Here is a 55943-nt window from a genome sequence, read left to right on the forward strand (position 1 = left end):
CGTGTTTCGTCATATGGACACGTTTTCACAGAGCAACGTCAATCCATGAAAGAAGACCGGGTTAACAAACTGACCATGCTGGAGTTTAACAGCAAAGTATAATGACAAGAACAGAGAGTGGATTTTATAAAACATAAGTAACTCTTATGGGCTTCTTATGCACAACTTTTTAAATTTTTTGTTATATTCAAATAACAAAACAAAGAAAAAATAAATAAACACAGCTTACATTTGTTACATAATCAATCAAATGCCCAGATTCCAGTAAATGGTTATAATACCTCTAATGTTTAGGGATCAGTGCTAGAAATGGGAAATCTATTAAAAAACAAACAAAAAACAGTATCTTCTCTCTTCTGTTGATGAAATATATATTTGTGCCTGTGAGATCCAGATATCCCAAAAAAAATTAAATCATTTTTTTACGTAGTGATTTGCGTAAAAGTGTACTGGTAAATTAAAACCTAGAACTAATATAGAAAAAACGGCTTTTTAAATTGCTGTTCTGCGTATTCACAGGGATGTAAGGGTTCAATAAATGTCAGTAGGGCAGCAGTGTGGAGTAGTGGTTAGGGCTCTGGACTCTTGACCGGAGGGTTGTGGGTTCAATCCCCAGTGGGGGAAACTGCTGTTGTACCCTTGAGCAAGGTACTTTACCTAGATTGCTCCAGTAAAAGCCCAACTGTATAAATGGGTAATTGTATGTAAAAATAATGTGATATCTGTATAATGTGAAATCTTGTAACAATTGTAAGTCGCCCTGGATAAGGGCGTCTGCTAAGAAATAAATAATAATAAAGTAGCCATCTACAGCGTTCTGTGTATTAATCTGATAATACGTACTTTGTAGTAATGGGATTAGCAATTCAAATGGTTAAAGTGATGATTGCTCATTACGTGGATTACTGTGGAGGTTATAGCGACATCTTGGGGCTGTAGGACTAAATTACAGGTTCAAGTAAACAAGCGGAAAACGCAGGGCCCTAACTATGATTATGTATGTATGTATGTATGTAGGTATGTATGTATGTATGTATCTATGTCAGTTGATTCTGTACATTCAAATAAAAAAAATAAATACAATTAGATATTAAAGAGTGTTAAAATAAACATTGACAGTGTCAGAAAACAAGTCCTGTAAGGTTTGATCAGTGGAAAGCAAGCTGATTTCCTTATAGCAAGGGAAAAGTGTAAACCGAAAGCAAAAAAGTTACCCAATGGCAGTTCCTGTTCTTGTATTGTGCCACTAGAGGTCAGTGTCGCCTAGGGACTAAGCCGACTGACAGCTACAAGAAGTAAGAGAAGAGATGTAGTCACTTTACTGCAAACATTTTCAGTGGGTCTCTGGCAATTCAGAGGAGTAGTGATAAATCAGAACAGGCAAGTTATCTTGTCCTGTCGACATTTTCAATTACATTGCATCTGTGGGAAGAGATGTTCATAGCATCGGATTTTAAACTGTCGTCCTACTTCGGGGAGCTACACGGTTAATCCATGTCCAAGAGGCCACCAAGTAATGCTTTTGACACAGTTCTACTGAATGCGTAGCGTGGGAACAAGGTATTATTGGAGTGGAGGGGTGGGAGAACACTCGGCTGTTTCTACTCGCATATGGTTCACTTCTTCCCAGAATCTCTCTTTGAAGTGCTTTGTGTGCCCTTTCCCAACCTTGCAAGGAATTCCATGCCGCAGCTCTCAAAAGCGTTTGTTGGATTCGCTCCAGACAAAAAGAACTTGTTGATGCAGACTGAGATTTTTCACAAAGGAGAGTACTGTGCAGGAAAAGCCTGTGTGGCAGTGTGCTAATTGTAAGTAGAAAGCTTATCAAAGCCTGCGGTTACCTGAGGGAGACAGCGCCCCTACTGAGTTTGACAGGCTTTGGTTTGACCTGCAGTCCAGTACAAATATAAACATGTAATTCAACAGCAATGACCCATTACATTAAGAACCTAAGGAAACCTGCTGTACCCTTGACCAACACCATCAGCCCATAGTCTTCAAGAAAAAAAGCAGACAGACACATTCATGTCCCTGTAGATTACTCCCAATGCACTTCCAATTTAAAACCTGAAGGTTCATTGTGTTCATCATTTGCACAGGGTGGTGTTGTCCATTTTTAAAAAGCGAACGTGCATCTTGGTCTCAATGTCGATGCCAGTCCACATCTAAAGAAAGAAGACAGATTTATCTAGTGTGCTGTAAACTGTGCTGTGCTGCGGTACCTTCTGCTTCACTATCACTCCACACTGTAAACTGTGCTGTGCTGCGGCACCTTCTGCTTCACTATCACTCCACACTGTAAACTGTGCTGTACTGCGGCACCTTCCGCTTCACTATCACTCCACACTGTAAACTGTGCTGTGCTGCGTTAACTTCCGCTTCACTATCACTCCACACTGTAAACTGTGCTGTGCTGCGGCACCTTCTGCTTCACTATCACTCCACACTGTAAACTGTGCTGTGCTGCGGTCCCTTCCGCTTCACTATCACTCCACACTGTAAACTGTGCTGTGCTGCGGTACCTTCCGCTTCACTATCACTCCACACTGTAAACTGTGCTGTGCTGCGGCACCTTCTGCTTCACTATCACTCCACACTGTAAACTGTGCTGTGCTGCGGTCCCTTCCGCTTCACTATCACTCCACACTGTAAACTGTGCTGTGCTGCGGTACCTTCCGCTTCACTATCACTCCACACTGTAAACTGTGCTGTGCTGCGGCACCTTCTGCTTCACTATCACTCCACACTGTAAACTGTGCTGTGCTGCGGTACCTTCCGCTTCACTATCACTCCACACTGTAAACTGTGCTGTGCTGCGGTACCTTCCACTCCACTCTGGAACACCATGCTACATGAAACTCCATGGGCTATACCAGAGTGATCTAATGGAGGAGGGCACTTTGTCTTGTACAGTGCATACAGTATGAAACTTTTTTTTTTGTATGTTGAAGTATGAGAGGAACCATTTTTTGTAGAAGGGTTCTATCATTAAATATTGCCTAATTAAGTCTGCTGCACAGCTTTAGTCAAGGATTTAATCCATTCATTTTGACAAATAGGTTCTCATTTCTGAAACCCGAGCTCTCTACGTTGCAATTCAGTTAAATACCCTGAGAAACGAAGAGTGAATAACAAACCTTTAGAAAGTCCTGAAAGGTAATTCCTTCATAGACTTGGTCTGGCTCCTAAAGGGGGGGGGGGGGAGAGAGATTTACAAATCAAATATTCCATTGCCTGATTTACACAATGATTAACACCTGTGCACTAAAGGGACATTGTTTGATATTCATAAGCTTAGAATAATGATGATATACTTACACTGCTACCCTGGTTAGGTGGCTCTTGTGTGATTTTCACAATGTAAGCACACCTATTGCTTGGTTAATTCACAACCACTTGTATCAAATAGAGTGACTTTAAATGAGTTGCTGTGATATTGTACACAAATAAAGTTCTGATGAGTACTACATGTTGATAATGATAATTATTTATATATATATATATATATATATATATAAAACACAGAAGGTACTCTACCATTTGTCCCATGCAGATTGTTGCAGCTTCTAACATAGCAGCGTCTGCAATGGCTGCAGATTCATTTCCTATTTGGGGGTTTTGGGACAAGAGCTCATAAACAACCTACAAAACACAAGACAGATGGGTGAGAGCTGATAAACATTATACCGCACAGTAACAGACAAACCCTGTGCTGCAGCCATGTCACTTACTGGATCTGGAGCTAGATTTGTAAAGAATGAATCATTTACAGTATGTGGGTGGCTGGGTATATCAACAGAACTTGACATTGGCAATGCACACAGTAAAGCAGCTACTGTGCCAGTACAGCACAAGGTCAGAGATGCTTTTCTACTGCCACGTTTCATAGTGAAACTCTCACAATTCTGTCAAAGCAGCAGACAGAGCGAGAGTACCACACAAGAAAACTTTGCATAGCTCTGCAGCACATAAACCAACTTTCCAGCTAGGATTAGCATGCTCGGGATAGCTCCAGTTCTGAATGCAAATGAAGTGTCTGACCATTGGTAGGGGTATGTTACTTTCTTTACATGATATATAGGTAAAGGCAATAAAGGTGTGTATCATTTGTATCGTGACCTGCATATCGCGATACATATCACATCGTGAAATCAGTGTATTGTCACACCCCTAACGATAAGCACACCCTTGAAAACCAGGCTGTGTTATTCGTACGATTTCCCCCAGATAAATCAATGAGTGAATCTGTATCTGAACCCAGGGACGTGCAAATGAGGAAACCTCATGAGGTACTTTATCAGATGGAATCGTACGTGTCTGTATTCTTCCAGGCTGATCTTTCCGTCGTTGTCCAAGTCGTACATGTTAAAGAGGACTGTGGAGAGACAAAAGGAAGCAGAAACTAGAATCCTCTTTAATTGCACAGCAATTCCTAAAGGCGTTTGCATTGGTTAAGCAGTGACCGCTGCTTATACAGCGGTGATATTACTGTGTGATGAGCATATATTCTGGCCCCACACATCATTCCTTACACTGCAGTTTCTCCAGTCTCAGTTGCTCCCTCTGTTCCTCGGTCATGCGGAGCTTCAGCGGTCTGAAGTGTGACATGACGGTCAGGAACTGCTCGAAGCCGATCTCCTGCACAGTGCCCTGCGGGGAATCCTTATCGAAGTTCCTGCAGAGACCACACTCCAGGTTATTCACCGGCTTATCATTTCACCTGTTTTTTTTTTTCTCTCATTTAGACTGTGCTCCTTTTGTCACGACCATGTCACAGTGTGGAAGGTGCATGTCATCGCAGTAGACTCGTCTGTATAAAACAACTTTTAATAAATAAATCAGAAAACTTAGGAAGCTTTAAACACCCCACAGGGGTAACGTTACTGTAGAAGTGTTTTTTAAACAATAGTAGAATAGCTGCATTAACAAATAAAATGTATCAACTGGGTACAAAAGATCACTTATTGAACGGACAACTCCCTTCTTGAAAGCACTGCGAGTCTATGAATTAACAGCCATGGCTTTCCCGTTTAACTAAACAAATGTCAGTACCAGTACCAAACCTTCCACCCACTGAATAAATAAAGGCTGATACTGACTGTGGGAGCCTGAATGCTTTTTATATGTTCATGTTTATAAAGAAATATCAGTAAGATGAAACAGATCTGTACTTGCCTTTCCAGAAACAGGTTTTGGCACAAAAATAATCAATGTAATGAATTATTTTATGATTAGTTTAAGGGAAGAGGATGGGATACATCTCCCAGTTACACAGCGTCTCAACTCACCGTTTGTCAAAGAAAGCAGCGACGATTTGGGTTCGGATGGGGTTGCACTCCAGATCAGGTATGCCGTAAAGGTGCTCTCGTCTGCCAGGTAAAAAGTGATTGAGGTATGAAGGCATCAAACCAAGCAGGTTAATCACAGTAGAAACTGCCCCTGAAGTGTCATTTCAAATTGCAAAATTGGCACCGTTTCTAAATTCTGAAGTAATTCATTTTGAATTCAGAACTCCTGTGGTATTCGGCTGGAATTCATTATGAATTTGCGGTCATTATTTCAAAGAGTTTCCCTAATTTTCTGACAGTAATAAAAATATATAGAGAGCAGTTTCTTATCAGTTCTACATGGCTACAGTGTGCCTTTACAAGGTGTTGAGAACCCCACACCTCAATACCAAGCTCTCCACACACTTTACATTCACAAATACGAAGGAGAAAACGTACTGGAGAGTGTCCTCGTCCCTGCTCAGCTGCTTAAATCTTCTGTGCAGAATCTCCACTTGCTCCACCGAGACTGCGAATTAAAACCAATGAACAGAGTTTGTGAACGAACACTGTAGAGGAAAAGCAGGATCTCCTTTCGTTTCATGGTCATCTGATTCATACCATCGTGAAACCTTTTGATCTATAAGCGAGTCGGAGCCAAAAGATGGTTTGTGTCTGCTTAGCTAGAGATTGCCTCCATTGAGTTCAAAGGCATGGAATCCGACGAGACACGTGAACTTACATTCATAAAAGACTTCAGCCTAAGTGACGCTCTGTAAGAGACCTCTGCATTGTGGTGTGGCATTGTTTCTGTGAGGGGCATTTTGCAATGACATTGTTCCATTAATAAAAGACAACACACACATGTTCCTGCTGCCCTTTAGAAAATACAGAAAGCACAAGAAAGAATTTGATTTAAAATTCAATTTTATAATAACTGGGGTGTTCAATTACCTTTGCTAAATGACTTACTGCTCCCACCATTTAAACCATATGCAGTAATGTCCTTTTTGCTCCTATTGTATTTTTCCTAATTATATACTGTACTGTGCGTTCGTAGTTTGTTTTTTAAAACCCCGGGCCCCACTATAGAACAGCAACATGTAATCTGTGATTCAAACCCCATGATTTGTGTCTCAAAAACCACCCTGCTTTTTTGTGGTCATTCCAAACACCTCTAAGCATTTTGGAAGAGGAAACATAAAGAAAAGCTGATTGTTGGAGGCTTGTTCAATCAAGAAGGTTTTCCACGTAGATTAAAACAGGCACCTGTCAAACTTGCGTAGCAGAAAGAAAGCTCTGCCACCCAAGATACTGCTGCTTATAGAATGAGTGCGTACATCGCTGAAGGATGCAGTTTGAGTGTGTCTTGTCGATAATGCTGCAGGGAATTTCAGCAGCCCTGTCGTTTGCAGCTTTCAATCAGTTAAGATTTCATCTCAGAAACATCGCATTCTGGTATTACTGGAAACTTTACTAATCTTTACTGTCCTCCCACTCTTAAACCACTAGCACTGTTCAGATTTGTAATTAGTGTGTGATAGAACAATATGGGTGAGGCGCCTGTTAATCACAGGGCTGGGGTTAAATATCACCCCACAGATTGCACGCCTCTCGGCACGGATTTGGCTTGGTATCTGTTTGCTAAAGTTATTGTGCAAGTGACACCAAAGAAAGGTGTGATGTTTTTTTAATAACTTCCCTGCCTATGTCATATTACTGGGAAGGACGAAGGCATATCGAATTATGTTGTACGTTTTAATTGAAATTGTCTTCCAATGACTGAGGTGTTTGAAGACCACTTGTAAATGTGGAAGCATAGCCATATAATGTACCCTTGTTTCGTATCTCTTGATTTGAACGTGTATTTTCATATCAGCATCAGGCACAACAGAAAGTGAAGTGGTAGTAGCTTGCTATGTCATCTTTTTACTTTACTGGCGTCTTGTAAGATAAACCAATGCAAAGAAAACAACAGGACTTCTTTATTGAAGACACAGGCGAGGGTCTGAGCATGTGGGGGCAGCAGCAAGAATAACTATTTGATTGCACTTAGCGAAGACTGAATCAGTTAAAAGCCAAGTCAAACTGTTGCGCTAAGTACCGTTTCTAAAACGTTACTGAGATAATCATAAGCAAGGAGCGTTCTTGTAGCTACAGCACACGTGTGTGTATTTTTACTTGAGAAGAAGTCTTTTATAAGGGAAGTCACTTTGGATTTGCACAGGTTATTGGATTATGCGAACGTCATAGTAAACTGCAGTTAAACATACTAAAGTTTTAATTCGCTGTTACTTAGTCTGACATTACAATCAGGTTCCTTTATAAAAAAAATATGGGAGTCATTGTCATGTTTTCTCCGATGATGTTTTTTCCAGTAAATGCAAATAGTCAGAACATCACCGGGGAATCACAGTCAAATAAGATGGTCTGTTTTGAATGAGCAGGTGGAAGAGTGCGATGTGTACACCACCATATCCGTACTGCACCATTCCACAGTATAGTAAGGTTTGTGTGGAATGACGTAATCACAAGCTATATGAAGCGCGATAGGTGAATATAAACCCATTGTTTAATTAACGTTAGAATCTCAGGGTGGTATTTTACAAGGAGCTTTAAAGTTGGGTGGGGACTGGGGACGGGGGACGGAGACATTACAACTACAGAGCTAAGCTGTCCCACAGGGGTATGTAAACAAACAGGACTGTCAACATGTTAGATAAAGCAGAGGGGTACAGAATGCTACATGAGGAGGTTGCAAACAGACATCAAGGAATTCTCTTTTACTGTGAACATGATTGCGGCACACTGAAGGAGGTTTGGGAACACAGAGGGTTTGACTGTGCAGAGAGTGATTTGTTACGTGACAGGGAGTCCAGGATTGGACCTTGACATGCCCATTATCTCGTTAAGATTCCAGCACAGTGCTGAAGGAAGAACAGCCAGCTAATTGCGCATCCTCAGCAGGACTGCGAGCTAAGCCTATCCATTAAGAAATCTGATTTGCAGCTGACGAGAAAAGTGGTCTGACGACGATCCCTTCAAATATTTGACAAGCTCATAAATATTATTTCTTTCTTAGCAGACGCCCTTATCCAGGGGGACTTACAATTGTTACAAGATATCACATTATTTTTTACATACAATTATAGTATTCTTTACACATTATTTTTACATACAATTACCCATTTATACAGTTGGGTTTTTACTGGAGCAATCTAGATAAAGTACCTTGCTCAAGGGTACAGCAGCAGTGTCCCCCACCTGGGATTGAACCCACGACCCTCGGGTCAAGAGTCCAGAGCCCTAACCACTACTCCACACTCCTGCAACACACTCGTTTGAGGTTTTAGGCAGAACGTTTTTTTTATTTACAATATTTACAAAGTGTGCTAATCGGTTTATGATTATTATACCAGTTTAACCCTTTACTGCCTGGGGTATGTTCACATAGTTATCTTACTTTAAAGCAAAGGACTGTATGCATGTATTCACACTGGCTTTGCGTGATTGCATATATATATATATTTCAGTTGCACATCACTTTAAAGAACTTCAAGGCTTGTACCAGGTACGTATTTGTTTGCTAACTTTCCTGGTCTTGTCTTTACCCGCAGCATTAACCACTGGTGCTTCCTTTACAGTGATAGGATGCTGCTGTATTCAGAACTTCCTCTTTGAAATACGTGCAAAAAGAATGTGGTTGAAGCTGATTCGTCACTTTTTACACCCCATTCCAAAGAGAAACCCAATCTTCCATTCCCCTGATCCCCTGAATGCTTGTGAGACTGAAGGTAAAGAGCAAACGAATTAGTAACTGGCGACCTACACAAGGATCTGCATAAATAACTGAAAAGCTGCTACATAAAAGGAGCCCATCTTCACAAGACTGAACCCTTTGTTATGCAAATGAAATACCTCACATTTGATCGAGGGCTGATTACAGGCACCAAATGCACAAGGAAATGAAGGTTTGTACGAATGCCAAGGAGAATTTTCTATGCCAACTTTCCGTAAGGAACCAGAGGCAATACTACAACTGTGCTGTCCGTGGTCACTCCACACTCTATTGACAGTGATATGGCAGGTGTTTCAAATCGTGTTTTCTTCTTCCCCCAAACTCTGTACTTCTCTAATTGCAACTACACCCGGAGGCAACTTCCAGAAATCTATTAGGAAACCCTATCAAGATTTGCCAACTGTTTTAATGTTACTGTAAAACGAACATTGCTGCGGGACACTGCAGTTATTTAGAGTGCTGGTGCCCGGCTGTATTGCTGTTTTATTCTGTAATTGTTCAATCCTACATATACGTGGAATATTGAAATTATGATCATCTCTCCAATAAATTAGGTACATTGGAGGCGCGCTTAATGGGTGTTACTGTACTTATTCATAGTCAAAGAAAGATATACTGCTGTGCAGTCGGTGGAAACAATACACTAGCAAAGTAAATAGGAGGTCAGATAAAGGATAGAAATTAAAAACGAACAATAATATATGTGTTGTACTTACAGCCCGTCTTGTCGGCGAGGTGGCGTATGTCATCGGGTCTAGAATGAAACGCTCCCATCACTACCTATACAGCAAACGTCTTCAGAAATATTTGTTATCGTTTGTTAGTTTGATTGCTCTTGAATAATTGAAAATAATGCCACCTGCGTTTACTTTGCGGAGTTATAAAATCATTTAAAGAGCTATCGTCGAAGAGCGCTTTCCTTCAGTGCGATGGTACTATAGTGTATGTGCTGCAGGAGGTGAACCTCGCTTCCCCTCTCTTGTAATTTCAGTACTGGAGGAGGCTTGAATTATTTAGGACGGCTTCCCCAGGGCCCTAAAGCTCTCTGTCATTTGGGAACAGTATGGTCTTTGTAGTTTGTATACTACTACTACTAATGTATACAAGTCCGATAAAAAGAACTACTGAAACTGGGCAAAGACCTGACATGCTGTATTACCAGGCATCATGGACCATATATATATATAATACTATAAGAATCATCTGGCTCTACTATGATGACGTCATAGTTTAACTGAATCCAGTATAGAGTACATGTATATTCCCCATGTAACTCACATGACTCTCTGATATTGTCAGATTTTAGAAGCTTCAGTGGGCTACTGTAAGCGCGATCCCCTAGGAGAATTCGATTGAAAAACAACTTGTTTCATTGTAATGCTGACTCGTTTCCTTTAAGAAGAAACGAATGGACTAATTATAATGATCACCCATTCATTATATACAAACGAATAATTACCTTTGTTGGAACAAAAATGAAAATGAAGAATTTAAAAGACATGCAGTGAGAGCTGCTCCTCTTCTTGCAACAGGACAGAGCAGTACAATGCAAAGTAATGTGCCTGGAAAGGATGGGTGTGTTACATATGGCAGGAGGTGTACGCCACGGTGTGCCAGTCTGGATTAATAAAGCGCTGCACCTGCTTGCCTTCAATGCTGATTGACAAACACATCATTTCACCAGGATGGTAATTACGGGTATTCAATCTGTCGTGAGCTGTTCCTCCCTCTCGTTCCACCCCAGCATGCTTAGCCTATTTCAACACCTAGCAGGTTAGCACAATAACATTTGAACCTATGAAACTATAGCTACAGTACTTGTTTATGATGGTCTGCTGTTAACAACTAGAGGCAGACTCACAGGCAGTTTAACTATTTCCTTGCAAACAAGGATTTTTTCCCTGCCTTAAAATGCTGAAAACTCCAGAGTATTTATTTTGCATTAAATTTCTATTGTTGGATAAAAAAAACATTTCATTAATCCGCTACGCCATTGAATGTATCTGCTGCGATTTATGGGTTTTTTTTTTTGCAATATTTGATCTACTTTAGTTCCTTTTTGTGCCACCTAGTGGTAACTTTATTTCATGGTATAATATCTCATAATAATATAAAAACCTTTTAAATATTGTTTTAGATAAGACTTTCAAATACTTTACTCAGCCAGCGCTGGGGTTACGTTATCAACAGCCAAAGTTATTTTACAAAGCTTTTTAGTTCATAATAGCAATGATACATTATCTGCTGAAGAGCTGACCTTTGCATTCTTTGAGAAACATGCAAACAGTACTCAACAGCCTCCTTTGTATTTACTGCAGGTTTTAATTGAAGATTGAAGAGAAACAAATCACCTCCAACATCAAAGGAGAAAGAAACATTTTAAAAGTGTCTTTTCATAAGTGCAGGTACTGGAGAAGGACTTGCCGAGGTAACTTTATCAAAACCGTTCCATGAACAGGGTAAAGGGGAGAGGTTGTCATGTGGTTACAACATAAAAATGGTTCTTGGCACTGAGTCGTTGGCAAGTTGCGTGTCAGTCTTGGCTAGCAGAGCAGCCCGAGTCAGTGGCTCTGACTCTTCACTGCAGGGTGCATCTGTGGCTCTGCTGGTCCCTCCTGCTCAGAGCCGGTGGACAGGGTGCTGTAGAGCTCCTGTGTTATCCTAGTGGTGTGAGCCAAGTCCTCGGGGTAGCAGATCTGCAGTTGCTCGTTATCCGTGTAGTGGGAGTCCCTGAATTCGGAAAAGTAGCGTCCCACCTCGGGATGGGAGATTTCCAGCGGCGAGGGGTGAAGCTCTAGGTTGTCTAGGAGAGAAGAAATGAAAGAGTGAATGTCCGATAGTAACAGAAGAGAAGGGAGGCATCAGTCTTTACTGTGGAAGCAGTACTGAAACAGAAGAGCACTATGTAATTATTTTGGTACAGAGGAACGCACTCCCACCCTGTGCCGCGTATCGGGAGGTGCCGTCTGGGACCAGCACGTTGTAGAAGGGCTGGTTGGGTCCGTTTGGCAGCTGGTGAACCCTCATGGTGGTAATCCACTCCAGACCCATGGTGCACTTGGCATCCCAGCCGTAAACCACACAGTTATAACCAGACCTGGGGAGGAGAGCAGCGGGAGACTCAGGATGACTGCAGCAGGTAAACAGCACAGAGGACCACAGATACCTAACCAGGCGAGGAAGACAGCTAATTTTCACTAAACATTTTAAACTGAATTGGGGTTTTGCTCAGTTAAGTGACTGCTTAGGTAAATGTATATAAAAATATTTGTTTTGCTTATTGGTATACTGTATTTTATAAACTTATGAGAAGATACCCACAGTGACCAAGCTTCTAAAGTGACTACTTACAGTGGTTCCAGTGTGCGTGTAAAATAACACATTTACTGTAAGACCATCTACCAAGAGTGGCCCCTCTGATTACCCACGTTAGATTTTTTTGCTCAAAAGAGCCAGCTGCCCAACATTTCAGTACGGTTCATACCCCTCTCAATGGAGCACGTAGAGGTAACAGACAGTGGAGGTATTCGTAGGACCTTGAAGACCAAGTTTCTAATTGATCTCACACGCACGCGCATGCGCACGCGCACACACACACGCACACACACCGTTTGTGTCTCATGATGAGCCCCGTGGAGTACTGCACCTCCCGGTTCTCCTTGTCACTTCTTCTCTTGACCTCAGGCTCAGCCGGGTGGCTCTTGTGCTGGATGTGCTCCAGGGTGTGCTGCACCAGGTAGCCCACAGCGCCGTGCTGAGACGGGTCCAGGGCCTGGATGTGCTGGAGAATATCCAGGACCTGTGGGGAGAGGAACAACATAACATCGCTCACCTGCCCTCACCCAGCAAGCCAGCTTCACCTCACCGATACGTACCTGGAGCAGGCCTTACCTTCTCAGGCCAGATCCCCAGGTGGAAGTACAGCCTGGCCTGCAGCAGCAGGTACTGGACGTTATCAGGGTTGATGGTGAGGTAGAGATCCAGTGAGTCCCTCAGCAGCTGGTAGGACTTCTCGCTGCCTTCTCTGCGGGAGAGCACAGCACAGGGGAAGTGGCCAGGGGTTCAGGAGGGAACCACCATATCTAATGTTTCATAATCTTCAGGACAGATGGATAAATAGCAAACTGATGTTAGTGGACGCCGTTACTTGCAGTGTACTCTGAGTGTGTAGGAATGGGTAAGTGCTGTAACTGCATATTTCATGGACCAGAGACGGAGCCTTCAGTCCGACAGTATGTCTCTCTTGTGGTGGGGTAGTGATATCGTTCACTGTACACTGTGTTCTAGGTTGAGCTGGTAAAACCTAGAACCCAGACCTCCAGGGTATTAGGCGATGACGCCACCTAGCCTCGTTCCCTGAATCTTTTCTGTGACCCTCACTCACCCTCGCTTGCCGATATTGAGGAGGTTTCCCACCATCCTCAGCAGCATCTCCTCGGTGCTGACCGCGCTGTAATAGTCCGATGTCACCTGGTGGCCAATCAGGTACTCGCATTCCTTCGCCGTCAGCTGCTTGCCTTTCCCGAAGGCGTCAATGTAAACGTAATCATAGATATCCGAACTCCTGGAGACAAAAATAAAAGAAAAATAATGCAGCATTTGAAAACTACTTCACTGGCTAAAATAACCGTCTCTCTAGCAGAAACCCCACATTTGCACCCGTTGAGGATTATTGAAACTGGGACATCGTTTCTGCATGCATTTGTCCACTTTGGAAAGCAGACTGCCATGCCCACTGTAAATACGGCTCTGTGCCTGGTTTCCCTTACCGCTCGCTTCGTTGGCACCAGCGCAGCAGGAAGTGGTTGGGGAAGTTCACTGGCTCCAGTTTCACCCCCAGCTTCTTTGCCAGCGTCAGGTAGAGCACAGACAGGCTGATGGGAATACCTGTGCGCCGGGTCAGCACCTGGGAGAGAGGAAGACCTCTGTTAGGCTCAGGACAGCAGGTTCCACTGGAATTATAGACAGGTGTGGAGGTATATAATGAATGAGACCCATTCCACGTTAGGTTACAGCAACATTACGGACTCTGGAAATCACTCCTCAGGAAGCGTTTGGCTCTATAACTTTAAAAATATGTGTTACACCAAGTGTTCACAATGCAGGAGGGTGTGCTCCAAACTGGAACACATGGAACGTGGAATGAGCCATTAGAATTTCCTATCGAAAACGTTGAACTGACAGCCAAACCTCCACGACTCTGGAAGTAAAAGCTACCTAATGCTTACAGTCGAGGACCAAGCCAAAGCAAAATGAGCACCATGCCCACCAAAAGCGGCCAGGCGGGTGGACTCACCTGGTGCAGATAGGAGTTGAGAGGGTTGTAGTAGTCGCTCTCGTTTCCTTTGTACTGCAGCTGCTCATACAGGACGCTGTTCAGAGCACACACAACCTGCCTCTGCAGGACCAGGTCCTCCAGATCCTCATCTGAACACAGACCAGCGAGACAGACTCAGACACTGGGGAACTAGCTACACAGGGATGGAAATGAGGCTCCTGTTCATAGCAGTTTGATCCATTCCTGGTTTTACTGCGAGTTTAATGGGATACACCTGAGCTTGTTGTCTATACACTGCGGCTAATCAAGCACGTAGTAAAACCTGGAATGGGTGAAACTGCTATGCAATACGAGTCATATTTCCATTCCTATTGCAATGTATTATAAATTTGCATGGTTGCAGTTTTTGTGTGATTTTTCCATGGTTAAACTATGTATTTACCATACCTCTCTGAGGTTTCTAATGCTTACTTACACTTTACCATGCTTTCACTATGATATGCTATAGTAAACTTTTATAAAGGCTCTTCCAAATGTAACCATGGATCAGGGTAGGCAGATCCTCACCTGCCACTCTCAAGCTGGGGTGTGTTGGGTTTCTCATCTGCAGGGTCTTTTTGATCTTGGCAGTAATCTCCTCCAGCTGGGCTGAGATGCTCTCTAGGGAGATTTCTGCCAGCGGATTACAGTACTGGTCTATCAGGACAGCCCCTGGAGGAAGACAAAAGCACCATTTACCATACTGGGTGTCCAAAACCTGCACCACTTACCATACTGGGTGTCCAAAACCTGCTGTGTGTTTGCTTTTAAACCGCACAGGAAAATGCCACAGGACAACTGAAGACACTTTTTTTTTTTTTTTTTTTAATAAGACAGACACCCTTTCTCACTCTTCTTTAGGGCTAAAGTCCTCTCCCTCTCCCTGTCCTCCCACTCTGCACTGCCCAGACCAGACCTACCCTCCAGGGGGGAATGATGGTCTGGGGATCTCCCTAGGAAGCCCTTCAGGCTCTTCAGGACGTTTTGTTGTCGGAGGAAGTAAAGAATTTTCTTTGCATAGTACTTGAGTGTCAAGCTTTTCCTGAAGGCCAGAGAGAGAGAGAGAGAGAGAGAGAGAGAGAGAGAGAGAAAGACATGATCGAAGCCAGACCTTTTCCTCACATCCCTGCTTTTAAATCACTATTAGGGTTGTACATCACTGGTCTTTCTTTGTGTGCCCTCAAATGAACTGGCATTTGGATAATTTGATTGTGCCCCTATTTGTGTCTTGAAATGCCAGGAAAGGCAATATTTAGATATGCCATCATGTACAATAATCAAAATGGGGTCCTGTCACTACAAAACAAAAAACCAACACTTATTACTAACAGGTTATGACTATAATGAGGAGACATTGAAAAAGAGTCTAAAAACATGTCATTGAATTTATGATTAAGTTTCTTTTCGCAGTACTGAGTTCTGTTTTAGTTCTGGATGAAATGTGGCACTATTCTTCACAGCATGCTGTAGAAAAAGCATGCTCCCATCTCCAGCGTGGGGGTTACAGCAGTGGGGTGTGAGGGTGCTGAAGGAAGGGCTGAGCGCTCACCTCTTGTCAGAGTTCAGGATGGAGATCAGCTCGTCCTCACAGAAGTGCTCGGGGGCCCCCAGGGACTCAAGCTCCTTGAAGCTGTCCCCCAGAACCTGGCCAACGCAAGGCTGTGTCACAGATCACCGGATTAGTTCTGCAGGGCAAGCTCCGCGCGTCTCTACCCAGACACTCAAACAAAACCCACCGCCCCGTTTCACCCACACCAGTCATCAAGACATTGTGTTAACCATCCTCACACATCCATTCCTGATCCTCAATGAGATGCTTCAATTATCAGGGCTTGAAACTCACACTAGCCCTGCAGCCCGTCCTGGGTTTAAGAACTTTCCTTGTTTAGTTGGGTTACTGAAATGACAAGGTGCCAGGAGTTTGAACAATCAGGCCCCTGATAAATCCACTATGACCTGATCACAATTATCATTGCAGCATGAGTAAGAGTCTGTGGATTTACTAACGGGAGCAGCTATAAGTGAGGAAAAAGCATTCAACATTAAACTCCTGGTCATTTAAATAACAAACTTTGAAGGTAGTTCTGAATCCCTGGACTGGGTGCAGAGCTGTGCGCAATGCATAAAAAAGCACAGAAATCAGACAGAAAACTTACGACTTCCACAAAGAAGCGCTTGGAAAATGACTCGATGGTTTTTCGGATCTGCAGTCCCACGGATTGGCGTGTTTGGAACTCCTTCAGCCAATCACAGCACTCCAGCTGCCGGTAGTACTTCAGCAACCTAGGCCATCTAACAAGACAGGTCAGGGGTCAAACAGGTTCTGTGGGATTCATGTGGGCGGTCAAAGTGTATAGCTAGCACTAAAATAACATTTATGGAATCTGCACCACTTCAATTTGTTCTGTTGACTTGCCTCTGTAGTGACCACTCTATTGGGAGAAGTATTTTGTATGTTTCAGATTTTGATGGCAATCAACTGTTTTGGTATACAGGTATATCAATGATAATTGAAAACAATAATACACCTGTTAAGATTTTGTGCATGTTTTTTATTTTTATTTAAGTCACACAATTTGCAAAAGTGGCTATAGCCTGTGAAGTGTTAACTTGTCTAAATATGAAGATCTAGCCTAAAACTGTTTAGAATGATCGCATTTCCTCTCACTACGCTGGCGTGACTGATTACAGAATCAAACCAGGCAGTTCCTGTTACCTTTAAGGCTGCAGGGATGGCAATAAGACTCCCGTTGCACAACAGTTTGATCCATTCCTGGTTTTACCACGAGTTTAATAAGACACACCCGAGTTTGTTACCTAAACACTGTGGCTAATCCTTTGGATGTTTAATTGTGTTTTTGTTTGCAAATATTTCACAACGTTATAAATAAACTATTGCAGACCATAGAGGGAGTTTGAATTACAACACATAACATGATTAGGTATTAGCAAGCAGATTGTGACATCAATAAGAGGCATGGTTCAAGTGTGTGTAAATATAATATGAAGACAGTAACAACTCAAACTTCTATGCAACTGTTAATACCAACACAGCAATCCATCAGGGCGTATCCTACTTTCATATCTGCATCTGCTTGCTGCATCCCTGCAGCGAGTGATACATCGCTCAGTGATAAATGCATATATAGATGCACGAGCTTAAGCATTTAAATGACCACTGGCAGGAAAATGTAAAACCGTACTTCCAGAATGGGATAGAAGACAAAAAAATAAATAAATAAAAATGAAACAAAACACCAACAGCAATCAATGCCAGTTGCCAAGAATTACAGCAGAAATAAACATGTCTATGATTCACAGCCTCCTAGCAGTATATGGAAATGTGAATACAGCGGCACCTGTAACATGCAGTTCATATTTGCATTACTACTACAGATGATACAGTAATACCAGGTTGCATGGTTTTGTAATCGAGCAGTGTTTTCCTTTTTATATGATATAATACATCTAACAAGCTACTGCACTGGCAGCAGTATTATTATGGCATTGAGATCAGATTTCAGGGCTCCCTTAAGTAGACTATTTTCGCCGCAGAAATTAATAACAAAATTATGACAGATATTAGACACGAACATTCGCAAAACTCTCAAGGTCATAAATAACACACAGAGATGTAGCCTGTCCGTTGATTTGTGTAATAGTAAACAATCATTCTGAAAAGTGTCTGAACCTTACCAAAAATGTGAATTGACCAAAATGATATATTTTTGTTGCATCAGGAGAAACGTCAACAACAACAAAACCTCGCGTGCTTGTTCGCTGAGCGATCAAAGTTTGACAGCTGCATTGTTATCAAGCATTATTGTAACGACACGTCAGCGTTGATTTAGGTTTTAAAAACCAGTACCTGAGTTTATACTGGTGTTCCCAGACCTTCCCCCTGCCGTGACAGACATCGTGCAGACGCTTACAGCTGCAAGAGACGCTGGCTATGTCAAGGTAACTCAGAACAGGGGAGCACAGGATAAACTCGAGTAACTCTGCCGGCAGATCGGTCAGTTTCTTCCCTTGTGCATCAGAAATCTCCCCAGTAAATCCCAGGCACCCATCTCCGCCACACAACGCAGCCATCTTCCCTGAGCTGGATGACATCATGCAGCAGCCGCACTCCATTGAATGCTGTTATCTGTGTTATGAAGCAAGACAGCGCGGCTTCAAGGGACCATCTATAAGTGTGTAGGATTTTTCAGATGTGTGCATGTTAAAATAAATAAATAAATAAATAAATATGCAATTAGGGAAGTATAACCGAATGTTATTTATTGTTATTTAAAAAAAAAGGCTGCTAGAAATAACAAACTCTAATTTCACGGGCTGAAATATCTTTTTTTTTAAATCCTGCGTTGGTATGCTTCTACAACGCTTCCTGACACAGTTAGGAACCTGGTTTATGTGGCTGGTTGGCATAGAATTGGGCGGTACCGTTTGGAAATGATTGATGTTTACTCTAACAATGATATTTCAGTGTTTTACTACTGAATAATTAATCACTTTGATCCACCAATGGCTGGGCTTTCTTTTGACAGAACCCTTCACAGTGGTCCAATCGGAGTTAGATGGGCGGGTTTATGGCCTTCTCCACGGCAGGCATGTGGGTAGTCTCAGTTTGCACAAGTTTTGTCGCTGTTTGGTTTTTAATTTTTGTAACTTGGGAGTCGTTTTATTTATTTATTTTTTTAAAGGTATATTTTTATGGGTTATAGAAAATTAATAGAACGTCGTTGTTTTGTTTCAGAACTGCGATGGAATGAAATACAAAAACAGAAGACAAACTGCTGGGGAAAAAAAACCCATCAACACAGCATGTTCGCGTGAAGTGGAATGAATCACACAGACAATGCGTGGATTTAAACCAGCTGCTACGCGTTCTGGATACGAAACGTGAGGTTGCTTCATAGCTGTGTAACGGACTTTGCTTGCATTTCACAGTGCAGAATCGAAACTGCGTTTTGTTTGGGTTTTCGCTGCAGCCGGCAGGAGTCGAAGAGGCTACGTAGCTGTACAGCTGTCGTGTGAGTCATTACCACAACAAACCTCTGTGAAAACAACTCAACATCACTTCGTGTATTTACAACGAGATTAAGAAGTACAAAACACGCATTGAGAAGGGATTAACTACTGTTAACTAAGAGAATGACAGCAAAGGCGATTTTAAACGAGACTTAATAACAGATGTTAATTCTGTATACGGACCCCAGGCTGTATATTCTTTGGTGAGAAAATTCATTAACAAACACAACTATACGACTTAAATGGTGATTTTAACAAATTGATCTTTAATACAATGATAAAGTGCTGAATGATCTTTTGTATAAAGGAAGATTTACAAGAAAATCGGCTAAATGGAACTCAAAAACGCACTCCGCCATTCATCATCAGCAGCACCCGGATCTCTCTCTCTCGCTGTGAAACTTCTTTCTGTTGCCATAGAGACTTGAACTCTTTCGATTTGTCTCGGAGCATTGGCTTTCTTATTTCTTTACCATAAATAAAACGTAGCTTGACGACCAACCATTTGATGTGCTTTAGAGACGGAATTTCTAACTTGAGTATAAATTCCAGTTTTTTTTTTTTTTTTTTAAATTTGTTTGACCATGGCACGTGCCCTAGCGTCCAGGATGGGTCTGAGCTCCCTGAAGAGGAAGCAGACCAAAAGCTTCAGCGTGAGGATCGTCACGATGGATGCAGAGATGGAGTTCAGCTGTGAGGTGAGCACACAAGCGTGGTGCTGCCCGGGACATATTATTCCAGTCTGTGAACCCTGCAAGAGTAAAGGGAGCTATCTCATTGGCTGGCGAGCGTTCCAATCCGTGCAGAACAGCTTGGAACCTGCCAGAACCACAGACCGATTCACCACTGATGTTAACGCCTAATATTATTTAATTTAATGACCCTAATCGTAGCCCCGCCAACCCTAACCTTTCATTATTAACAATTATTATTGGGGAAACCAAAAAAATGTAATACCTAACCTTAATCTTAACCATTGTTAATATTGACAGAAGCACACCGTTTAATGATTGGGTTATAGTGCTGTAAGTAAAGTGTTTCTATTTGCACAGCAGTGGTGTAAATAGCGTTATTTTTAAAACCTGGGCTAGGGTGGGCCAGTATGGTACTGTATGCCTTTGCTTTTTGAATAGACACAGTACTGTCGTTCTTGATGCAGTTATTAGTTGTGTGTTTTTAAGATGCTGTGCTTCAGGTACAGTTGACAGTAATATAAAGTACATATAGAGCCTATTTCATAGGCTAGATCAGCCAGTGTCTTTGTTTGTAAGTGTCATCCCTATCTAGTGACCAGAGTAGGAGTGTCATAGACACTTTTGACTGGTCTAGCCTGTGTTTGCTTCATCCACAACTGTGAAACGCTCAATAGTGCTGAATTTAGAAAAAAAACCAAAACAACTTAAATTCAATGACAAACGTTTCCACTAGAAGTCTTTCAGTGCCTTCAAAATAAGCCATAATACATTCAGAAGGTAATAATAATAATAATAATAATAATAATAATAAACAGCACGTCACTAAACTGTAGTTTTCTTCCCTTCCTTCGCTTTTTATATTGACAGCAATTATTCAGTTGTGACTCAAATATTGTGTTTTTTGTTATTTGATAAGTCTGTTTTATAGTTCCTATATCTGCGTTCAGTAGCTAGTTTTAAGTTATAGTTGCTTGCTGTAAATATATGCACCACAGGCTAGATAATCCAGTGTGTCTATAGAAGTAAGAGCCAGTGCCACTTTGGAAACAAGTTTTCATTTATTTCCCTGGTTATACACAGATGTGCACTAGATGGCGCTGGCGCCTGCTGATAGAAAGACGCGTTGGATCATCAAGCCTGCTTTGCATGTGTCTGTGACGGGCAACTAGAAGTGAAAACAGTTCCCGAGCTCCTTAACACAGACTAATACAAAAAAAAAAAAATAATAATAATCTGTGAGTTCCTGCAATACGAATCACTAAGGAGGATTTGAAAACATGGAGTAGTGGTTAGGGCTCTGGACTCTTGACTGGAGGGTCGTGGGTTCAATCCCTGGTGGGGGACACTGCTGCTGTACCCTTGAGCAAGGTACTTTGCCTAGATTGCTCCAGTAAAAACCCAACTGTATGAATGGGTAATTGTATGTAAAAAATAATGTGATATCTTGTAACAATTGTAAGTCGTCCTGGATAAGGGCGTCTGCTAAGAAAGAAATAATAATGAAAAGTTAAAAAAAAAAACCCCAACAACTTGAAAAAAATAATGTAAGCAATTTTATTCATTAATAATACACTATTTACAAACCTCAAAACAATTTAAAAACCTGAAACCTATCAGTGTCTAAAATGTTTATTAAAACTGCGCTTTCTGGCAGTGTTGAATCAGGATAGCTGCAGACTTTTCACCCGCGCCTCCTCTGTAAAATCTGAGGAGCCAGTGTGTGGGACTTAAAGTAAACTGAATATTAAAAAGCTGAACGGCCAGCAAAGCGAGTCGTCTCCTCTGCTTTTGTCAGATTCGGGATAACAGGAAATGAGTTGCTCATGGCTGAGGAATGCTTTTTAATTTAACACTAAACAGATGACATTGAAACGTGTGATGCCTTTTATTAAATCCGACTGGCGGAAAAAAAGTCTGAACGAGCACTTTGATCCATTTAGTGTATTATTTTAATACCCGGTCCTTGTGATGGCCATTCCACATCAGCACGGGTTCAAAAGAATCGCCAACAAATACTAAAATTAATGGGAACAGAGTTTATTGAGAAGGTTTGTATTTGTCAAATGACTCTTTCTGCATTGGAAAGTTCTGCCCAGCCCTGATTCAAGCATTGCACATGTATTGTTTCTTTATTAATTGTCTGCATACAGCATTATAGGATCCTGTTGCAATCAGTTAGCTTGGCTTGTTGATCTGAACTTGTACAGAATATACCAAGAGGAATGAGGCAGGCGAATGGCCCTGGTACTGGCTGTACAGTGACCTTTGCTTTGATTTCATATTTCAGAACTCGTACCCTGTCCCTTTGAGATCTGAACCTGGAACACTGTCAATATTCCAGCTGTGACCCCCCCCACCCCCCCCTTTACACATCAGAGTCATGGCAGGGGTGTGGGAGTTGATTTGGAGAGACTCTCCGAGTCTTTCTACTGTGATCCCTCCACACAGAGATATTATTGAGAAGTGAACTCTTTTAACACTGCAGACCTGTATGTGCAGGACTAGGAATGAAGCAGCAGCCCAGTAAACTTACCTTCTGTATGCCCTTCTGTATCTGTGCTCTCTTTGTATTTATTTTTCACTAGAATTCACTTTCTGCTATTAGTTGCTTTGCGCTGAATGAGTTAAACACTAAGAGCACAGTCCCTTTACATCCCTTGACAAGGAGTTATTTCTTTATGTGGACCAATTCACATTAAGAACTTTAAGTTTTAACCAACTCCTTATATACATCTATACATATATTTTAACCTTCTTGCAAGTCCTAGCAGTTTAAAGTGAAAATCAAAGAGATTTCCGTTGCCACACAAAAGCATTGTGCTTTGCTACCTATTCAGCAATTTCTGGTAATCCCTGCTTGCTAAAGCATACCCTTGTCATGTACATATCTTCCCTGCTCCCAGGAAATTAGTCCTTCAAGTTCCTGTCAAAAAACCGCTTTATACATTATTCATCGGCCACGCTCTTGATAAAAAATGTGGAGATAGTAAATCTGTCGGAGATGAAGAGTCTTACAAATCCTGCATATCCAGCACCCAGTATTTCATTTCACAGCAAACACATCCTTCAGGCAGGGGTTGTCTCATGTTATCATCGGATGCTTTGCTGAAAGGATTTGCAAGATTATGGTATTAACTATAATGAGGGTTACTAAAAAAGTTTCTGATGTTCGTTGGAGCTTGTCCCAAGCATTACTTGAACCAATGTGATGAGAAATGTAATCTTTCGTATGTTCTTGAGGGGAGGGGTGAGAGTGAGAGTGGTGCTCCAGTTAATCTAGATATTAGTCAGCACTTGAAAAAGCAAGAAAATAATTGTGACGTTTACACAGTAATCGCTATGTACAGTAAGCTTCCAACTTCATTAAGCACATGGCTGACCTTTGCCTTCGTGTTTGTCTATATAGGTCAAATGGAAAGGGAAGGACTTGTTTGACCTGGTGTGTAGGACCGTGGGGCTCAGGGAGTCCTGGTTCTTTGGACTTCAGTACAATATAAAGGAGACTGTCGCCTGGCTCAAAATGGACAAGAAGGTAAGACCAGCCCAGATTCCAGTAATGTGAATAGAAAGGTGGAAGCTGACCACCATCAGCTACACAAAGTTGTGGATGAGATCCATGTTCTGTTTCTGCTGTGAACTGTGGAGTACACCTCAGGTTTAAGTGAACGACTGTTTGTACTTCATTTGATGAATGTGTTTATTTCTTCATTTTCTGAAGGTCTTGGATCACGATGTATCTAAAGAAGAGCCAATCACCTTCAATTTCCTGGCCAAATTCTACCCGGAAAACGCAGAGGAGGAGCTTGTACAGGACATCACACAGCACCTCTTCTTCCTGCAGGTATGCGGGGTGGGAATGCTGTGACTGGCAGGACACACCCAGAGGAAATGTACATCCTATATCTTGTGCTTGGAGCCCTGACTTGGTGGATGAGGTGCACCCTGAGGAAGGCACTAGTTGAAACTGTGATTTTGGCTGATGGTAGCGGGCCCCCGATGTGAGGTTGTATTATAAGGGTCTGGGGTGTCTTCCTGTTTCTATATAGAAATGAGTTGGCGTTTCCTTCCCCTGTCCCTGGTCACGCTCCCATCGAGCTTGTTGGAGACGGTTAGCAAAGCTGAAGCCGTGTGACAGATCCTATCCACTCTGTGTTTTTACACCACAATGCTCAGAGGTTTCAGATGCTCCGAGCACAAAAGAAAACCTGCAGGCAGATGACAGATCAAACAAGGTTATTTCCAGAGCCATGGCTGTATAGCTTTGTATCCTATTCCTGCTTGCCCTGCCCTTAATTTGCACTAGAAGCAAGGTTTGTGTGTTGGGCTAACTAAGGAAACTATCAGAGGAAGAGCTGCCATTTCCATGTGTGCGTTTGCTGTCAGGATTCCCAGCCCATCGAATACAGTGCTGTGATGACGGCCAGAATAGTGGAATGCAAATGTGTCACCTTATAAAACAAATGTGATGTAAAGGTGCAGAATTTATTATCGAGAATGTCGTTTTCCTTGGTTTAATGCTGACTGGAAACCAAGGAATCTGATATCAACAAGAAATAACTTCCCAAGCTTAAACCTTTAGGACTGGTTTCACAGACCCTGATTACCAGCAATCCTGGAATTACTAATATTTTAGTAGTCCAAGACTAGTGCTAGGAGAGCCTTGCTGTTCTGATGTAGCAGGATGGAAACTGTCAAAACTTTTAACAAAATCAGAGCGCTGTGTTGATGGTAGACCAACATGTGTTGGTTGTGTGTGTGTGACTACTTGGTACACTTCTGTAGCACACTGTTAAAACCTCAGCAAACCTCTGGAAGCTCGTTTGGGTAGTATAGGTGTTTCTCCAGCAGGGGGCAGGCTTGCTAAGGGAAATGTTGACACGTTGCAGGGGGATCGTGGTAAATAAGACTTTGATTGGAACCTTCCTGTAAGTTTCGTCACCCTGTTTTTGGTATTTAAGGAAAGTCTCTGTACATGATATAAATGCGCCCAAAGATAGTATTCCAAACAGAAAACGAAGTCCTCTGTGTGTGTGTGTGTTATTTGCTCAATTTATAGACATTGTTTTTCAAGCAAATTTTTCACAGAGGAAAAGAATAGAATTACCAGAATGAAAGTGACAAGAAAGTATTCAGAAGTAATCAGCTGCTCTGTACTGCAGCTCAGTTGTTTTTGCTAGTTACCTTTGAATGGTTTTTATCCCTCTTAGAAAATGCGCCTTCCTTCAAAATGCAACAGAGCCCTTACATTTACTTAAAACTCACACAAAAACGAGTGCCTTCATTACAGCTTGAGTACAAGTTAGTGAAGCTGATACAGTAAGTGAAATGTATGTGATGGACACCAGTAGTATACATCTGTCTCGGCCCACTGAATTATGAAACCTGTTGACTTCTTTCTTTCTTTCTTTCTTTCTTTCTTTCTTTCTTTTTCTTTTTCTTTCTATTTAGCTTTTCGATACAGGTTTATACCCTGGATGAGGCTGATCAATAATCTCTTTCACTGATGGAGTGCAGTGAAGCAGAAGCTGTATATAATGCATTCACACTCTCGCACACACCAGCGCTCCAGGGAATTGCTGGGCTGATCAACAGCTAGGTTGTGCTTGAAGGGGTCAGGTCTTATTAGAAAGTGATGCTGAGGTTTACTAAACTGGAAGGATCAATTAATTAGGCTGTGAGGGACACCAGATTAATACAACTGTTGCCATTACCAGTCTCCTTGTCTTTCTTTTATTTTTTTTTCAGTTTAGGTAGTGAAAGTCAATGCGAGTACAGGATTCAGGTCTTGGTGAAATTACAGAGCATTAGATGTAATGGGTCATATTTTCAAAGCGTTTACTCCAGGAATGATCTCCTGTGAAAAGTAATGTAGTTCATTAAAAACTGCAGTAAAACCCACATGTGTTTTGTAACATCATCATCAGTTTTCAAACATGTTTTGCCTAATTCCACAAAGGCGTATACCTTCTGGGAAAAAGTAATTTACCAGGATACCATACCTTTTGTTTAGGAATAAAATAAAATATATAGACTGGTCTGGACATAACACTTGGATATTACAGCTTCAGCTCAATGATTTCTGTATTCCCTATGTCTATGGGAGGTATTTGTCCACCCCAGCCCTTCTCCAGTAAATAAATCCAATTCTCTTTTGTTCTTTGTGTTTGTAATCTGCAGTGATTGGTACATCTGAAGTTTCATTAAATGCAAGCAGTTCATAAAATAAGAAGTTGATTTCCTCTTAATGCAACAGCAGACCGCTTCACAGATAATGGCAACCAATTTAGTTGATCAAGAACAGATACATTTCACAAGCTGAGATCTTCCTGGCGGCTTTTTAATCCAAAAGCAGTGAGTTTGTGCATTCAAAATGCAGAAACTGTCATTAAAGAGGAAAATCTCTGTGACGATATTGGCAATGTGATCAAGATGTGCCCTCGTTGTTCTAGAGAGTATCCCAATGTAATCTTTGGTCAGTTTGCACAATCATCTTTGATCAATTAGCACTGATCTTGGGCTACCTTCCATGAGGCAGTGTGACAGTAGAGCTGAGCAGGGTCTTGCTTGGCATTGGATACTATTTTATAATCTGAAGTACTGAACTGATTCATAACAGAGTTTTACAGGCTCAGAGTCACTAAGCACCAAGCATCTACATGCAAAAGACTTTTTATTAAATTAAGAAAAGTAAAACAGCAAGCAGTCAAGTGTTTACAGATTTCAGACACATCGTGGTTAATGAACTCCAAATCAGTACAGTAATCGTATATATGCAGAAAACATTAGACTGTGGCTCTCGGATTTCATAAGAAACAACACATTGTATTGCTATTCTCTTTCAATTTAAATCAATTTCCAAGTCTGCACTTAAAGAATAATAAAAAAAAAGCTTAGCTATGCATGATTTCTTAATGGTTTTGATTATTTTTTACAATGAGATTCTTTGCTGAACTTGCTATACACAATCACAGTATCACAGAGCGTGGTTCGATGGACTATAGGTACTGGAACTAATAAACAGCCTGAAAGTCATCCCTTAATTTTGGGGTACTGACTGATTAAGGTGAAGAAATTTATCTCTTCTCTATTAAAAAAACAAATTCTCATTTAAGACTGTACCCTAAATCGATAGTCTGTTGAAAGGAAAATTTGATGAAAGCTTTGGTTTGTTAAAAGGAATGTACAGCCTTCCTTACCCCCCCTGTCCTTGTGCTGTCTTTCACAAACAGTCTGATGCTTTTAGCCCTAAACTCTGTTATAATAAAAACAAAAATCAAATATGAAATAGGAGATCTCTGCTGCTGAACACTGGCTGTGTTTTCTGCCTTTGGCGAAGCACTGAAATGATTGTTTGATGGCGTTTCTTTTATAATGTTATTTGTTGACTTGTATTTCTTTACACGGGGTAAACTGAGATTTAACATCTTGATTTTATTAAAACTACATTGCCTTTGAAACACTACCATGTATTCCTAATACCAGTTCTAAAGAACAATATTAGTGGCTATTATGGAAAGCCTTTTTAAACTTGACAGTCAGGGTGCTGCTCTGTAGCTCTGATGAAAGTTAATAGTACCCGATGGGAGGGCATTGATTCCACTAAGAATAAAAAAGATGTTTTTTGAACGAAAGAAGTAAAGTTTGGAAAAATTACTTACTTCAATGACGTCCAAGCTTCACTTGAAATGCAAACATCTCCTGCTGTTTGCCTTATACTGTAGTTTCAGAAATGTGCTGTCTGTAACTGGACTTAAAACTCAACATTGAAAATATGTTGCGAAGAAAGACTTTAGTGTCCCTTGGCATTCTCCTCTGACAGCTGCTTATCCTGAAGTAGGAATATGGTATTTAGGTCAGTCGTTATATAAACTTAAATGCTTTCGGCTTTTAAGGTTTTCATGATTTGGTAACCGTGGTGGATCATACTTCAAAGCATTAAAGAACGTTTTAACACCCGATACTAACGTTGCAGGATTTCTCATATTTACATCAGATCAGTGTGTCCCAAACAGGCACAAGGCAGGGCTAACATTCTTAACCCCTTTTCAGGTGAAGAAGGAGATTTTGGATGAAGAAATCTATTGCCCACCTGAAGCTTCAGTCCTTCTGGCTTCCTACGCTGTGCAGGCAAAGGTATGAACAAGCATGCATTCAAACCCTGCTTCTGATGATTGCTCAAATGCTCCTTCTATACAAGTGGACTTTAGCTACAGTGTAAACAGTTTTCAACAATAATCTTCTGATAGTGTATAAAGTCTACTCTGGCTCAAAGTTTCTAAGCCTAATTGCAATTGATCAGACCTGTGTCTGACATCAATGTGATGGTTTTGGAAATATTCAGAATGGATTGCTGGATCTGTAGCTCTATTTGTAATTGTCAAATTCCTTGATATTTTTGGCCAGTTTACCGTTTCAATCTAAATCTGCTACTGACGCTGTACTTGGGTGATTGGACAACATGGAAAAGCACTGCAGAGTATTTAAAAATAGTCTTTTCTAAAATAACACAATACATTAAGGAAACCGAACTTCAACAAAGTTATTTGGTCATTTTTTATTCGTGGCATAAAACTGATTCTTGAACACAAGATTCCAGGCAGTAACCTCCATTTCTGTTAAGCTGTTCCAAAGATAAATGTTGCCTCAAACTCTTGGCTGGCCAATCATAGCCCAACGGTGCAGAAATAATAGAGAGATTTTTACCTGACCTGATGCATATAGATGATTACAGAGCAGGTTTTTGGTATCTGACATTGAAATGAAGTGTTTTTCCTCCAGGAAAGCTGATAACTTTGTCATCCCACAAAGTGAGTCAGAGGTTGTTGCAGCTCAAGGCAGGGCTGCGTGTGTCAGCGTGCGGAGAGCAGGGAGCTGGTTTGCATGCGGAGGGGCTCTCGGGGAGGTTTCAGCGCTGTCACCTTGCACTGCATCAAGCTGACGCACAGCAGCTGCCCTGAAAGGAGTGTGCACCCTGCTGGTGCAGAACAGCACGAGAAGACTCGCTGGCATGCGTGCAAGCGTGAGGTGCATCGTGATACGTGGGAGATCTCGTTAAGGCTGTGTAACTAGGACTGCTTTATTCAACACTTTCTGAGCAATGCCGCCATTGCAGTTAAATCACCATAGCCTAGTTGATCCATCCTAGAGGTTTATCAAGTTAAGATTTTTTTTTTTTTTTTTTTTAATTAATTCTGCACAAATATATACATTTTAATTTCATCTCGTGACTGATCAATAAAGGGATTCATTTTGTAGTATGCAGTGCACGAAAGTCTACCAGAAGTCCTGGGCTTCAGCAGTAGCACAAAAAATAAAGTGTGTTTCTTCTTTAACTTTGTTGGCTACTGAACAAAAATCTGCACTGCAATCCCTAATTGGATACCAAATTAAGTTAATGCATTCGGACTTTGTGCTGAATCGCTTTCAGTTAATCGTTTCTTAATTACTCTTAATTTGGAAAAAGTGCTTTAGGATTCGGAGAGAAACTGGACACGTGTCCCACCAGAAGTCTCGATTAAATCAGAACCATTGATTACATGCTGATTTAAAACCTTTAAAAAAATTATAAAATTTACCCAAACAAAACTAGAATGTGCTTTTAAATAAACATGAACACAAAACATGCACAACTGTATGTGTTCTAAAAAAAAACAAAAAGTAGACGCAGTAGACATTGACAGAGACTTCTAGTCGAAACGTGTGTCATTGAACTTTAGTTTCTTTTCAGTATTTCTAAATTGATCACTATTGAGTGTTTTAATAGTTATGGGCAGCAGTGTGGAGTAGTGGTTAGGGCTCTGGACTCTTGACCGGAGGGTTGTGGGTTCAATCCCCAGTGGGGGACACTGCTGTTGTACCCGTGAGCAAGGTACTTTACCTAGATTGCTCCAGTAAAAACCCAACTGTATAAATGGGTAATTGTATGTAAAAATAATGCGATATCTGTATAATGTGAAATAATGTATAATGTGATATCTTGTAACAATTGTAAGTCGCCCTGGATAAGGGCGTCTGCTAAGAAATAAATAATAATAATAATAATAATAATAATAATATGGCTGATGCTGGATGATCCTGGTTAAGTTCAGTGTTATATTGGAAGAACAGTTCATTGTGCTTACATGCATGTAGCCACATGTCTTTATTGCCCCTCTGCGTTGTAGAAAGCATTACCCTGTGTGGCACACACGCTCTTAATTTAACTTCCAGTCAGCACTGCTGATTCCAAATGACAAACAAATTCTCAAACCCCATTCCTTATGCCAGATCACGCTCCCAGTAATACAAAGGCTATTCTAAGCCAACAGGCTTAGCTACACTCAAGGACAAAATCACAAAGAAAACCTAACTGTAATGTCAAAGCTGGAGTGTTTCATTTGAGCTGTTTCTCAAGATGAGTTTGTTGTCAGGTTACGTGGTGTTTACATTCTCTATACAAGCAACCCAACTGAAAGGAGTGCTAACCGAGAGTTACAATCCATAATTTAGGACTGAAAGGGTTCATGTGTGGCTGTTTAATTCACACAATTATAGTTTTACATTGACTGCATGTTAATTTAACATTAAGACCGGGTTTTCGGTTGTCATTATTTGCCATTGTTGATATGTTTTCATCTCTTTATTTTTTTAGATGTTGGTAGCACTTTTTGCTGTGGTTCATGCCCTAGCGGGTCTCCCACACTAAGTGTCGCTATCTCTTCTGATGCAGAGATTCTGAGCACACTTTCATCATGTTGGGAGTGATTGATCATATATTATTAATGACGCTATTATTTGGAGCCTCAGGATTTTAATATGTACTTAAACGTGTCCTAGGCTGCTTCCATAATGGGAGGAAGGCTGAATTCATTTTCACTGTTGGATTTGTTTAGCAGGCTTATGACACCCTCTGAACTAGTGCTCATATAATGCTTTCTTAATTACTTGTGCAATTTGTTTTCTTATTTCAAGGAATGCATTCTACAAATAACAATTCATTTAATAATATAATACACTCGCCGCGCCTGAAGACCTCCCTGTTATTTAGACTAGCACCCCTTTAGACAGTCTCTTCAGGTGGCGTTTTTGAGGGGTATTAACAGACCCCTTTTGGAGTTAAGAATCTTGCTCTAACATTGTCCCCTTGTTTTTCAGTATGGAGATTATGACCCCAGTGCGCACAAGCCTGGGTTTCTGGCTCAAGAAGAACTGCTTCCGAAGAGGGTGAGCAGTCCGCGTCTCCAGGACAGCTAGCTACCTGCCGTTCATTTACCCCCTTTTTATTTTATAAAACCTAACCCTAATAAAAACAACAGCAAGAAATATTCAGCTCTTAAAGGGGAACTGTACTCAAAATAACAAGGCTCTCCTAAATGCTCTGTGAATGCCCTTTGGGATATTTTATTTTCTAGTTGTCAAAGATCTAAACCCCCAGTCTTGGTTTTTTTTTTTCATCCCTGGACATCCTTGAAAATGAGGTGTTGCATCCCAATGAATCTGTTCTTTATAAATCTCTTCACACAATAATGTAACAGAGCGAGAGCTTGAGAGAGAGTGGGGTAGATTATTTCTTTATGAGACAGACAGGGTTAGTAAATGAAAAACCTCAGATTGGAGTTTGCGGTACATCAGTGGCAGGTCTACAGCAGAGAGCTAGCTGTATAAACAGTGAAGCGTTTACAAGATTTCCATCAGTAAAGATATAAAAACTGTTGGAATTAAGTTGCAGTGTTTTGTAGTCAGGGTTTGTACTCTGGAACAGACAGCACTAGAATAGACTGGGGGAGTTATGGTAGTATTGGTATTATTCAGATCCCAGGTATTTGAACCAGTTATAAATCATGTCACCACAGCTGGTCAACCATGCAAACCCAATTCAAGCACATGACGTTTACATTATAGTCTTTTTTTAACCTAACACGGCTCCCTTGAGCACAGAAAAGATTTAAAAGATGTTTTTAAAATGTAACTGTTTTAAATGGGCATTCTCCACAATATCTTTCCGGTTTTATGTCTGCAACATATTCCTCAAGATCAGAGAACTGCTTTGCGTTTACAGTCCCTCGGTTTTTAAATCCGGTTTTGGAACGCATGCATTTGCATATGCCAGCCTATGGAATGCTTTACCTGATGATGCTGAGCCTGCAGAAACTCAGGGTCTTCTGTTAATTGATCCTGTTATTGATTAATGTTGCTGCTGCCGTTGTTGCAAGCTGTTTTTCTTTGCTGTTTATTGTGTATGTAAGATGTATAGCTGAGTGTTTGTTTGATGTATCTGGGGCTGTCCTGGAAACTAGTTGCAACTCAAGAGCCTATCCTGGCTAGACACTTTCAAATAAATGAATCTAATAAATACATGTGTCCTTTACGATCCCCTCAAGGTGATAAACCTGTACCAGATGACACCTGAGATGTGGGAGGAAAGAATTGCTGCCTGGTATGCAGAACACAGAGGGAGAACAAGGTTTGTTATACAGTCCTGCAGTCCTAGTGACAACCTATAGCAGGACCAGACTGGGAGTCTGTGATTCCAGTATAATAGTCTACATTCTAACACGGAAGAGAGTTTCCTTTTTTTTCTTTCCATTGCATATCTTATGATTGAGTGTTTAAAGTTATAAATTAATTTACATATTGAGACTCTGTTAGGTAATCGAATATAGAACGGCCAATAATGAGAGCCTGCAGGACCAAGGGAAAATCAACAGAGTGGGTCTAATTTAAGTGTTTTAGAGTCAACAAATTCAAAAAGTCAATTTCAAAACGGGGGCTGTTGGTGAATTCAATAATGAAAACTGCCTAAAGGAACCTTTAAAAACACACAAATTCAGCACAGAAGATGATAGCAGAACTGGTCTGAGTGTTAAGTAAGAGACAGAGACATATCCTAGCTGTGCAGCTAGCAGATTGAGGTTGTGATTTATAGACTAGGACCTCTGTCACAGGGGTAAATGTGATGCACAGAATATAAGGTTCTGTATATCCCACTTCTCCCAGCTAGGGGTATGTTGATTTAAAAAGTGGACAAATCATGAAAAACGATACTGTGTAGAGTGTTAGTATTATTATCAGTGTTGTTATTAATGAATTCATTTTTCTGCAGGGATGAGGCAGAGATGGAGTATTTGAAGATCGCACAGGATCTTGAGATGTACGGTGTGAACTACTTTTTCATTAGGGTAAGACTCGTCTCAGTTAAGACTGATCTGATACAATGATATTACAATAAAAAGCTAAACATGTTCTAATAAAAGCTCAAAATGGCATTTCCCTTGCATGCACGTTCACTGTGCAGTCTGTTTTGGATACAAACTCCTGCATGGTGCTGGCAGTCTTATTTTAAAAATAGCTCCCGGTTGACCAGCTAAACAGCAGCTGATCTGCCAGTGTGTCGCCACGTTGCTTGGAAGCCATTGCTGTCCAGTTCATCCCAGAGGAGATGAATATGATGGCCATTGTGACGCTTCGTCGTGCATGTCTCCACACCTGTGCCTCCCTTCTGCCTGCTTTGTGTAGTTATGTTACTGTTGGATGAACCCTTAAGCAATTGACCAGTGTCCAGATGGCAGGCCGCATCTCTGCAAATTGCTATGATGATCCCATTTGTCCGATTTTCTTAATTAAAATAATAATTTCAACAAGTTGTGTGAGTGGCTAATAATTAGTTATCAGTTTGAGATCTTGCATTGTATCGAAGGTATTGCTTGGCATTACAGTGTTTGTGCCTGTGTCGATTCTTCGTAGTAACATGCCTGTGAAAATTTGTCATGAATTAATTTAAGCACAACACACAATCGTGTGGTGCAGAATTACATTACCCTCTTTCATAACTCGTCCCTGTCCGGTTTGTTGTACACAGAACAAAAAGGGAACCAATTTGCTGCTGGGGGTGGATGCTATGGGACTTCATATTTACGATCCTCAGAACAAACTCACTCCGAAAATCTCCTTCCCGTGGAACGAAATCCGCAACATTTCCTACAGCGACAAAGAGGTATTGACCATGTTCTGCCACAGTTGAGGAAAAGCCACAGGTCATTTGCCTGTGTCCTGGTACAAATTTTAAACTGATTTTTATTCTTCATTTTCTGTTTTTCAGTTTGCAATAAAGCCCTTGGACAAAAAGATTGACGTGTTCAAGTTTAATTCTTCAAAGTTAAGGGTCAATAAGCTGGTAAGTGCATTCACGTAACACAGGGGTGCACAGTTCCGGTCCTGTAGGTCCACCTATACCTCAGATTACCAGTTTAACCTTCTTCCAGGTCTTTTTGAGTTAATTATTTAATACAACTATCAAACCTGGATGACAATGTTGTGCAAAGTGTGCTTGAATATCCCGTTTCCCAATCTACTGCCATGACTCACTGTCTCGCTGTCTGCCCCCCAGGGGGAATGTCGCTTTCAAAACATGTGTGCAAGCAGAACCCAGGGGGAAACATGGTCTGGTATTTCACTGGGCTTTTCTTAATATTTTAGTCTCTGTGTTCATCTCGTTTTTTTATTTTTTTTTTTGCTCAAGTGAGTCTGGATTCTGAGTGAGCGTCATTTTTATTTTTATTGATTTGTGTAATTCCCCCTAAGGTTTTTGGTTCCACACAACCGTTTCATTGTCTTCCAAATAGTTCTGAGCTGTAACGTTTTCTTAAAGTTACAGAGGCAAGCTCACAAGCTGTGTTCATTCAATAATATCAGATGTAAACAAAGGGTATGTTTCTTCCACTTAGTTACAGAAAATCAGTGATGCACTCAGCCTGGTGTTTTCAAAGCCCAGGCCGATCAATATCATTTAAGAGCCAAGTCTTATAAACCTGAATTAAGATGTGAGTGCATCTCTGCATTTAACAGAGAAGAAAGGCTTTTCTCAATACCAATACAATCAAAGTAGAAATGCAACAGCCAGTGTAATCTATCAGTGTTTAAAAACTGAAGAGAGTAAACTTGTGTTCTGCTGGGTTTTATAGCGGAGCTTTGGGTGAAACAGGGAAGGGCCAGTAACTAAGTAACTGCATTGCATCACTAGGTACTTGGTGTTATTAGCAACTGATAGCAGGTTGAAATTGACCCAACTGGGATTTAAATGGAAAGGTCTCTTTCATACACGCTGCACCTTTTGTTCTTGCAGATTCTTCAGCTGTGCATCGGGAATCATGACCTGTTCATGAGGAGGAGGAGAGTGGACTCGCTGGAAGTCCAGCAGATGAAGTCTCAAGCCAGGGAGGAGAAGGCAAGGAAGCAGGTACTGGGGGAGAGTGAGAGAGGAGGTGGCAGCCACAGTGTCATTGGTATTTTATACTGTTGAACGCAGAAGCTATCCGTATAAGTCATCTTGTTATGGTAACCAGTTCCAAAAACAAAATGAAAAGCGTTTTTAACTTTTAACATAGAAAATGTACTAACTGTACGTTGGTCCGATCTCCACACCACACCAAATCAAATTCAACAGATTGATTATGGGTAAGCGGCCTTGGTGTTGAGTATTCAGAATGCAGAGTGTACTCTTAATGCTTTTCAAGGCATGTTCCATCAGAACACTGGGCAAAGCGTTCCTGTCTTTGAGCATCTGTGTGCAGCGCAGTGCTCAGCATTTCTTCTGCCTGCCCAGATGGAGCGTCAGAGGCTGGCCCGGGAGAAGCAGCTGAGAGAGGAGGCGGAGCGAGCGCGAGACGAGCTGGAGAGGAGGCTGCACCAGCTGCAGGACGAGGCTCAGATGGCCAATGAGGCCCTGGTGAGCTGCTTTAGTTATTTATTCATTTATTATATAGACTACTGCGGATTAGTTTTGTATGGAGTACTCCGTAGGGAACTAACGCCCTTGTCTGAAAGCAAGCTTTGTGTTCCGTGGGTCACAGTTTAGTTGAAGGCTTTCACTGCAATTAGAAACATCTTGACAGCTACAGGTGGACTATAAGTAAGGTAAATCAATTGGTGAAAAACAAAAAGAAAAAAAAAAGTTATTTGTTCATCTATATTTATTTATTTATTCATATATATTTATTCATTGTCTATGTTTAGTTCATCCTCATGAGCTGCATTAAGTCGCTGTGTTTTTTGTTCCCACTTTAGCTGAGGTCAGAGGAGACGGCAGAACTGCTGCATGAGAAAGCCCAGATTGCGGAAGAGGAAGCCAAGCTGCTGGCGCAGAAAGCAGCCGAGGCAGAGCAGGAGATGCAGCGGATCAAAGTGACGTCCATCCGCAGCGAGCAGGAGAAGAGGCTGATGGAGCAGAAGGTGCTGGAGGCAGAGATGCTGGCTCTCAAGATGGCAGAGGAGTCTGAGAGGAGGTGTGTGGGGGCCTCACGAACACCATCACACTGTGCTTTACCACAGTACACGCTGGCGCATTAATCAGGGGGTTGATTTAGGGAATCTACCCAAACACTTGTTTGCTTTCCTCGGTTTGCAGCACAAGAGAACCAAGGAGGGCTCCTTGACCTTGTGTTCCAGTTTTTGGTTAAAAATATCTTGAAACAAGCTTTACAATTATACTAGCATAATTTGTCTAAATCAAATTACATTCAAATACAGATTTCTTAAATGTCGTAAAAGCAGAGACTGAGAAAAGAGAGTACTTAGACTGTGATGACTTTAGTTCTCTTCCCAATACGTCAATATTGCAGCATTTATGATTGTCAGGTGCTGTTTAGGAGCACTAGTCAAGGTTATCCTCACATAAGGAACAATTAGGTTTGCAAACCCCAGACATCATGTGAGGTGCATGAGTTACACTGCTCTTCTGTTGCATGCACACCTACCCAGGATCCCTTGTCTCGGTCACGTAGTGTTTATGATCATCCACCACAGATTCAGCAAGCCTGTCCACGCAACGTGGTCAACTTGAGCAGTTTTTATCTCGCTTGTTTTTTTTTTCTTTTTCTTTCTTCTTCAGGGCCAAAGAGGCAGAGCATCTGAAGCAGGACTTGCAGGAAGCTCGGGAGTCTGAACGCAGGGCGAAACACAAGCTGCTGGAGATCACCAGCAAGTCTGCGTACACGGTAAGCACAGCCCCCCGGGACAGCCTTTATATACCTGTTCTAGTCCAGCGGGGAGCGCTTTATTAACTTCCTGCTGCGTTTTTATTTTCAGACGACAAATTCCAATGCAAATGCCCTGCCCACTGATATCCCCAGCTTTAACTTGAGCAGTGACAATCTCACTTTCGATTTCAAAGATACTGACATGAAACGTCTGTCCATGGAGATCGAGAAGGAGAAGTAAGTTTTTGGTTTTGCCAATGCATGTTTAATAAAAGTGACTGGCCAGTAAGACTGGATCCAAGATAAATTTGGGTACTCATTTTTTTATCATTTGGTGCTAAGGCAGTAATTTTAAACCTCTAGGTTTTAATATTAAAGTAAATTAAGAAAGTGTTTGTGTCTGTTCAGTAAAGATACCTATATGAGTGTGTTTTGATTTAACACAGAGTTTTAGTCCAATGTGAAAAATATACTGTATTCCAAATTATCTGGACTGAACTTACCAGAAATACCATATTTGGTCATTGCAGCTGGGATGCAGAGATTACATTTTACAAAAACATACTGTAGGTGATGGGGAACGGTAGTATGCAATGATCAATGTTTACCAGGCATATTGTGCCACAGTTTACCACCTGAACACCGATAACCTAATTCCCAAATAAATGCTTTTGTGTCTGACACCAGCCTAATGTCGGGTTATTCTCCTTGTAGGGTGGAGTATATGCAAAAGAGTAAAAACCTGCAAGAGCAGCTGAATGAATTGAAAACGGAGATTGAGTCTCTGAAGCTGAAAGAGAGAGAGACTCCCTTAGACATCCTGCACAACGAGAATGCAGACAGGGGAACTAGTAAGCAGAGCACCATTAAAAAGGTACGTTACTTTAGGATTGTATACAGCACAGGTAATTATAAACTCAGGCTTCTCGTTCACCAATTCCAATGCTGTGCTAGGTGTCCAAATGATATATGGCAAATAATATGTATTTCCTGTTAGAAAATGCAATGACATACAAAATTATAGTCCTAGTTTTTGGACCTGATGGATGAAAAATGTATTGGGCAATGAAATGCATATTGAATGAGAATCTGAAACAATTTGATTCACAAGCCGGGTTTATTAAACGTTGGTAATACTTCCTTCAAGTAAGATTCAATACAGTGTTTCAGCATTCATTGATTCTGCATTGGATTTAATCAATGTGAAGGAAAGATAAATAATATATAAAATATTCACAAGATTTCCTTTTCCATATTAAACCTGCAAGGTTACAATAAAGGCTCCACATATTAAGTCTTGCTTGTTGTAGGTTGTGAGTCATCTGGCTGGGAAATGTCATTCACGTTAGTCCCGTGGGGCCTCGACTAAACTGAAATCCGATGGACAGGCCAAGGTTATGAAGCAGTTGAACCTGAATATCAGATGCAATTTAACAAACTTGGTTTAAAGATTACAACACGCAGGGACTTCCCAATCACTGGACCTCCCTTCACTTGAGGCCTTTTCACATTAACGTGATCCATCTTGACCTGATTATTTAAGGGAGTAGAACCGATGATCAGACTGAAACGGTCTTGTGGTACTGAGAAAAGTGAAAATCATCTTCAGATCGTGCTTTTCTGTAGGTTCACCATGCAGTGCTTTTATTTTGAACTATTTTTGTACCATTGCTGAACATTTCGTAGGCTTCCATTTTAAAATATAAAAAGTGTGCACCGCTACCAAGTTAGAAAGAGACTGCTGGTGAAGTCATACATGAAAGGTTACTGTCAGTTGCATGTGAGACTGAAATGACCCTGTTAAATTAAACTGGGGATTTGAATCCTCTCTGAACAGAGAACATCATTATATATTTTCTAGTTCACACTGCGGAATAGAAGTTTACCGGAGTGGAACCATTTGAAATGAAGAATTTCATTCGTTGTTTACGACATAGAATTTTTAAATGACCAAATAACATGGGACGGACGGTCTGTCAAGTTAGGATCTAGGATGATTGATTGATTGAAGGTTTGAATGGTGCCTTGTGTCACACAGTAACCAGCTCTGTAGCCTCTCGACTTCATTCACAAATACCAGTTCAATCTGGGTTGTCCCGCAGCCCTTGTGAACATATCTTGATCCATTTGGTTCTTATTTCATCTACTGTAGCATGTGTCCCAAGGCAGGAGACCTGTCTGCATTTGACAGCCCGTTTGGTTTGGTATTGAAAGGTACTCTCTGTGTACATTCTTATCTGAATGTTTCTACTAATAAGTGGACAGCTGTTTTTTGAGCGTTTGCTCTGCATTTCTCCTAATTGCATGGTAATTGCACTGAGTGTGTGTACTGTATTAACCTGACTGTACTGTTCAATGAACGTTTGAAATCTATTTGAATGTATGCTGTTGTTTTTTTAAGTAGCTACTGCATGTCACAGTGCTGCTTTGAGATTCAACACATTCCTCTGGTTTCCAAAGCTAAATCTGCCAATCATCCTACTCCACTACCTGCTCACCCCAGTCCTGAATCAATCGGGGACTGGGATAGGGAGAAAAGTGTCATAGCCTATCAATTACTGAAAATTAGGTTTAGACTGCCTGCCCTGAGCGGTCACAAATGATTGCTGGACAACAAGCTGCTGTCGTGATCAAAACCGATAACTTACAAAACTAAAAACAACAGTTGTTCGTTTAATATTGAATTACATTTACAAATTGTACACCACCGGTGGAGATTAACACACTACTGTAGTAGGTCATTTACATTTCAAGCAGGAGTTCTGTTGCTTCAGTAGTGAGTACAGATGTGTCTAACCAGCTGTGGGCTTTATGCTGTGTCGCTGCCTATTGTCTGTTAATTGGTTCATTTCAGAAAGTCATCCGATGTGACCTTTTAAGCTGTTTTAACTGTACGCTTCATTTGGTCTATTGCAGCACTGTAGCATATTGCCACTAGATAGAGGTCGGAAGCCAGTCTGAGACAAGTATAGGGGAACAGTGAATATAACAGAAACAATACTGAAGACCTTAAAAATGTATAGATATCACTAATTGTAGTGTAGCCTGCTGTACACTGAATAATTCACAGCTTGTCAACTCTCAGTGCTGTCTTATGTGCTGAGTAAACTGTACATTAAAAGGACTGACTGGTACTGAAACCGTGGACAGTAATGTCTAACTAGAGCCTACCTGTGAAACCTTTGCTTCTAGTCTTCCAGCCCACATTGCTGCCTGAAATCGCTTGTAGAGCGCTCTCGCTACCAAGCCTTCCTAGAAAGAAAGCAGGCATGAAAACGAAACTGTTCCATCCAGTTGCCAGAATCAGTGTGAGACTAAGAGGAGCTGGCACAACACAGTCCAGTGATTAACAACTAATTAGATTTTCAGCAGGCTGGATGGAAAATTGATCACCTTGGTGGTGCAAAAAACTCTTTGGAACCTCACGTGCAGGTCAGAGAATTCCTGTTCCCCATTGATTCCTTTGAGAACCGCTGCCAAGATGAAGGCAGACACAAGATAATTGCCTTCGCAAGAGAAAAGCCAACCGTCCGCCCCCTCTCCTCCACAGCCAGGGTAGTGACGAGGCACGTCCCTAGTAGCTCCCCGTCTCGGATACAGCGTCCTGCCGAGCGTAAAATTGAAGAAGATTGGTAAACACAGGCTCTACAAATCCCTGTCTATCCCATAAATCATGTTTTTTGATTAGCACCACGGCACTCCTTCAAAGTCCAAAAAATTGACTTAAAAAAAATAAAACAGAAATCACTAAATAAACAGTACATGTGTCTCTTAAGTCCCCATATTTGCACCGGTGCTTTCTAAGCACATTTATTTATTTATTTATTTAAGTCTGAAGGCAGGAATTTCAAAAGAATCTAAATTGCCAAGAATTGGGCATGACGCAAACCAAACCACTGCAGCTGCAGTTATCTTGAAGACTGAAATAAACAAATACTGGTATGGAACTGCAAAGGAACGCAGCCGTTCCCATCGACTGTCAGTGTTCACTATTCTGGTTTGGGTTTGCTCTGCGTTTTGAATTTTTGGGTCTCCTGCAAGTGTTTGTTTCATGGGTATGTATCAGAACCTCACAGGGCATTCCAAAGTAGGTTCGAATTCAGAGCTCAGGGCATTCCAAAGTAGGTTCCAATTCTGAGTTCTGATAACATGTATAAGAAACTACGTCAACTACAGCAGACAAGTGTTTTGAAGTTTTACCTTCTTTAGTTTTTGAAGGTACGCATCCTACTGGTGGGCATGGAGGTTGAAACCCGACTGCATGCATTTAATGATATAAAGCAGGGAATGCTACTTTGGAGTGCAGAGCAAAACTTGAATGTTAGCATATGTTTTGATTCTAGTTTTATAAAACTAACAGGTGGTTTCCTCCTTTTTAAAAACAAATAGTAATAAAATAAAAAAATAGCAGTTTGTTTTAGACTGTTTAGAGTTTGGTGGAATTCCGTGTTTCAGTAAGGATTCTATCTTTATTTTTTATACTACTTTTTTTTTCTTTTTACAGCTCACTTTGCAAAGCACAAAAACCAGGGTTGCCTTCTTTGAAGAGCTGTAGAAAGGATAAAGAGATTCCTGTCAGGATGGAGCGGGACTCTCAAGGAGGGAGAGCAACACGATGACCAAAAGACCAAAGTTTACATGGGGATGATGTTTACTTCCACAGCACATGAAAAAGCTGCAGTAACTCCCAGGACCCAAGTGTTAACATCATATTAATATTCATCACTTCTCATGCTTTACTGCGCCAGGCATCAAGCCACAAGGATGACTTCTGACAGCAGTACACTGCAAAGGCATCTGCTATATATATAAGCTCTTAGCTGTGCTGCGGCAATAGCAGGCAATCATTTTGATCTCGTCAGGAAAGGTTATAGCAGTCTATAATTCCCGTCTTTAAAAGGATGGCAGATTTTAGGTGAGGATTTTTAAAAGAAAATATTCTTTTTTCAATCTGGGTCTTTTAATACCACAGTTTCTTTGCATTTTGACTTTGACATTTGTTTTGTTTTTGGTTTGTATAAATAACACATTCCAAACCAATCAAAGCATCCAGTAAAATGATAAACTAGTTGCATAAAATCCAGAAAGAACAAAACTGTTAAGACTGTAGTTTAAGAATGCAAAGCTTGAGTTTAATGAGTATTAGCTTTAAATATATATACCAGAAGTTACCTGTATCGAATACGAAGTTTTTTCAGAAGAAGAATACAACACTAATGATTTTACTGGTCAGTGCTCAAACGTGAGCAGGGGCGCATGTAATGCTTTGTGTGCAAAATGCAGTATTTGGATGCAGTGGTTCAATAAGCATACAGTCTGCACTAGACAATTCTATGTATTTGATTTTGTATCTGCTCCTGAACAGTGCTGTTAAGAAGTGTTAAATACATTGAGGACAGTCATAATTTACTGATACAGTATTAAGTCCAGGACAGGATCTTGACAAAGGACAAGGGTCTTTAAGATGGAAATGTGGTCCATACGTGACGGTCAGAAATGACATATTTACTATTGAAGTTGTTTCACCTTTAATGGAACTACCATCGGGTATATTAGCAGTAATGAACTGGTCTATTGACGCGTTCTCTTTTTTTTCATGTCAGTTGAATTCTTCGTCACGAGACTCAGTTTTGCTAAGTTTAAGGCCCTACTTTGCATCAAATTTTTAATGCGAGCGCCATATTTAAACAATATGTGTTTTAATATATCTTATAACATGTTGTGTTTTGGTTTTTTTTTTTTTTCTCCCCTCTATTTTGGTCTTCACTTGTCCCATCTTACTGACCCTCGGCCCTTATACGGACTTATCGTTACTTCTGGGCATTTTCAAACACTCATTAAATGCAATATACCTCTTTTTTGAATGAAGTGTTGAGATATCTTTGTAATTTAATGAAATATTAGAATGCAGATTCTAGGGCAGTAATCATTTAAGTGAACAACCCTGTTTGGAACAAAAATGCTATCAGCTGGACTATACTGGGTAAAACCTTTTTCAAATCTTGTGTTCACTAGCAAAACAATCTGGGACTAAACCAGCTATATATCTATATATATATATATATATATATATATATATATATATATATATATATATATATATATAATTTAGATGTCGGTGAGAAGACAGAAAACACACTGCCAGACTATATATATCGAATTTTAGTGTTCATTGTGGTTTTATTAATAAATAAATAACATGTTGGTATTGAATTTTGTGTTTTGTTACATTTCCTTGTTTTTCAGCTCTGCTTTTATTTTCTTGTTCATTAAACAAGCACATTTGATTGGATTACTGGAGATCAATACGTGGGTGTAATGTGTGTTACAAATGTGAATATTGTGCTCTCTCTTTTAGGGCTTTATTAGTTGCATTTCATTCAGTTAATTTATTAAATTAACATGCATGCATACGGGGGTGTTACTAAATTGATCAGTGAAGCGCTCACCCCGATGACTATTGAAACTATCAAGCAAGTTGAGAGACAAAGTATGCAACTCATAATGATTAACTTGCTAAATATGTGTTATGCATGTAGTATAATACTCTCTATGACAACTATGAAAATTACTGCTTGTTTGCTATTGGAGCCACTGGATCGATTTGTGCAAATACTGACTGGCAGCCTCTTTGGGATTGGGTCCAGCACACCTTTTGAAGCATTTTTGCAGACAAGCACTCGACAGCCTTTTTAATCATGAAATTAAAAATATTACAACTGAAGCAAATTAAAGCTGCAGATGAATTTACTTGAGTATGATCATTTCTGACTCTCCTCAGTCCCTAATGCTGTGCTGCCAGATGCCTCTAAAAGGGTTTATAATCAGAGCTGTAGGGTTACCCCCAGGCATTGCAGCACACTGAGGGGGAGAAGAGAAAAGCATAGACATTTTGTACTTCTGAAATAAGTAAAAGCAGCCCTCACAATTATTTTAAAGTACTGCTTGTCCTTATAAACTGTCGCTTTGCGGTTTAAAACCGTTCTTAAAAACATGCTGTGAAAAGTCTGACTGGAGGTAGGAGTCCTTCAGCTTGCACGTCTAAAGGTTTTGGTGTATTTAGTTGTGTTTTTAAGTGAAGTAAGAATGTGTACAAGGTGCTGTTTCTTGTGAAGGAGGACCAAAATCCATTCAGAGCTCGTCTGAGACCACCCAGGCTCAATTAAATTGCAGGCTGTTGGCTGGATTTGAATCAAAAGAGTTGCAGAACTTTAAGTCAGAGTTGAGAGTGGGTCTTGCAACCTCTTGCCTCTCAATGACAGTAGAGTGTCTGGGACTTTCATGCTAAGATAACATCAAGGCAGCAACATTAATAGCATGTTAAATAGTTCACAGTGTTACATGTTCAAAAACTGACAAGGTAGATGAACCATAAGAGACGTGATCTACAAAACGCAAAACGGTTACGACTGGGTTAACCCCCCCCCCCCCTTATTTTTTATGTCTGTGGAAGAGATGTCAAGTTTGGGGTTATGAGTGAAATATTTTATAATCCTGGGAAGAAAAGAAGCAAGATGTAAACTCCCAGCTGCTGAAGTGAAGTTTTGTTTTAGTTTTTTTTGTAGTTATTTATTAGTTGCCAAGGGGTAACGTGTGAGGCTGTCACAGCAAGTCACCGCGTAGGAAGCTGTCTGAGCTCCCAGCAGAGCAGGCTGCCTTGAAAAGGTGAATAACATTGAGACAAGGTAGAGTGCCACCTAACCAGCCTTTTCTTGACAGCTGAGCGATGTTTGAGAAATGTTACAACACTAGAGGTGACTAAAATACTAAAACCTTTTGAAAAGCTTTTCGCAAGTACTTCTTTGCTTACAGTGAAAGTAAAACGTATTTAGCAACGCTCTGGATTTGTGTGCGGTACACCCTCGGTGTTTAACCATTCAATAGTTCAATACTGTGGTTCATCAGCTGTTGGGTCATGTCGAGTCTTCTGTTTCCCTGGATAAGGACCTTCACTAATTCACTGTTTTAAATATCGAACCGTTTTGTGATGTGTGAAATAAAGGAGCCCTCTATTTGCAACCCTTCCATCCAAAAGGGCCTGCTTCCATTTAAATGGCCGACCATCGTTCACATGTACAAAACTGAAGCCAGATCTGTGACGGTGCTGCACCTCATACAGTGCAGTGCAACGCCACCTCAACTTCCGTTATATGAATGAGAGAGGATTCTGTAGCCTGCAGCCACATTTTAATAGAGTTCAATGTAATTAGAGATACATGCAAACCCCCAGTGGGGGTCTTGCAGTCAGCATGGCACATATGGATTACTGGTCTAAGACTGTTAGGATAGGTACAGTACCTGTGCAGTGAATACTAATCACTTAGCAAACAGACACAGGATTTACAGAGACACATTTACCAAGCTATTGTTCTCCAAAATTTGCATTATTTCTGGCTCAGTTGAGGTGCCATAAAAAAATTCTTTCACAGTCCTCCAGCCGTTAATTCAACTTTTAGAGAGAATATTGTTGTGGGAATAAACAGTACCCAAATGATCAAAGGTTTGGCTGATTTAGTTTTTTGGCAACGTTCTTTTTAAGTATAGCATGAGTTATGATCAGTTTTTAGCTTGACAGGTGAAAGCTGAGTGTTTGGGTGTGTGAGCCTAACGCTCCACCTGGAAGAAGAGAGCCTTTTTCTGTACTCTTATCATCTATAAATGCAATGGTTTGTACCGACAGCAATTTATTGAGAAACCTGGAAGGAAAGGCTGTGAATAGAGGGTTGAAGTATTGAATCCAGTGAGACTTGCAGTGAAATTCCTCTGTAACAGAGCTGAGTAAAATGGTCTTCAGAAAGAGTCCTCAGAGTCATGGTCCTAATGGATCTTCAGATCTTTAGATGGTCTCCCAAACTCACCGGTTTTGATGCTCTTTAAATGGAGCCAGTCACAAGGAAGTAAAAATGATTTGTTTTTTCCATTTGACCTTAGAGCCAGCAAAGCTTTTTGTTTTTTCTTTTTCTCATTACATTATTTAAATGAATACACCAATAACACCAAGGAGTTTGTAGTTACAATGCAACAGCAGGTTTAATTACAACATGGTGCCGATTGGACCTATTTTAAATGTCTTCAAAAGCTTTCCTTAACAACTTTTACAATAAAAAGGCAAACAGAAGGTCAGGTTAAATAAGCGTAAGCGTGGAATACAATGTGATGAGAAGAATATATCTGACTCTATTTAGACCTCATCTAGAATACTGTCCAATTCTGTCCAACTGGTCAATAATAAATGTACTCCTAGGACACAGCATTGTAGACCATGATGTGTGGGTGGGTGGGCCAGGAGGAGAGGGTAGATCTGTTGCTAACATATCGCACACAAAAAACACGCTATGATTAGTGGACCAGTATTGAAGGGAGGCTGCCCTCTGTGTTAAACTGATGTAAAGAACAGGGCAGAATCGCGTTAGCCAGGTTTACAGATTGATCAGGTTCCCAGCAGTGACCGTCCATTAGTCTAAATCACAATGTATATTATCTTGGCCCGCAGCCACCAAACGAGTTAAGATAAGACCGCCTTATCTGCTGCGGATGATGGATTAACCACCAGCTAGTACCTGCTGCCTTAACTTGGTATTTTTTCTCGGGTTTGAAGACTCGACTGCATTTAAAAAGCTCTTTAAAGAAACGTTCATCAGGTTTTTATTCTAGATTTCTGCAGATGTTCTATTCGTGGGCAGCATGGAAAAACACTACACTGTGAAGAATGAATAATGGCAACCCTAATACCGGTCACTGAACTGCATTGTATTTACACGGTACCTTAATTAGCCAATTGCATTTAGAATTGAATATTTCAAGTTGTGGAGGAAGCCACTGCAGCTACAAAAGAAGAAATAGTGGCTGAAGGGGTTTTAAAAAGAGGAAGATAGACGATCCCCATGAACAGCAATGAGCAGCCACCTTCCCTGGGCTACATCACCTCCAGACTGTTCATCGACCACTATCACTAAGAAAATTAAAAAATTATAAACTGAATATCTGTTGTTGACTGTACGGTCTCTGCAACACATGTAGCCTTGATCATGACTCGATTTACATGCCAGGAAATGAACTTGGGTGAACATCTGTTTGGGGCAGAGCCTCAACAGGACTGTCACAGGCCTGACTGCATGTCTATTTCACATCTCTTCAATCCCTGGGGCGCTCAGATAACAGCGGGAACTTCTTCTCCTCTCCTTGTTAAATAATACATTATTGGGCATGTTTTCCTTGTTCAATCCCTTCTCTCCTCCCAGGACACATACTATAAAACTCCCTGACAAGCAGTGGTAAGTGCTAGAAGTGAAAGGGTTCTTTCTATTGTGATTAAACACTTTTTAACGGTATTTCAAAAACACGTTTATGGTTTCAGTGAAAAATCCCAATGAATTTTCTGTAACAGTTAACCCCTACCAGCACGAATTCATGATCGCAATATGTACAATAAATCCTTTTTAAAATATGTTTAACATTACATATATTCTTTTTTCAGAAATATCTCAAAGTGTATTCAGACAACGGGCACAATTAATACTTTTAAATATGCTCTGATATGTTTAATGAGTCCCTCTCTATTTTGTGCACTCCAGTTACAATCAAACTCAATAGTAGTATAGCTTCCACAATCTCATTACAATCTCTTTCTGGTTTTTCCCTACACATTCCCTTTTCTTTCTAGTTACATGCTGTCTCTCTCGTTCTCTGTTTTCTTATTTCCCTCACTATCTCATTTCAAGCTGTCTGCCTGCTTGCTGCCTCATTTTTTTTTTTTTTATTCTCTTATAATTGCAGTCTTGCTTTATTCTACTATCATTGAATCAGAGAGCAATCCCGGGCGGGGAGCAATGAGAAGGTGTTTGTGAAAGCTAGCTTCGATTGCTTAAGAGAGCCAAGCCTTGCATACCAATTCACAGAGCTGCATTGGTGTAGCGTGATTTTAAAAGACTACCAAAGAGATAAAGTGTTAGGAGCGACAGGTTGATGTTGCGTATTGTAAACGATATGATGGGATGGATAATTCTGTGGCTGTGGCACTATTTATGCCTTTTCCTAATTACTTTTTAAATTGTTCTTTCTATCTGTCTCTAGTATTGTGACAGGGCAGATGATGGTCTAGGCAAGCAGCAGGAACAGCAGAGGCTGGAGACAGGAGATTGCACTTTTATTAACAAAACAAACACAAGATTTAAACAAACAAACAAATAAAAAATGCACCCAAGCAATGCTAGCTCAGTGTTTGACCAGGGATCACAACCTGTTGCTCTCAGCCCTTCTCCTAACCTGACGCTCTCAAACCAGCTGGCTCTTCTTATATACAGTGTGGCCAGGGCTGATTGGCAATCAATCAATCAATCAATCAATCAATCAGCACCTGGCCACAATCTGCACATATATTTGGCAGGGCCGAGATTTTTAACCCCTTCCCTTCCAAATTTAAGTTAAAAATAAATAGTGTTTTTTGTTATAAATAATTTGTATGAATCACCCGATAGACTTGTGGCCACAAGTATATCGGGTGATTCATACACAATGCTCACATGAATCGTTTATTTCAGGTCGATAGTCCCTCATAGCATCTCTCTTTAAGTAATAATCTAGGAGCAAGGTGATACATTGGCTCTGTTTTAACTGTGTCTAGTGAAGCAGCCACAGGCACGGGCATCTGGAGGATTCTTATTCCAGCACAGTAATTGAAATTGTGAATCTCCCCAACGCAGGGCTAAGGGAATTAGTCTGGTCTGAATGAGAGAGATTGTGTGACCCAAATTCTCTAGCTGTCTGAAGCCAGAGTGGAGAAATCACATCTGATTTGTGGCCCTGCGTCTCCACTTGTCACAGGCAAACAGGTACTTAAAATGTAAAGGTGCATGCAGTGAATGTTAGACTTTCATTTTGCTGTGTTTCTGGGGCTGTGCGGGCTTAGGGGTTAGGGGTGCAAACAAATGGTACCACCCCCTTTTAGGTGTTATTGGTGGCCTTAGATTTTAATTGGCACCTTTTTATTCATGTTTGTACAATGAGATCAATATCTGGGAGTAAAACTAAGAGAACTAACAGAATAAAAAACAAATACTAATGTGGACTTCGCTTTAGAGAGAATCCTACCTTTAGATTCGTTTTACCCTCCCTCATGTTTTATTTGTACTGTACATTTTCACACAATTGCAGTAATTATTTAAGAAATATTCCCTCCAGGTTCATTCAGTAGCATGGTAGAGAGCTGTCTTGTTGTTTGTAAGCACTACATTTTCCTCTCTGAAAAGAGCTCATTCTCTCCCAGTCTCTTCACTGTTCTGGCTGTGTCGCTGTTTACCTATTATTCTCTCTGCTTCACTTGCCCATATGGGCAGAACAATGCTATTACTCCAGACTTCATTCCTGTCAGTACATTTCTCGGATTGCTGGGATTATCATTACTTCCAAGATTGTCATTTTGCACAGTTCATATGAAGGCGCTCCTTTGCAATATTGTCTTGTTTATTAATTGAGGTCATTTTTAGATCTTGGCCCAAAAATATTTTTCCTACAGACCCATTTCAAAGCCACATTGCATAATGTAATGCTTGAAGACTCAGGATCACATTTGTGCATGTAGTCAGCTATCAGTTGGTGAAAATATTTCAAATGTCAAAGAATGTTTAGTTTATTTAGTTTCAGAAAGGCATAGGGAATCAGTAAACTGTATGCATTCTGGGTTTAACAGATAAACTGTATATATATATATATATATATATATATATATATATATATATATATATATATATATATATATATACTGCTGCATCAGCTGACAGGGGAGACAGCGTATATAAACCTCTCCCCAGTGGACACTAAAAGATCATCTTCTACTGCTTCCACGACCAAACACTCAAGCATGAACTCTGACCTCCAACTACGGTTTATAAAAGCCAAAGAGATTTTGGCTAATGCCTGAAGAACATTTTTGCGTTGTCGTGTACAGTAGAAGGGTGATCCTCCAGGGTGTGAGAAACTTTTTCATCTCTGAGACAACAACTGTTCAGATATTTAAAAAAAATGATTTTGTTCAGCTCAAGCTGTAAGAAGCAGATGTGAAACCGACCTGAAAGCAAGAAGCAGATGTGAAACCGACCTGCAAGCAAACTAATCACTAGCCTCTAATTAGTAGCAGGCCTGTGTCTCCCGAGAGTCTTTCTGGGATCTCAGGGTTAAGTGCACATGCTGCAGGTATGTCCTTCACCTTCTGATAACCCAGTTCCCAATGGTGCCACTGCAATAGGCTGGGGTCTCTCTCCCAAGCAGAGCTTTAATTATTAAATATGTGTTGGTTTTATTTTGTCTCAATCCCCCAGTCGCTATTTAAAAACCAGCAGCTAATGAAGCATTATCCTATAATTGTGAAGCCCCTCTTGGACTGGCTGGATAGAGTGTGTTGGTTTTTCACACACACTAGTTAAGCCTGATTGGCCTGACTAATAACCAGATCTCATTACAGACCAATGCGATATTGAGCCACGTCCTCCAGGAAGGAGACCCCATCTTACAGCACAGCACGCCCTCGATGAGGATCTGGCACCCCTCTTACAGCACAGCACGCCCTCGATGAGGATCTGGCACCCCTCTTACAGCACAGCACGCCCTCGATGAGGATCTGGCACCCCTCTTACAGCACAGCACGCCCTCGATGAGGATCTGGCACCCCTCTTACAGCACAGCACGTCCTCGATGAGGATCTGGCAGTGCAATCATCTCCACAAGGCTGTCTGTGGACTGAATTACCCTTTTAAAGTTTATGTACAAAAACTTGTAAAAACTATGGAACTAGGTCTTTTGCAATGCCAAGTGACTGAGATGAAGTTGTCAGAGTTTCAAGCCACAGAGGACACTAATAGACACATTTGTCTGAGAGCTCCCTGCCAGGGAGGGATGTGTGGGGGCGGGAGTCTCTTGTCTGGCTGCATTAATGCCATCCCCAGGGAAGCCCTTGTTTTAAGGACCAGGTCTCTCACTCCCCCTCAGCCCCGAAGTGCCTGACAAAGCAGGGAGATGGAAAACTACAAGGCCGTGGAAAAAAGACCTATTTCTGTCAACAGCGGCTACAAATCAACTACAGGGTAAATATTTTAAAAGGATTGCAGTCCGATTCCCTTCACAGTCCTCTGGGAGAAGGGACAGTTTAGAATACTTCCCTTGTAGGACTATGCTGTCTATTCGATAAAGAATATCATTAAAAAAGACTCTGTTAAGCCTCTTTAAACAAAATACTGGATTGCCCAGTACATTAAAAAACGATTAAAAAACAATTATTCAATTCACCCATGTGACAGGGTAGCGTCGTGGGCCCAGATGTTATTCGGCAGGCAAAGAGACTCAGAGACAAGGAACTGCAGTTAACGCGCTTCTGCGCTGTTTAATCACAAAAAGAAATCAAAAAGTCAAACAAAAACACTCGCTCACAGAGCAAAATAAAAGGGTAAACAAAAACAAATCACGAACACACAATAACTGCAACACAGGTCAGGCTGGGCAGATTGCCTTCACTGTTCCTATGTTTACTTTCTCTCTCGTTTCTCCGTCACTCCTCTCGCACACTCTCTCCTTCTGACACCCTCCTGAAACACCCACTCACCCAAAACACCTCCTCCAAACAAAGGATTTTCCCCTTTTTTATAGCATGTGGCTGGAGCCTAATTATCAATTATTCAATTAGCTCCAGACACATTCTCACATGTATTTTGGCAGGGATAGGAAATTAACCCCATCCCTGCCAGCCACCACCAAATCACCACATAACAATATTATTTACAGGCAGGGCCCTGCCCTGCTACAACCCACCAAAAGGAAAAGCCTCAAAGACCAAGCAGGAGAGGTCATACAAACCCAAAAGAAAAAAAAATCAGCTCATAAAACCATAAAGCACAACCCAGGCCATGGAGTCAAAATCCCCAGAGAGAGAGGGAAGCATTGGGAGTCCAAGGTCTCTCCACAAAGCCTGTATTGCTGTTTTATCTGCCTGACTAAATGTGCCTTTACTGTACTGTGCTTTCACTGTGATTTGATTGAATACTTGGTACTGTACATTGTTATTTTTAAGGGAATCGTCCAAAACATCTCCATATTTTATTTTTGATAACCCGCATGATTCAGAAATGAGATTCCATTTTTGCAGTCCTTTCAGACTAAACATATACAAATCCCCGGCGTTAAAGTAAAATCTTTTAGCTGCTACTGTGAATAATGCAATAAAGTAAAGGCAGCCCGATGGAATTAATAAATACAGATTGTCACCGTCTCACATTTAACAGCATGACCATCATATCAAACTATCACAGTAGGTTGATAAGGAGGTGCTTTTCTTGAAACGTCCATTTATCAGATTATAAAGCTTTCAAGGGCTTTGGAGTGGCAAGAGTTTTCAAAAGCCTAAATAAATAGAAATACAAATTATTGGGTAAATCAGATTGGAGGATTTGTATCAGTGCTTATGAAAATTGATGCTGAATTCACAAACTATAGACGCAGTTCTTTCAATCAGCAGAATAATTATTTGTGCTCAGTGGGGATTCATACGCCTGACTTAATTTACTAGGGTTATTAAAAAACAGTAGCCAATTCTGCTTGCTTTGATCCCATCTATAAATACTAGTTCTGTTAATGAAGTATTTTTAGGTCGTCCAATGTTTTCATGTCTTTAATTTGAGTCCATGATGAGCACGCCATGATATGTGATCATATTTATCAATGAACTGGCCACCTTTCTAGACACTGTCTAGCAGCAACCCCTGATAATAAATGTTCCATGGATAAATGCTCCATGAAGCGGTGGAGGGTTTTCTTTTCAGCTCACATGGGTACAGACCCGTGCCAGATCAGAGAGAACAAGGTTTTTACAACAGGTGTTGAGAGATCTAGAGCCTTTTCGGTTTCAATACTGAATACTGATTTTTTTTTTAAATTAATATTATTTCTGATCTCATTTTGAATTGATCTGGCGTTCACTGAAATCCAGTGACACAATGACAGGACCGTAACTCTCTGAATCCAGCGGTTTATTTAAGGTTTAATGAACATGCTTTCTTATTTCATCCACTGTACTTGTTACATAAAGAGAACACTCCATGATTGTCCATTGAATGTTTTTTTTCATGAGGATGGCCATGTGTTACTTCAGGGGACCGATGGTTATTTGTCTGTCCTGATTCTTGGAATATCTACAGCACTCCATGACTTCTATCTATACATATGGTCTTATTGAGCCCCACTCCTTCAAAGCAGGATCATAATCAGATGCTCTGTTGTTTGTCTTCTGCTTTGAAGGGGAATAACTGCACTCGGATGCTGCTCAAGTAAAACAAACCCTCCGATTACTTTTCAAAGCAGTGGTGGATAATGACTCGGGAGTATTATTTATTCATGGATTTGTAGGGAACTGAAAGCTTTTAAACCTGGTGTCTTGAAAAAAAATCTTCCTGTGACGTTTGTCACACAGCTATCAATTTGAAGTGAAAAAAAGGAATAAATGCTATAAAACATGTAATGCAAGTCACCCAGAGCTCAACCTGCATATACATGGAAATGTCTCGAATGACATGCCTGTAATGTTTCTTTTAAGAAAAATAAATAAAATAAATCGAATCCAAAATGATTGTACTTTCTGGTAACACTTTATGGTAAGGTGCTGGTTATTTATGTTTTATAAATATATTATATATTCTTAATAACTATGTTACAGAGGGTTAATAAAGCATTATAGATTGTTTATAACAATGCAATAGCCATAGACTGAATTACATCCCAAAGTACAATAGGTGGCTAAAAACTGTCAAACAAAGGCTTAACTGCGATTAATTGACAGCCCTATTATATATATATATATATATATATATATATATATATATATATATATATATATATACTGCTCTGCAAAAGTCTTAGATACATTCAGGAGTTACAATATATATCGATGTTACGAGCATCAACAATTTACTCAAAGCCCCCAATAGTGTTTTCCACAATTATAACAACTTTATTAATGCAGCTTAGTTTGGGTGAGAAGAAACCAAGCTTGTCATTTAGCAATCTTTAATTCACAGTGAGCAGAATGTTCAAAAACTTGTGATCACAACAACTCAAAGTAAACTATACTTGAGCAGCTAATATGAAGTGTTATAGTAGTTAATCCATCACATTTACCCAGTGGTTCTCAACAGGGGGTGTGTGAAGCAATCCAAGGGTGGGGGGGCAGTTAAAGGGATTGTAGATGGCACGGGTTAATTCTATGGTAGTACTAAAGCAGGTTGATTCTATGGTAGTATTAAAGCAGGTTGATTCTATGGTAGTATAACCCCTTCCCCCCAAAAATGTGCAATGGAATGCCTAAGAATCAATAGTAAACAGTGCAAACCCAGTTAGTTAATCTGTATTGGTAAACCGTGCTGACGGGACATTTCAAAGTTTCAAGCTCCTGGTAAGTATTGGCCTGACTTTGTTGGCACGTTGGTGACAGACACTTCTGCTCCTGCCTCGCCACAAAAAAGGTGATGTGCACCACCTCCAATCATTCCTTACAGCAACAGCCATCAATCCCTGAGCCTGTATTGTTAATCAGAGGGGCGCTAGCGGAAACCCCAGCTTATTAACTGCTCAGTGCGCATCAATCAATGAAATGGAGACAGAATATGACTGTAGCTTCTTCCAGAGCAATTGCACTTTCATTGCACCTGACAGCCTGGCTCATTCACTTCTCCCAACAGCGCACAGACCAATCCATACTATTACAGACAACAAGTACCGGAACTTATTACATCTACTGTTCTAATCTATTCCTGAACCTGCATTAATGCTTTTAGTTTACCTTGCCTAATTACCAAATGCTAAATCCCACTCCACTATTTCTTCTCACTTGTACTCTGCCGGGCCTCCTAGTCACAACACTATGCATTTTTCAAAGTGTTTTGGTAGAAATGTAAGACTTGCTTACTTGTCAACAGTTTTTTCTGTCAAGTCAGGTATTTCATAGGGCAGAAATCATTGCATAAGTAGTTACAGAACAATATTGCCTGAAAAGCAAGCACCCAAAGAATTTTAATATGGAAAACACGAACAAATAGCCTTGGATAATTGTTCCAGTTTATCACCAACACCACAAGTGCAGCATTCTGTTAAAAACCTTATGATTTCATGTTTAACTGTTCGAAACATAAGGTCCCATGATGCAGAGCTCTGCAAAGAAAGGTTTAGGCTAGCCAATAAACTGAGGTAGCTGTGTGTTCTTATACTGATTAGAAAAAATATTGCAATGGAGATTTGAGTCAGTTGCTTAGAGTTACAAAAGCACATAAAAATCCATTCCCTTTTCTCCAAAGCAAAGTAATAGTTGCTTTGATTGTAACACCCACTCACTTTGTTATTTATTAATTGAAAACCAATTCAAAATGAATCCTTCACAGACAGAGGGAAAGCAAGACTGGGTTAGGCCCCACACCTTTCAAATACAATCATGTCTGTTCTTTTTCAAAGAGGATCTGTTTCAGAATGGAACAACTTCATTACTCAAGGTCTCGCTGCCAAGTAAATTGCAAAACTTGTCTTTGGAGAAATTATTGATCCAAGCAGCCAGGATCATCGGTGTGAGAGGATCCTCAAATCCAATTCAGTCCGTCAGTCAATCACTGAACCTGCTAGCAGTGGACCAGGTCTCAAGGAGTTCCGCTTATACTAAAGGAGCTGAAGCCTGGGCAGTAAGGCTGGAGGCTAATTAATCTGAACGACCAGTTGTAGCTCTTTTATTTTTTGCTTTGTGAATGAATCAGTGTTAAAAGTATTCACATAACCTAACAGTATTGTTCCACATTCTCACCCTTTGCTGGACATTAGTGAAGACATGAAGGACCTGCAGACAGCAGTGTATTTAAACAT

At 40.7% G+C, this 55943-nt stretch overlaps 3 protein-coding genes across 6 annotated transcripts; 1 reads left to right on the top strand and 2 right to left on the bottom strand.

The window, feature by feature from the left end:
• Positions 1 to 211: 211 nt before the first annotated feature.
• On the bottom strand, positions 212 to 10169 carry LOC117426925 (calcineurin B homologous protein 3-like). Its single transcript, XM_058994333.1, has 8 exons — positions 9783 to 10169; positions 5727 to 5796; positions 5289 to 5369; positions 4533 to 4675; positions 4314 to 4375; positions 3538 to 3642; positions 3138 to 3185; positions 212 to 2165 (listed from the first exon to the last, which is right to left on the bottom strand). The coding sequence occupies exons 1-8, from the start codon at positions 9838 to 9840 to the stop codon at positions 2088 to 2090; spliced, it is 645 nt and encodes a 214-aa protein (XP_058850316.1). The 5' UTR covers positions 9841 to 10169; the 3' UTR covers positions 212 to 2087.
• Positions 10170 to 11368: 1199 nt separating this feature from the next.
• Positions 11369 to 18754, bottom strand: LOC131696577 (F-box only protein 21-like). 2 transcript variants are annotated; one of them, XM_058994335.1, is made up of 12 exons: positions 18252 to 18754; positions 16540 to 16675; positions 15933 to 16042; positions 15304 to 15425; positions 14912 to 15055; positions 14363 to 14493; positions 13836 to 13972; positions 13451 to 13630; positions 12942 to 13090; positions 12675 to 12903; positions 12006 to 12163; positions 11369 to 11869 (listed from the first exon to the last, which is right to left on the bottom strand). In XM_058994335.1, exons 1-12 carry the CDS (start codon positions 18515 to 18517, stop codon positions 11628 to 11630), a joined length of 2004 nt encoding a protein of 667 aa, XP_058850318.1. In that variant the 5' UTR covers positions 18518 to 18754; the 3' UTR covers positions 11369 to 11627. The 2 variants fall into 2 exon arrangements, with proteins under 2 accessions (XP_058850318.1, XP_058850317.1); XM_058994334.1 differs by having other exon boundaries at positions 12675 to 12865; positions 12958 to 13090; positions 18252 to 18752.
• Positions 18755 to 18978: 224 nt separating this feature from the next.
• LOC117428213 (merlin) lies at positions 18979 to 43267 on the top strand. 3 transcript variants are annotated; one of them, XM_058994337.1, is made up of 16 exons: positions 18979 to 20112; positions 23516 to 23641; positions 23828 to 23950; positions 28159 to 28242; positions 31243 to 31311; positions 32469 to 32551; positions 33191 to 33266; positions 33947 to 34081; positions 34187 to 34261; positions 35210 to 35323; positions 35690 to 35812; positions 36151 to 36368; positions 36974 to 37079; positions 37171 to 37298; positions 37776 to 37935; positions 39214 to 39275. In XM_058994337.1, the coding sequence occupies exons 1-16, from the start codon at positions 19999 to 20001 to the stop codon at positions 39247 to 39249; spliced, it is 1770 nt and encodes a 589-aa protein (XP_058850320.1). In that variant the 5' UTR covers positions 18979 to 19998; the 3' UTR covers positions 39250 to 39275. The 3 variants fall into 3 exon arrangements, with proteins under 3 accessions (XP_058850320.1, XP_058850319.1, XP_058850321.1); XM_058994336.1 differs by lacking the exon at positions 39214 to 39275 and adding an exon at positions 41566 to 43267 and having other exon boundaries at positions 18980 to 20112; XM_058994338.1 differs by lacking the exon at positions 39214 to 39275 and adding an exon at positions 41566 to 43267 and having other exon boundaries at positions 18981 to 19416.
• The last annotated feature ends 12676 nt before the right edge of the window (positions 43268 to 55943 follow it).

This window comes from Acipenser ruthenus, chromosome 21 (genome assembly GCF_902713425.1).
Source record: "Acipenser ruthenus chromosome 21, fAciRut3.2 maternal haplotype, whole genome shotgun sequence".
NCBI classification, from domain to species: Eukaryota; Metazoa; Chordata; class Actinopteri; order Acipenseriformes; family Acipenseridae; genus Acipenser; species Acipenser ruthenus.

Bases quoted from the DNA above. Each gene is read 5' to 3' on its own strand.
- LOC117426925 (XM_058994333.1), bottom strand. From the start codon at position 9,840: ATGGGAGCGTTTCATTCTAGACCCGATGACATACGCCACCTCGCCGAC. The intron at 3,643-4,313 runs GTACGATTCCAT...TGTGTTTTGTAG, and splicing joins GCCTGGAAGAATACAGACAC to GTTGTTTATGAGCTCTTGTC. The intron at 2,166-3,137 runs GTTTGTTATTCA...TTCTTTCTTTAG, and splicing joins CCTTTCAGGACTTTCTAAAG to ATGTGGACTGGCATCGACAT.
- LOC131696577 (XM_058994335.1), bottom strand. From the start codon at position 18,517: ATGGAGTGCGGCTGCTGCATGATGTCATCCAGCTCAGGGAAGATGGCT. The intron at 13,973-14,362 runs GTGAGTCCACCC...CCTCTCTCCCAG, and splicing joins TCAACTCCTATCTGCACCAG to GTGCTGACCCGGCGCACAGG. The intron at 12,164-12,674 runs GTGTGTGTGCGT...TCTCCTCCCCAG, and splicing joins CTCATCATGAGACACAAACG to GTCTGGTTATAACTGTGTGG.
- LOC117428213 (XM_058994336.1), top strand. From the start codon at position 19,999: ATGGCACGTGCCCTAGCGTCCAGGATGGGTCTGAGCTCCCTGAAGAGG. The intron at 20,113-23,515 runs GTGAGCACACAA...TTGTCTATATAG, and splicing joins AGATGGAGTTCAGCTGTGAG to GTCAAATGGAAAGGGAAGGA. The intron at 37,936-41,565 runs GTACGTTACTTT...TTCTTTTTACAG, and splicing joins AGCAGAGCACCATTAAAAAG to CTCACTTTGCAAAGCACAAA.